Here is a 72,089-nt window from a genome sequence, read left to right on the forward strand (position 1 = left end):
TGCTGTACTGTGTTGTGCTGTACTGTATTGTACTGAGCTTTGTTGCATTGTACTGTGTTGTATTGTACTGTGCTGTGTTGTATTGTACTATGCTGTACTGTGTTGTGCTGTGTTGTATTGTGTTGTATTGTACTATGCTGTACTGTATTGTGCTGTGCTGTACTGTATTGTGCTGTGTTGTATTGTACTGTGTTGTACTATGCTGTGTTGCATTGTACTGTGTTGTACTGTGCTGTACTGTATTGTACTGTGTTGTATTGTACTGTGTTGTACTGTGCTGTGTTGTATTGTACTGTGTTGTACTGTGCTGTGTTGTATTGTACTGTGTTGTACTGTGCTGTACTGTATTGTACTGTGTTGTACTGTGCTGTATTGTATTGTGCTGTGTTGAATTGTACTATGCTGTACTGTGTTGTGCTGTGTTGTATTGTACTGTGTTGTGCTGTGTTGTATCGTACTGTGTTGTACTGTGCTGTACTGTATTGTAGTGTTGTACTGTGCTGTGTTGTATTGTACTGTGTTGTACTGTGCTGTGTTGTACTGTATTGTACTGTGCTTTGTTGCATTGTACTGTGTTGTGCTGTACTGTATTGTCCTGTGCTGTGTTGTGTTGTATTGTGTTGTACTGTATTGTCCTGTGCTGTGTTGTATTGTACTGTGTTGTGCTGTACTGTATTGTCCTGTGTTGTGTTGTATTGTATTGTATTGTGTTGTACTGTATTGTCCTGTGCTGTTTTGTGTTGTATTGTATTGTGTTGTGCTGTATTGTCCTGTGCTGTGTTGTATTGTGTTGTCCTGTGCTGTGTTGTATTGTGTTGTGTTGTCCTGTGCTGTATTGTCCTGTGCCGTACTGTGCTGTGTTGTATTGTACTGTGCTGTGTTGCGCTGTATTGTACTGTGCTGTGCTGTACTGTATTGTCCTGTGCTGTGTTGTATTGTACTGTGTTGTGCTGTATTGTAGTGTTGTACTGTGCTGTGTTGTATTGTACTGTGCTGTACTGTATTGTACTGTGCTTTGTTGCATTGTACTGTGTTGTGCTGTACTGTATTGTCCTGTGTTGTATTGTATTGTGTTGTACTGTATTGTCCTGTGCTGTGTTGTATTGTACTGTGTTGTGCTGTACTGTATTGTCCTGTGTTGTGTTGTATTGTATTGTGTTGTACTGTATTGTCCTGTGCTGTATTGTATTGTGTTGTATTGTTTTCAAATATCTTTATTTAGCTCCAAAAAGCATTCATTGCTGTAAAAATGCATCAAAATAGCGGCAAAACTCGCGTTTTTAAGCAGCGTTTTTCCTGCCAAGAGATGCAGAAACTTTGCAGAAATTTCTGCAATCAAATCCTGAATAGCATAAAACACCCGCACTATACACTGGCACTGTATAACACAGCGGCACAGTATGACACATAGCCACAGTATAACACACCTGCACAGCATGACACACCGGAACAGCATGACACACCGGCACTGTATAACAAACACATCGACACTGTATGACACACCGGCACAGTATGATACACCTGCACTATATAACACACCGGCACTGTATGACACACCGGCATAGTATAATACACCGGCAGTGTATGACACACCGGCACAGTATAACACACCGACACTGTACAATACACCAGCAGAGTATGACACATTGACACAGTATAATACACCAGCACTGTATGACACACTGTATGACACACCGGCACTGTACGATACACCTGAACTATATAACACACCGGCAGAGTAAGACACGCCGGCACTGTATAATACACCGACACAGTATAATACATCGGCATTGTATGACACGCCGGCACTGTATAATGCACCGGCACCGTATGACACACCGGCACTGTATAATACACTGGCACAGTATGACACACTGGCACTGTATTATACACCGGCACTGTATAATACACCGGCACTGTATAATACAACGACACATCACGGATAATGTACATGCACAGAGCATGATGATGGATCACGTGACAGCAGAGGGTGAGGGCACACACGTGATGCGCTCCCGTCTCCCCAGCAGTGTGCTGTGCTGTGCTGTACTGTACAGTGCTGTGATGTACTGTGTTGTGCTGTACTGTGTTGTGCTGTACTGTGATGTACTGTGTTTTGCTGTACTGTGATGTACTGTGTTTTGCTGTACTCTGTTGTGCTGTACTGTGATGTACTGTGTTGTGCTGTACTGTGTTGTGCTATGCTGTACTGTGTTGCGCTGTACTGTGCTGTGTTGTGCTGTATTGTACTGTGTTGTGTTGTACTGTGTTGTGCTGTATTGTGTTGTGTCGTGTTGTACTGTGCTGTATTGTACTGTGTTGTACTATGTTGTGCTGTACTGTACTGTGTTGTGCTGTACTGTGTTGTGCCGTGTTGTACCGTGCTGTACTGTGTTGTGCCGTGTTGTACTGTGCTGTATTGTACTGTGTTGTGCTGTACTGTACTGTATTGTACTGTGCTGTGTTGTATTGTACTGAATTGTACTGTGCTGTGTTGTATTATACTGTGTACTGTACTGTATTGTACTGTGTTGTGCAGTTCTGTACTGTGCTGTACTGAGCTGTGTTGTATTGTACTGTGCTGTACTGTGCTGTACTGTATTGTACTGTGTTGTACTGTGCTGTACTGTACTGTGTTGTACTGTGCTGTACTGTACTGTGCTGTGTTGCATTGTACTGTGTTGTACTGTGCTGTACTGTGCTGTGTTGTACTGTGCTGTGTTGTATTGTACTGTGTTGTACTGTGCTGTGTTGTATTGTACTGTGTTGTACTGTGCTGTGTTGTATTGTACTGTGTTGTACTGTGCTGTGTTGTATTGTACTATGCTGTACTGTGTTGTGCTGTACTGTATTGTACTGTGCTGTGTTGTATTGTACTGTGTTGTACTGTGCTGTACTGTATTGCAGTGTTGTACTGTGCTGTGTTGTATTGTACTATGCTGTACTGTGTTGTGCTGTACTGTATTGTACTGAGCTTTGTTGCATTGTACTGTGTTGTATTGTACTGTGCTGTGTTGTATTGTACTATGCTGTACTGTGTTGTGCTGTGTTGTATTGTGTTGTATTGTACTATGCTGTACTGTATTGTGCTGTGCTGTACTGTATTGTGCTGTGTTGTATTGTACTGTGTTGTACTATGCTGTGTTGCATTGTACTGTGTTGTACTGTGCTGTACTGTATTGTACTGTGTTGTATTGTACTGTGTTGTACTGTGCTGTGTTGTATTGTACTGTGTTGTACTGTGCTGTGTTGTATTGTACTGTGTTGTACTGTGCTGTGTTGTATTGTACTGTGTTGTACTATGCTGTGTTGTACTGTGCTGTACTGTATTGTACTGTGTTGTATTGTACTGTGTTGTACTGTGCTGTGTTGTATTGTACTGTGTTGTACTGTGCTGTGTTGTATTGTACTGTGTTGTACTGTGCTGTGTTGTATTGTACTGTGTTGTACTGTGCTGTATTGTATTGTGCTGTGTTGAATTGTACTATGCTGTACTGTGTTGTATTGTACTGTGTTGTGCTGTGTTGTATCGTACTGTGTTGTACTGTGCTGTACTGTATTGTAGTGTTGTACTGTGCTGTGTTGTATTGTACTGTGTTGTACTGTGCTGTGTTGTACTGTATTGTACTGTGCTTTGTTGCATTGTACTGTGTTGTGCTGTACTGTATTGTCCTGTGCTGTGTTGTGTTGTATTGTGTTGTACTGTATTGTCCTGTGCTGTGTTGTATTGTACTGTGTTGTGCTGTACTGTATTGTCCTGTGTTGTGTTGTATTGTATTGTATTGTGTTGTACTGTATTGTCCTGTGCTGTTTTGTGTTGTATTGTATTGTGTTGTGCTGTATTGTCCTGTGCTGTGTTGTATTGTGTTGTCCTGTGCTGTGTTGTATTGTGTTGTGTTGTCCTGTGCTGTATTGTCCTGTGCCGTACTGTGCTGTGCTGTGTTGCGCTGTATTGTACTGTGCTGTGCTGTACTGTATTGTCCTGTGCTGTGTTGTATTGTACTGTGTTGTGCTGTATTGTAGTGTTGTACTGTGCTGTGTTGTATTGTACTGTGCTGTACTGTATTGTACTGTGCTTTGTTGCATTGTACTGTGTTGTGCTGTACTGTATTGTCCTGTGTTGTATTGTATTGTGTTGTACTGTATTGTCCTGTGCTGTGTTGTATTGTACTGTGTTGTGCTGTACTGTATTGTCCTGTGTTGTGTTGTATTGTATTGTGTTGTACTGTATTGTCCTGTGCTGTATTGTATTGTGTTGTATTGTCCTGTGCTGTGTTGTATTGTGTTGTCCTGTGCTGTGTTGTATTGTGTTGTGTTGTCCTGTGCCGTACTGTGCTGTGTTGTATTGTACTGTGCTGTGTTGCGCTGTATTGTACTGTGTTGTATTGTACTGTGTTGTGCTGTACTGTACTGTATTGTACTGTGTTGTGCTGTACTGTACTGTATTGTCCTGTGTCGTACTGTGCTGTGTTGTACTGTGCTGTGTTGTATTGTGTTGTCCTGTGCTGTGTTGTATTGTGTTGTGTTGTCCTGTGCTGTATTGTCCTGTGCCGTACTGTGCTGTGTTGTATTGTACTGTGCTGTGTTGCGCTGTATTGTACTGTGCTGTGCTGTACTGTATTGTCCTGTGCTGTGTTGTATTGTACTGTGTTGTGCTGTATTGTAGTGTTGTACTGTGCTGTGTTGTATTGTACTGTGCTGTACTGTATTGTACTGTGCTTTGTTGCATTGTACTGTGTTGTGCTGTACTGTATTGTCCTGTGTTGTATTGTATTGTGTTGTACTGTATTGTCCTGTGCTGTGTTGTATTGTACTGTGTTGTGCTGTACTGTATTGTCCTGTGTTGTGTTGTATTGTATTGTGTTGTACTGTATTGTCCTGTGCTGTATTGTATTGTGTTGTGTTGTATTGTCCTGTGCTGTGTTGTATTGTGTTGTCCTGTGCTGTGTTGTATTGTGTTGTGTTGTCCTGTGCCGTACTGTGCTGTGTTGTATTGTACTGTGCTGTGTTGCGCTGTATTGTACTGTGTTGTGCTGTACTGTACTGTACTGTCCTGTGCTGTATTGTACTGTGTTGTGCTGTACTGTACTGTATTGTCCTGTGTCGTACTGTGCTGTGTTGTACTGTACTGTACTGTCCTGTGCTGTATTGTACTGTGTTGTGCTGTACTGTATTGTCCTGTGCCGTACTGTGCTGTGTTGTATTGTATTGTACTGTACTGTACTGTCCTGTGCTGTACTGTATTGTCCTGTGCTGTACTGTATTGTACTGTCCTGTGCTGTACTGTATTGTCCTGTGCCGTACTGTGCTGTGTTGTATTGTACTGTGCTGTGCTGTACTGTATTGTACTGTGTTGTGCTGTACTGTATTGTACTGTGCTGTGTTGTATTGTACTGTGTTGTGCTGTACTGTATTGTACTGTGCTGTGTTGTATTGTACTGTGTTGTGCTGTACTGTATTGTCCTGTGCTGTGTTGTATTGTACTGTGTTGTGCTGTACTGTATTGTACTGTGCTGTGTTGTATTGTCCTGTGCTGTGTTGTATTGTACTGTGTTGTGCTGTACTGTATTGTACTGTGTTGTGCTGTACTGTATTGTCCTGTGCTGTGTTGTATTGTACTGTGTTGTGCTGTACTGTATTGTCCTGTGCTGTGTTGTATTGTACTGTGCTGTGCTGTACTGTATTGTACTGTGTTGTGCTGTACTGTATTGTCCTGTGCTGTGTTGTATTGTACTGTGTTGTGCTGTACTGTATTGTCCTGTGCTGTGTTGTATTGTACTGTGTTGTGCTGTACTGTATTGTCCTGTGCCGTACTGTGCTGTGTTGTGCTGTGCTCTCTCCCGGTGACTGGAGACGCTGTCCTGCACGCTGATGACCTCACATCACGTGGCTCCACCAATCGGCGCTCCATCCGACTCAGTGACGTCATAACCCGAGCAGCGAAGTGCCTGTGAGAGGCTCCGCCCCCGGCCGTCCGCCTGTGTCCCTGCTCTCTCCCTCCCAGTTCTCCAACTCCTTGCCGGGACCAATCAGATCGGCAGCTCGAGAAAGGCGACGGATGAGGCCCGCACGGTCGGGCAGTATGAAAGACCTCGCCGCCAGCCCTTCCGGTAGGTGAGAGGAGCGGGCACTTGCTGTCCCGGCGGGGGGTGCGCGGCCGCCGGTAGTGTGCTGAGGCCGCTCTTCCCGAGATGCCTTGAGAGAGGAAGTGAGGCCATGTTGGTGCCTCTGTGGTGACAATAACAAGCAGTGTGAGCTCCGGGCCGCCGCGCTCCTATGTCTGCTGTGTTCATGTTCCCCACAGGTTTGTCGTCCCCGAACCCTCCCAGTCAGGAGGTGAAGGCAGAGGGAGCCAGCAAGAAGCGGCGGCTGAACACCGGCAGCAGCGCTGACGACTACGACCCCATCTCGCCTCCCAGGAACTCCCACCACATCCAGAAGAAGCTGCGCTTCGAGGACACGCTGGACTTCCTAGGACTGGATGTAAAGATGGCTGAGGAGTCCCCGTCCTCGTCCTCGGCCACCCCCCAGCCCACCAGGAATAAAAGCCTGCTCATCTCTCCGGTGGCCGCAGGGCATCACGCCAACGGGCTGACCAAAGCCTCGCCGGTCTCCAGCTTCGCCATCAGCAAGCCCGGCTCCGCCAAGAAGCTAGTCATCAAGAACTTCAAAGGTAAAGTGGCCCTGGGGGGCCGCCTCTGATGGAGCCCACCTCTGGTGGGGCCTGCTTCTGCACTGCTCGCCTACCTCAGGGCATGTCACATCATACTGGGAAGAGTCGTCCAGCCTCTAAACAGAGCAGGTCTGAACTGCTTGGTATAGCTTAAAGGGGTTGTCTGCTACTGGTTCACTGTGCAGGGCCATGTCAGTGCTGTGACCGCTGCAGACAATTGCTGTCAGCTGTTAATCCGCAGCCTTCACTGTACTGTCAGGGCCGACTTCTGCACTGTCAGAATGATGACGGCTGCGGCTGTCACGTGACCTAACAATACCATATGGCCATAGGGGCTCAGGGGGCTGGTATTGGTAGGACAGCGCTGCTCCAGGAGGGACGTACACCCGCTGGATCCATCGCTGGCTGCTCTGGTGGTGTGTGCACGGACAAGAAAGCATCTCATCCCATTCCCTGGCTGCTTGACTGAGGAGTCCTGCTATTGATTGCAGCAGTCAGGTGACTAGAACAGGACGTGATCGGATAGGTCTGATTACTTCCCAGTCACCTAACCACTGCAGTCAGTCACAGATCTCAGCTTTCATGCTAGATCCATGGGGTTTAGAGCACTATTTTAGGCTTGATGACCCCCATTTAGCTTTCATTTTTTTTTTCTCAATATATTTTAAGGAATCCACACAGTTAATGTGTCCATTAGTCAGAAGGAGGCCAGAACAGCGTCCTTTCAGCCTGACTGGTATACTGCAAATAATGGAATAGTGTAATAACTCTGACATTCTGACTGTCCAGTAAAATAGTGTGAACTGCAGGAAACATTTTAACATGAGATGATGGATGACCAAAACCATTATGTGGCATCAGTCAGTCATCTATGGTAGAAATTGTCCATTGCTATAAACGTTATCCTTAATGGGCCCAGGGGTCTATGCTGGCCTATCGCGCCCCTGCATTCATTCTTCTGTCCCCCACTGATCTCCTGGGGTCATCATCATTTGGCGGGGGAACGATGGCGTCACGTGACTTCTGTAGTTAATCAGCGGATGCTTGATCGGCTGCAGCCTTCATATTCTTTTCAAATAGTGTTTCTTCCTGTTTGGGCAGAATGTGTAGGCTGCAGCTAATCAGCGAAGGAGCGTCATCGGTCTGGTAAATGAGTGTATGTTTTATTTCTTACACCTTTCTGAGCTTATTACGGTTAACATTTAAAGTAGTGGACAACCCCTTTAATCTTGCCGCCCATGAGCCATTTAATCGCTTTTTATACAGATAACTTTTTAACAGATGCCGTCAGTCTGTGGAGGGCAGATGCCGCTGCTAGATATTTATCACAGTCTCCATTTAACAGATATTTTGGAAATGTTTTCACCACGTAAATATTAAGGCCAAAAACGCTTTGTGACCAGAACTTTGTAAATAAACGGCACTTCTTCTCTTTGTCTGATGCTGAATTGAATAGTTTTTTTTCCTTCAGAGCTGCATTCATTGTACATGTTTGATCAGCTTTATTAGATTTTGTGTTTGTCATTTTTTACACTGACACACATTGTATGTAGTTTTTCACATCTCCTACTTTGTGCCTTTTTGTGAACAGAACTCAACCATTCAAGTAAATATAGGTCAGTGAAAATAAAAAAAGCAGTACACATTAATGGCATCCGTGTGCCGTCTGTGTTTTACTGGTTGGTAGTATCAGTTTGGGAAACTTCCATCGGAGTTTATTTGCACAAAAGAGAAACGGATGGTAAAAACAGATGAGAACAGATGCGTGAGACACTAATGATAAATGCCCATTTTTGCAAATGTGGGAAAAAAAATCAATGATGACTCTTCTCATTAAGCCTTACTCACACACCTAACAGCTTAGCTGTATTGGAACAGTGATTTTTTTTTTATTTTTCTTGCTTCATATCACTGTTTAATAAAGACTATTCCAAGAATGCAAATCATCATTACAAGCTTTGTGCTGACCTTGAAATGAAATTCTAACCAGATGTCGGTAACAACCCATCCAGTCCACACAGGCAAAGAAATCAAACCATAGATGTCCATAAATTGTGTAATAATGAGAAATGACACCGGGAAAAAGTATTGAACACGCTGACTGAAATTTATTTAATGCTTTATACAAAAGCCTTTGTAGGTGATGACATCTTCAAGTGCCTTTTTTTATGGAGAAACTAGTTGCAGGCATTTCTTGAGTGATTTTTGGCCCATTCTTACACACACTCTTCAAATCCAGAAGGTCCAGTGGACTCCTTCTATGAACTCTGAGCTTTAGTTCCTTCCATAGATTTTCTATTGGATTCAGGTCAGGTGATTGGCTGGGCCATACAAGCAGCTTTATTTTCTTTCTCTGAAACCAATTGAGAGTTTCCTTGTCTGTGTGTTTGAGATCATTGTATTGCTGAAATGTCCACCCTCGTTTCAGCTTCATCATCCTGGTAGATGGAAGCAGATTTTTCTAAATAATGTCTCAGTACATTTGTCTATTTATCCTTCCTTAAATTATATGACGTTTTCCTGTCCTGTGTGCTGAAAACCAGCCCCACACCTTGATGTTCCCATCTCCAAACTTCATTGTTGGTATGGTGTTTTTGTGGGTGATATGCAGTGCCTTTTGGCCTCCATACATGGTGTGCATTATGGCATCCAAAGAGTTCAATTTTGGTCTCATCTGACCAGACTATATTCTTCCAGTATTTCACAGGCTTGTCTAAATGTTGAACAAACTTTAAATGCGCTTGAACGTGCTTTTTGTTCAGCAATTGAGTCTTGCGTGGTGAGAGTGCATACAGGTCATGGAGGTTGAGTGCATTATTTATTGTTTTCCTTTAAACAATTGTACCTGCTAATTCCAGGTCTTTCTGTAGCTCTCCGCAGGTGGTCCTTGGCTCTTGGACAACTCTAATGATAATTCTTTTCACTCCCTGTCTGAAATCTTGTAGGGAGCACCTGGTCATAGCCGGTTTATGTTGAAATTATGTTCTTTCCACTTCCGGATTATGACCCCAACTGCGCTCACTGGAACCTTTAGTAGTTTAGAAATTCTTTTGTAACCAATGCCATCAGCATGTTTTGCAACAATAAGGTTGTGAAGGTCTTGAGACAGCTCACTGGTTTTACTGATCATGCAATGTTTCCTGTGTGGCTCCTTGGTAAAGAGACACCATTTTTTAGACCAGCAGATATTTGTGCCAGGATTGCTTTCTAATTAAGGATAGATATCAGCTGGTGTCATGGCTTTTTGCACCTTTTTCTTCATGCGTTTAAATCTTTTTCCATGTAATTTTTCATTATTACACATATTACACATAATTTATGGACATCTATATGGTCTGATTTATCTGCCTGTGTGGATTGGATGGGTTGTTACTGACACCTAATATATTGGTCATTTAAAGAAGTTGTGCTCTACTTTAGATTACCCCCCAATGTATCCCCCCGGGGTCCCTAAGACTTTTTGTAAATACCTTCGGTTGCAGATAGCGCCGCTCACAGGCATCGCGTGACTCAGCGCCGGGGTCCCCGCGGTGGCTGCTGGGTTATGGGCGGGATTACTACCCCCCCCCCCCCTCCTGCGTCCCACCCAGCATCCACCCCGCGATGCTGGGTGAGAGGCAGAGCACACGGTGGATGCCGAGTGTGACGCGGGGGGTAACCCCGTCCGCTACCTGGCAAACACCGTGGAACCAGGAAGAAAAAGACCCTTAGCTGCTGGCAGCACTTATCTTGACATCAGCGGATGTCAGCGCCAGCTTCAGCCGGGGGTCACGTGATGCCTGTGAGCGGCCAGTGATAGCGCCGCTCACAGGCATTATCTGCAACACAAGGTATTTACAAAAAGTCTTAGGGGCCCCCGGGGAGTACATTGGGGGGGGTAATATAAAGTAGTGGACAACCCCTTTAATAGCCTGTTTAGACAGACCGACCGCACTTCCAGGTGATTGTTAAAGGGAATCAGTCAGTAGGATCAACCCTCCTGAGCCATCTATATGGGCATGTAGGTCATAGGAACCTGATTCAGCGATTCGATGTCTTATTCCAGAGAAATCCATATTTTCTTATATGTAAATGAGCTGTTCATGACTGTGAAATGAAAGGGGACGTTTCCAAAACATATACTCTCCTCCAGGACTGGCACCGTTCCAGTGATATGGCGCAGGGTCTGTGGAAGCTTGCATGACACTTACACCTTATTAGTCTTGCAGCCCGTCCGCAGCACTCACACTTCCCTCATCCAAAACTGTTTTGTCAGATTAATTCTAGATCTGCAGGTAAATAACATTTTCTGAGGTGGCAGGTTCCCTATAACGGTGCAGCTTGGTGGAAAAGGAGCATAGCTTAAAGTGTAACAACACGCACAAGTTGGACAAAAGTTTCTAAACATGGATCATATTTATCATTAAAGGGAATCTGTCAGCAGGATTTCGCACACCCCCTTTTCCAAATTACTCACGTATATGAGCATGTAGCTTTTTCAGAGACAAGTCCAGCATTACCTTTTATATGGCCAATCCTTTCTTCTGTTACTGAGAAATAAGCGTTTGAATTGATATGGAAATGAAGCTGAAGAGCTAGTGTAGATCTGAAGCTTCTGTCACTCCAGCTCTATTCACTCTTGCTGGCTGGTGATTGGCAGCATTCTTACATGGGCCAATGATTGGGAACAAGCACTCTTATGAACTCTCCTCCAGTTTTCTGTCCCTATAAAAGGGCCTTCATATAGCCCAAATTTAAAGCAAGTGGAAGATGCTGAAAGAACACAGTGATGCAAGATCTAATTTACTGTTAGCCGTGACAAATTCATTCCTCGTGGTCTCATAAACGCATCCTTGAACTTTGCTATAATCCAAACTTAAACCATTACACATATAATTTTGGGTTATTTATACAACCAGACAAGAGTTAATCTGAATTTATAATTTACCATGACTCATTTAACTCTTTACATGTCCAGTCAATAGTGACCACTGCATGTAAGGAGTGTGACAGAAGGAGACATCTGCCTATGGTACTCCTCTGACTCCCCGCAGTGGAATTGCAGAGGGCAATGGATGCTATGGAACCACAGGGCTAACAATGACCCTCTATACGCAAACATGTTTCACTTTGCTGGGTTCCCAATTGAGGGAGGAGAATAAACCCCTGCCCCTTTGTGATTGATCGAAATCCTACCCCAGCTTTATCACATTAACTCAGACTGCTGTTCTGTCGGCCAGACATTTGGTTCAGTGATCTGACCTATGGCATGTGATAGATGGAGTCAGTATGGAAAATCCACTAGATACCTTATAGGAGTCACCCAAGTTAAGCAGTTTTCCTTGTTTGTTTTCTGTTTGTGTTTTATTTATTATTAATAATAGTGCAAATATTCTAAAACCACAAAAAAAAGCATTACTGGTCTCTTCTTGCCCCTGGTAACTCCTTAATCCAGTGCTGGTGTTGCCACAGTCTGTAGAAGACTCCGTGGCCTTTACTACTAGCAACATTGGCATCTCGGCAATGAAAGCTATAATGGCGCGTTTATTATAAAAAGCCAGTGATAGATATTTGCAACATGACTTCTAATTGCTACCTCTCTATCCCTTCATGCACATATACATCTTTTCTTCCTTCTTGCACTTGTTTTTTGCCTAAGGCAAGAAGTGACAGGGGTCACACCATGAACATGATAGACTTTCAGGCCTATCATTTCCTTTGTTAATCCATCAGGGGTCACACCATGTCATGTCAGGGGTCACACCATGTCATGTCAGGGGTCACACCATGAACATGATAGACTTTCAGGCCTATCATTTCCTTTGTTAATCCATCAGGCACGTAACGTGGCAGAAGTCTTCAGGTATCTGCTTGTGATGTCCCTTGGTGACTGGTGATTATGTCTGCTTCATGTTTTGGTCACCGTCACGTTTTACACAATCTGAAACAAACACCAGGTTTCCCCATTAATCTGTGAACTTTGCAAGCTCCCATTGTCTACTAATTATTCCTGCCATCTTATTGTGGAAAAGTCTTTGTGAACGTTTTTATTTCTAATTTCCTTACATCTCTTTGCAGAAAAACCAAAATTGCCTGAAAACTACACAGATGAAACCTGGCAGAAGCTGAAAGAAGCAGTTGATGCCATTGAAAATAGCACTTCAATAAAGTACAACTTAGAAGAATTATACCAGGCGAGTGGATCGTACTGTACAATCAGAGGGATCTCTTGTGTCCTAATTAGTGATGATCGAGCATGCTCGTTGCTCGAGATTTGAGTATGCTCAGGCGAACACCTATTATCTTCAGCGTGCTCAGGGGTTAAGTTTTCGTCGCACCGTGAACATGATTGGTGAGTGTTTGACAGCTTTAATACATGTGAGGAATGTCTATTTCTTATGCATTCCTCACATGTATTAAAGCTGTCAAACAGTCACAAATCATGTTAACGGCGCGACGAAAATTTAACCCCCGAGCACGCTGAAGATAATAGGTGCTCGCCTGAGCATGCTCGTATATCTCGAGCAACGAGCATGCTCGATCATCACTAATCCTAATGTCTTGTGTAGCTCTTATTGCCAAACAGCATCTTCTTTTTACATATTTAGAGGTACTTGACCTGGGGGTACAGTGTGACCTTTCCAAGTACTGGACTTAACTTGTTTTCATCAGACAGCTCCTATATCCCCTATCCACAGGATAGGGGAAAATTTGTTGATGGGCGGCGGTCCGACCACTGGGGGCCTGCACCGATCGACAGAATGGGGCACCTTCATCCTCAGTAGAATGAAACGACAGTGCTCATGCTCGACCTGCGCTCTTTTCATTCCCTATGGGGCGTCAAGGACTGCACTCTGCTTTTTCCACCAGCCTCATTGGGAATGAACGCAGCGGCGTTTGGGCATCTGCCTTGCCGTTCCAATTTGTAACATGGATGAAAGTTTCCATAGCAGATAAATATTCTTCAATTTACTGATCGGTGCGGATCCCAACAGTGGCATCACTATCCCTCTGATAAGTGATAACTTGCTGTAACTGGAAAACCCGTTAAATGATTGCATTGTGTATTGGTATGTGGCCAGTGCTGTGTGTGAAGGCAGCGGGCTTTGGGGGAGTTTCTTATTTTAGTAGCTGAGCCAGATGTGGTCTTTATCAGTGGCTGATACATAGGCAGATGTGAAGCTGGCTTAATTACCTTAATGATAAATTTGTTGCATATTACTCCTACACAACCTTTTAGTCATATTTATTGCGCTTCCCAATGTTGGGTAAGGGAGAGAGACTATTGCGTGAAACGTTGTGAGTTAATGTTGAAAAAAATGAAAAGGTTTGTGCCAAATAAGGAAATCATTTCCAATCTATTGGATAGAGGGTAACATCCTGACTGCTGGTGGTCTGACCCCCACTGGTCCCAAGAAAAGGGCTCTGAAGTGCCGCGTCTGAATGGAGCAGATGTCGAGTATGTGCACCTCCGCTGAACTCATTCTCTCTGTGATTGCCACAGATAAAGTAGCACTTGGCTTTTTCAAGCCGTACCATAGAGATTGAATGGAGCAATGGTGCAGTTCAGAGCCCCATTCTCGATCAGTGGGGGTCCCAACGATTTGAAAACTATCCCCTATTCTTTGGCCTTACTAATTTGATACATTTATGTTTCAACTTTAACCGGTTCCCGACCGCCCACTGTAGATAAACATCGGCGCTAGCTGGGCTCTGTGCAGCGCCGACGTTTAAAAACGGTGGGTGGTCTCGCAGCGCTCAGGACCCTCAGGGTCCTGCAAGTGCTGCGATTCCGGTGCAGAGCGTTAGCTCTGACAGGGGACATCATCGGGACCTGATTGGATCAGGTCCCAGTGATGTTAACCCTTTGCTATGTTCTATATGCCGCGATCTATAGTGATCGCGGCATATAGAAGATAGGAGGAGAGGGGGTCGTCTTACTTACCTCTCCGACGACCCCTGATAGCTTCCAGGACCTGGGGTTGCTATGGCAGCTGGAGGTCACATGACCGCCTCCAGATCTGCCATATATGGTGTCCTGCCTGGCTCAGCCTGCAGCTGAAGCCAGGCAGGAGACTGACTGTGAAACAGTCAGCGAAGATCTCATGTAATGTAATACATGTCTATTACATTACATGAGATCAGTGATCAGAAAAATAAAAATTAATGTCCCATACAGGGACTAAGTAAAAATGTAAAAAAAAGTTTTTAAACTGTTAAAAAAAAAAAAACACAAAATAAATAAAAATAAATAAATAAAATATTAAACCAATAAATCTGTATATTTTTTCAAAACCAAAAAAAGTACACATATTTGGTATTGCCGCGTCCGAAACAACCCGAGCTATAAAACTGTCACACTAATTAACTCCTTCTGTGCACACCGTAATAAAAAAATAAATAAAAAACGGAGCAAAAAAATATGCTTTTTCATCATATCGCCAAACAAAAAGTGGAAAAAAATGCGATCAAAATAGAAATAAAAATGGTACCGCTGAAAACGTCATCTTGTTCCGCAAAAAAAAGCCGCCATACAGCTCCATCAGCCGAAAAATAAAAAAGTTATAGCGCTCAGAATAAAGCAATGCAAAAAAAATATTTTTTTCTATAAAATTGTTTTATTGTGTAAAAGCCCTAAAACATAAAAAAATACAGTAAGTGTAGTATCGCTGTAAACGTACTGACCCGAAGAATAACGCTGCCTGATCACTTTTACCACACGCAGAACGGCATAAAAAACCCTCAAAAAACAATTCCTGAATTGTTGGTTTTTGTTAATTTTACCTCCCAAAAAACGGAATAGAAAGCGATCAAAAAATGGCACGTACCCAAAAATGGTACCAATAAAAATGTCAATTCGTCCCGCAAAAAACAAGCCGTCACATGACTGTCAGCCGAAATATGGAAAAATTATAGCTCTCAAAATATGGTGATGCAAAAACTAGATTTTGCAAAAAAAAGCGTCTTTTAGTGTGTGACAGCTGTCAGTCATAAAAACCCGATATAAATCTGGTATATCTGTAATCGCACCGACCCGAAGAATAAAGTAATCTAATCAGTTATATCACACGAGGAACGGCTTAAAAAATAAATAAAACCAATTCTTCACCTGCTACTGATTTGTTTATTATGTCTCCCAAAGATCCCAGTAAGGCTCTGCTCACATTTATCCTGCGCTCTGCGCTGAACACTTGCACCAGAGTTTCCGTGTAAATCTCTGAAATATGTGATTCAGCCGGAACCCATGACGGAAGATTCCCTGTAATGAGGCAGATATAGGCCACTGTGGATGCCGTCTGGCCTGTGATCCCACGGTGTCATTTGTTTTAGGCGTGCATAAAAGTGCGGTTGGCCACAGTTTTGTGCACTTCTGAAAAAAAGGACACCGCTAAACAGAGGCCAGACGGAGTCCAGAGTAACTCTGCTGCCTCATTACAGTGAATGGATCCCGCAGGGGTTTCATCTGAATTACATCACTTGGAAATTTAGATGGAAACCCCGATGTAAGTGCTCAGCCTAGAGCGCCGGATAAATGTTACGTAAAATGTTCCCAATAAAGGCTTCAACTCAGTCCTCAAAAAAAGCTAGTCCCCACACAGGTCCATCATCTGTTAAAAATATAAGGGACTTCCAAGTTACTGGTAGCAGAAAGGCTCTGGAAAAGCGAAATGGCCCTTGCCCCCCAAAAGAAATTCAGAAAATTTTGTGCTCCCAAATCCAAATGCCTATTCTACAATAATTTGTTCTCCAATTGTCAAATAGCGCTCCTTCCCCCTCAAATCTCACCGTATGGCTAAGTGGTACGATACAGCCACATATGGGGTATTGCCACTTTTAGAAGAAATTGTGTGACACATTTCGGCACCATTTTTACCCATTGCCCTGTGTGAAAATGTAAAATCTGAGGGTAAAACATTTTTTTGTGGTAAAAATATAATTATGCTTTTTTCACTGCCCAATGGTATAAATTTAAAAATTAAAAAATACTCACTACTTCCCTAGATGAATTCCTTGAGAGGTGTAGTTTACAAAATGGGGTCACTTGTGAAGATTTCTGCTGTTTTGGCATGTCAGCGACTCTTCAAATGTGACATGGTGTCTGCCACCTATCCCAGCCAACATAGCGCTTCTTTCTCTTCCGAACCCTGCCGTACACCAAAGCAGTGGTTTTCCCCCACATATGGGGTATCGGCGTACTCAGGAGAAATTGTACAACAAATTTCATGGTGCAATTTATCCTGTTACCCTTATGATAATGCAAAATTAGGGAATGAAAAAATTTTTTTGTGGGAAAAATGTGAAAATTTTATTTTTACAGCTCAATATTATAAACTTCTATGAAGCACCTTGGGGTTCAAGGTGCTCACCACACATATAGATAAGTTCCCTGAGGGGTCTAGTTTCCAAAATGGTGTCAAATGGGGGGGGGGGGGGTTTCCACTGTTTAGGCACATCAGGAGCTCTCCAAATGCAACATGGCATCCACTAATTATTCAGACAAATTTTACATTCAAAAAGTCTAATGGCGCTCCTTCCCTTCCGAGCCCTGCCGTGCGCCCAAACAGTGGTTTTCCCTCACATATGGGGTATCAGCACGCTCAAGAGAAATTGCACAAAAAAATTTGGGGTCCATTTTTTTCCTGTTACCCCTGTGAAAATAAAAAAAAATTGGGTCTAAAGTAACATTCTTGTGAAAAAAGTTAAATGTTAATTTTTTTTCTTCCACATTCCAAAAATTCCTGTGAAGCACCTGAAGGGTTAATAAAGTTCTTGAATGTGGTTTTGAGCACCTTGAGGGGTGCAGTTTTTAGAATGGTGTCACTTATGGGTATTTTCTGTCATAAAGACCCCTCAAAGTGACTTCAAATAAGATGTGGTCCCTAAAAAAATGTTTTTGTAAATTTTGTTGGAAAAATGAGAAATCGCTGGTCAACTTTTAACCCTTATAGCTCCCTAACAAAAAAAAATTTTGGTTCCAAAATTGTGCTGATGTAAAGTAGACATGTGGGAAATGTTATTTATTAACTATTTTGTGTGACATCTCTCTCTGATTTAAGGGCATGAAAATTCAAGGTTTGAAAATTGCAAAATTTTCGCCAAATTTCCGATTTTTTTCACAAATAAACGCAAGTGATATCGAAGAAATTTTACCACAATCATGAAGTACAATATGTCACGAAAAAACAGTCTCCGAATCAGGGGAATACGTTGAAGCGTTCCAGAGTAATTACCTCATAAAGTGACAGTGGTCAGAATTGAAAAAATTGGCCCGGTCACGAAGGCAAAAACAGGCTCTGGTGCGAAGTGGTTAAAAGAGTTTGTATTTGCTCCATTCCATTTTTAAGACCGATTGGACCAGTCTGGAATGTCTAATTTTTTTTCCAACTTTTATATAGAAATACATTAATAAATATGCTGTACATTATGGCAAAAGGTTAACCTGCTGTGCACTGTAAGTGTAAGCCATGGAGAGCTGATAGTTCCCATATTACACCATACTAACATGGCATAGTCTAAGGCGCTGTGCCCATGTCACCCACTGCAGATGTCATCTATAATATACAGTAGCTACGGCCCCTAGGGTGGTCTCACAGAGGCATGAGATTCCCCTGTAAGCCCAATAGCACTGTGTCTACACAATTGCCCAGATGGCTGAGACATTCCAAAAGCAGTTAGGTCTGTCATGTACTGGGTCTTAACTGGCATGATAAATATTGTATCATGTTATTTAAAGGGAACCTGTCACTAGAAGAAAACACTATTACAGCCGGCCCCAATGCAGAGCAGTGTCAGTCAGGGCTGGGGGCACGGTTGCAGCTGTCGGGTCTGTATTCTTAGAGCGGTGACTGAATTGGCGCCGGTGCCTTCCCCCGTGACGGAAGCTGAACGCTGCCGGGGAGAGTAAAGTTCATTTTCTCCCTGTAGCGTTCGGGAAAGTGTCGGCGCCGGGAAGGTTAATAATGCTATTAACCTGCAGATTAACCCCATATCTGCAGGTTAATAGCATTATTTCTGGTTACAGGTTTCCTTTTAAGAGAACAAAGAATCATATTTAAATTAATGCTAATGCTAAAACATTGATCAATATGTAAAAAATAAAAACTTATTTTGTTAATGCATTTTTTTATCAAACTTAAGTTTTTTTTTTTTTTTTTAAATAACCCCCCCTCCTCCTCCAAGAAATGAAATAAAAGATAATCGCTACATCCTATTCACCTCTATAATGGTACCGATGAAAAAAAAAGTCTTCCAGTATAAAAACAAGCCCTTAAAGGCTCAGTCAGATGGCCCTTTGAAAGCACACTGATCCAATAATAACCAGGGAACTGTGCACACCAATGATCAATGTGACAAAAAGATTGCAGCATGCGCTAGTCTGGGGCTATTTATGGACCAGACTAATGCATGTCAATAATGCCGAGCCTGTCCCGTCTGCAGTTTGTGGATGTGAATGGACTGTGTTTTAGTGCGGATTAAGGCCATATTCACACGTTCAGTATTTGGTCAGTATTTTACATCAGTATTTGTAAGCCAAAACCAGGAGAGGAACAATCAGAGGAAAAGTATAATAGAAACACGTCACCACTTCTGTATTTATCACCCACTCCCGGGAAAAAATACTGACCAAATACTGATAGTGTGAATCTACCCTAAAGCTGTCATAATGATTTGCACAAATAAGGTTTTACTACTTTATTCAAAGAAAAACCTAACAAACTAGATTACCTTTATTCAAGGGAATATGATAACATTGTGCTCTTTGTATTGTACAGCTAGAATTAAAGTGGCTTTCCACTGCTAGGACAACCTCTACTTGATCTAAATGTTTGGCCTCGATAAAATAATAAAGCTTATACTCCCCTCCTGTGTCGGCGGCATTCCAGCGGTGTCGGCACTCGCGGTTCCGGGGCTCTCGTGCGGTTGCTGTGACCCTGGTGCCCAATCAGCGCTGGCGCCCCTGTCTCCGCTTTCTGACAAATTGAACATGAAGAGGCCTGGGCTGCAGCTGATCTGACTTCCTCTTCATGCTCAATTCGACAGGAGGCGGGGCCAGTGACACCAGCTCTGATTGGTCGCCAGGGTCTCGTGGTACAACAACCGCACAAGAGCTCTGGTGAGAGTGAGTGGCGACACCGTGGGAACGGCGCCGGCATGGGAGGGGAGTATAAGCTTTTTTTCTATTTTACTGGTTCCAAGTATGTGGTATGAGAAGAAGTTGTCCAAGTAGTGGTAAACTGATTTAATTAGAAAAAAAAAAAATTGGAATTGCTGCCGTTTTACCCCCCCCCCCCCCCTTCTTTTTCTTCCCTAAATTAAAGAATGGGAAGTAAACCTCCTGGAGCAGTTTGGTGATGAACAATGCTTTCTCCAGACTGGGACCATGTCACAAGGCAAAATGATAACGAAGTGGCTCCTTGACCAGAACATTGAAACTTCAGGTCCATGGCCAGGAAACTCCCCAGATCTCTCTCCCACTAAGGTCAATCCTCAAAAAGCAGGTGGAGAAAGAAAACACATAAATTGTGATAACTTATTCCTGTCTAATCAGTGCTCTGAGTTTATCATCAGTCAGCCCAAGATGAACTGCAGAAGTAAAACAAAAAAAAGTCAACATTAATTATAGTGTTCTTACACTTTTGTTGACATATCCTCTCATTTATGTAAGAACTTACGAAACCCTTATAATTGTACTTCAATGACCATAGAAACATCTGACTAAAGATCTAAAAATACTGAAGCAGCAAACTGTGAAAACTTCACAACTATACAAACTGGGATTTCAATGAATAAAATACAATTCATACTGAACCCATATATCATCCTGCTCAGCTTCTCCTTTATTCAGGGGATGCACGACATGACAGGTTCCCTTTTAACCCTTTTAATGTAATATTAGGTATTGCTGGGTGCCTGTGTTTTGAAAGAAAGTAAAAAAAGAAAAGTGAATATTAATGGAAAATTGCCTGTTGGGAAAGGGTTAAGGGGACTAATAAAGTAAAAAAACGTAAACAAAAACTCCTCCGTTCCTTCTTTAAAACCAGATATTTGGTATCGCCACTTCCATAATAGTCTGGGCTATCAAAACATAGTTAATCAACCCATACAGTAGACATTGTAACGATAAAAAAAATTAAGCTAGTATCGAGGTATTTTGGTCACCACCTCTGCTTTTAAAAAAAAAAAAAAAAAAGCAATAAAAACACACATTCTGGCACATTAAAACCGAAAAAAAATTGAATAGGGTGTACTTAGTTTTTCTCATGACTGTATTTAGAACTTGTTTGTGCTGACTTCTATCATGTTCTTAAAAAATGTATACAGGGTATTGGATAGGGACATTTTCTGTGGAGAGGATAGGACCACACTTTCAGGGAGGGCTTTGTACGAATCCTTTAGTAAATGGCTCGGCTGTGCTGGATGGGTAGAAACTGGTGCAGGGTCTCCATCAAAATAGATGGAAGCGGATTAAGTATCTATAGTCATCTGTGTAGTAATAATGTGCAGATATTGTCTTGTCATTTATCATTGAACAGCTTTTTTCCCTATTTTCTTTGTGGTTTTATTAATCTTTAGCATGTTGTTTTGTTTTTTAGGCTGTTGAAAACCTTTGCTCTTACAAGATTTCTGCAAATCTCTACAAACAATTGAGGCAGATATGTGAAGACCACATCAAAGCACAAATTTACCAATTCAGAGAATATCCTTTTTATTTTCTATATTTTGTTTCTTAAGTCTTTGTGGCATTTATCTGCCCTGCAGGTGAAACAAGCGTCTGGACAGTGTGACAAGGCCATACTCTTTACAACTTTATCTTCTACAATTCTTATTAGCTGTCAGGAATCCATACTTATTGGTGCTCCTTTGCCGGCAGAGACATGTTAGAATACTGCCGGGCATCGCTGGCATTCTGATTTTGGCATGCCATCCTGTAGTGCTTTTATATTGGATAAAAATAAGTTTACAGGTTCTGTATTTGCTGCTGTTTTTTTGGATTGCCCTATCGCCTTGAATTAAGGATCCTTTGTGCTCAGACTAGTTTGTTTTCTTCCTTACTCATAAGGCTTTCCTCACATCACATTTTATCCACTCCTCATTGACTCCGTCAGGGCTTACGCCTGAAACCTTTATAACCAGAATTTGGATGTTTGCACTGATGGGCCATTGACTGTAGGGCTGTTTTCCCACATGTTGTGTTATTTTTGCTTCAGAAATCTGCAACAAAACTGATCTCTGGCAGGAAATCAGCTGCGTCAAATCTGCAGGTTTTGCTGCATTTTTTTTCAGCGTTTTTTTTTTTTTTTTTTTCACTGTCTTTATGTACATGAAGGTCTGTGAAAAAAAAAAAAAAAGAACCCCATTCTATTTTGCCATCAAAAACGCTGAAAAAGTTTACCTGCGTTTTTTGGTGCTTTTTTTTTTTTTTTTCACCACCCATTACTTCCTATAGCTGAAAAAATGCTTAAAGAAGTGACATGCTCTATTTTCCAAAAACTCCGCCAAGGCACAACATACGCAGCAAAAAAAAACTAGATGTGTGAACAGAGAATTCTGGTTTCTCATAGACTTTGCTGGTACTGCAAAATGCAGCTGACAATTTCCATAAAAATCTGTAGCAAAATACACTGAAAAACCCAACATGTGTGAACATAGCCTAGTGATGCAGACTGAGTCGTTCTGTTCTCTGCCGGACGTCATTTTCAGCAATATATGCCTATTTGAGGCAGGCATCAAAGCACAGTTGACATCTCTTTGTTACTCCCCTCAAATGAGCGGATACGGCCAAAAATGATGTTTGACAGGGATTCAGTCTGCATCATTAAAGTCAAAGGCGCCATCATCACAAATGTCCGAATCTAGTTTTTCAGGCCTTCAGATGTAAACCCCAGTGGAGCCACCAATGAGTGGATAAAGCGTGATGTGAACATAGTGTAAGGCCATCAAAAAGAACAGTGGCTGAAAATGAGATCACCAGTGTAAACCATTTTACTACTAATTTTTGATACTTTGAGGCATGCTAGCTAAACACAGTTTTTTGTTTCAGATTTTATTTACCTTAATATAATATTCACAGATTCTTTGGATAGTGTTCTGTTCCTGAAAAAAATAGACAAATGCTGGCAGGATCATTGCAGACAAATGGTAAGCATGTTGTGATTGTTGGTATGTCTGCAGCTCCAGTGCTCAAACATCTGTGACCTTTCATGTTGTGTTGACCTAATAGTATCTGGGATGTAGAGTGATGTGGATCCACATGATGTCTTCACGACAACTCAGTGCTGCGTATGAGAGGGAGGGTGTCAGACTCTAAGGTGGAGAAACTTCTGCCTTCAACATATCTAAATAGCTTCTGGGTTCCATCCTCTTCAATCCTTAGTAAGCACTGCTCCCCAGCCTTCCTGCTTTCCAATGGTTGGTGCACTTCTGATTGACACTTTGGACCAGTAGCAGTGTGTCCTCGCTGGCCCAAGCTGCCTTCTCAGATACTGCAAGCAGAAGAAGCTTTGCCTCTGCAGCATCGGAGGAGTGCAGGGGCGCTGAAGCTGGCCAGATCCATCCAAGTTCAGAGCAGCGCTTACAAGCTTCATTAGAGTATTTAAGCACTGCACTCTTTGCCTAGGTTGTTGACTACCTCTTATACAGTCCAAAGGTGGCCAGTAAACTAGACAATGAGCAGTATACTGTGAAATTAATAATCCCTCTAGTCCTGAGATAAGAGTAGCCTTTTAATAGATACTGATATTTTTTTCAAATATTTTTCAATTTGAACTGCTCATGAAGAGAAGAATAACCCTTTAATGCTGACTATATTAAATTGGTCTTTTTGCACTTGATTGTAACATAAGGCTGGGTTTAGGTAGCCATATTGAAAAACTGGCCAGTCGCATCGGCAGTTTCTCTGGGAGATCTATTTCCGGCCCATAGATCTTAACAGCTGATTTACATTTAAGAAAAACAGATATCACTGTATCATTTTATTCCACTTTCTATGACTTGCGTGTCCATATAGACGGCTTAGGATATTCCATTTTTAATGATATGACACATTTGTGGCCTATTGCTTCCAGCTGTGGTGATATTTCCTTACTGACACCAGGGTCATGGGATGGTGGTTTATGAATAGTCAGAAGTTGATCACTTATAATTGTTGAAATAAAACTTTTTTTTTTTTTTCAAGATCATGATTAGAAGTATTTTCCTATTTCTGGATCGTACCTATGTTCTTCAGAACTCCATGCTGCCATCTATATGGTAAGTTTTATTCTTTTCACGGGTTCATATAAGCAGCTGGAAATGAAACCTAACCAGTTATTATATAGCTCAGATCAAGTATGGGGGTCTTCGCTAGGGATGACCGGACCTGTGGATGGTCGGGTTTGACCGAACTTTAGTCCAGAGTTTTGTTCGGGTACCAGAACTGCACCAAAACTTGAACCTGAACCCCATAAACGTCAAAGGGGACCTGAACTTGGGTCGTAGTAGGGGCTAGGGCTTTCTCACTCTAAGCTCTTAAACGGGCTCCCAGGACAAGTCAGCACCAGGTACTAACCCCGAACTTTACAGATCGGGTTCAATCAGCACTAGTTAGCACAGGTAGATGTTACTCTGAGATAATTTTTACTACTGTCTGACTACTAGGGTTGTTTAGGGTCTTATCAACATAGTTCACCTATAAATACTGCAGCATGGTGGCTCAGCGGTCCTGGGTTCAAATCCCACCAAAGACAACATCTACAAGGATTTTTTATGTTCTATCCGGGTTCATGTGGGTGCCCTCTTGGTACTCTATTTTCTTTCCACACTTCAAACAAATACTGACATGGAATCTGTATTGTGAGCCCTGATGGGGACAGTGAGGATGATGTATGTAAAGTGCTGTGGAATAGGATAGCGCTATGTAAATGAGCATAATAATAAACTGTATAATATAAAGACTACGGTATACAGATCTGTTAATATGGAGTATCAGATTATAAAGTTCTTTCAAATGCTGTAGCATTATAGCCACCCTATTTGGTGGGGGTCCTATATTTTTCATAGAACTTGTGGCCCCTTGTAACTTGTTAATAGGTTAAGGTCTAGCCTTTGGGACTCCAGCTATCTTGTTTGTGTACTTTATCCATAGGGACATGGGTCTAGAACTATTTAGAACTCACATAATCAGCGATCAGAAAGTTCAGAACAAGACCATTGATGGCATTCTTCTGCTAATTGAGCGAGAGCGAAATGGAGAAGCCATTGACAGAAGTCTGTTACGAAGTCTTCTGAGTATGCTTTCTGACCTACAGGTAAGTCCTACATGTTTGTGAGACTTTAATTTCAGGCTGATTGGCGCTAATGTCTGGGAAGGGCAGTGTTATATGTAGCAGATCAGAGTGTGGTAAGGGAGGGAAGTTTACAGTTAACGGCAGGTCACACAGGCTATGATAGGTAGGATAGCACACACATGATAGCCTATGAGATTTTACCTGTCCTTCAGGCTATGTATGAGCATACAGAAGGGTGAGAACTCATGGTAGACTGGAGGAGGATTACACACTCCTCCACATCAGTGTTTGCCAGCATAATGGAGAAGAGATCCCTCATTGGCTGTAAAAGGAGAAATCCTTACAGGAATGAAGCTTGCTGATGCATGAGTGCTAGTGAAGGCACTAATATCCAGCATTTATTACTGGGAGAGAGGCCCCATTTGAGAAAAGTCTGAAACTAGAAACAGGCTTCTAAACAGCATATTAGCGTCATGAAAATGAATGAAGGAATTGAAATTGGCGATTAAAACAAAAGGTTGTTCTAATGTTCTGTCTTTAGGAGTTCATCAGTCTTGGCCCCTAGCTTCCTGCTTTTCTGAAGGCAGTGAGTGCGCTCTTGAAGATTTTATTGCTCATGGTTGCGCTGCAGGTCCGGCTTGTGCACTCTCCCAGGCTGCATTCGGACACTGCTTTGCCTCTGCAGCATGGGAGAAGCGCAGAAGGCTGAGGCTAGTCAGATCCAGCAATCTTCAGAGAGGTGCGAGAAGGCTGTATAGCACATAGCCTGCAGGCTGCAGCAACTAGCTGTACTCTATATACACTATAAAGGTAAAGATCCCTCCTTTCTTGAAAACGGAGAGGGTTTTTAATGGGAAGTAAATTGCAAAATTGCTTTTTTTTTTTTTTTTTTTTTTTGTGTTAAGCACTTTGCTATTTGACCTATTTAAGAACTTGAGACAACTCCTTTAGTGAACCTTTTTAATTCAATGGTATCGCTAACATATGTCAAAATTATTATTTTTCCATGTCAAAAGTTCGCATATCCTTTTAACCCCTTAAGCCCCGCGGGTGGTTTGCACGTTAATGACCGGGCCAATTTTTACAATTCTGACCACTGTCACTTTATGAGGTAATTACTCTCGAACGCTTCAACGGATCCCCCTGATTCTGAGATTGTTTTTTCGTGACATATTGTACTTCATGATTGTCGAAAAATTTCTTCGATATCACTTGCCTTTATTTGTGAAAAAAACGGAAATTTGGCGAAAATTTTGCAATTTTCAAAATTTGAATTTTTAAGCCCTGAAATCAGAGCGATATGTCACACAAAAGAGTTAATAAATAACATTTCCCACATGTCTACTTTACATCAGCACAATTTTGGAACCAAAATTTTTTTTTGTTAGGGAGCTATAAGGGTTAAAAGTTGACCAGCGATTTCTCATTTTTCCAACAAAATTTACAAAACCATTTTTTTAGGGACCACATCACATTTGAAGTCACTTTGAGAGGTCTTTATGACAAAAAATACCCAAAAGTGACACCATTCTAAAAACTGCACCCCTCAAGGTGCTCAAAACCACATTCAAGAACTTTATTAACCCTTCAGGTGCTTCACAGGAATTTTTTGAATGTGGAAGAAAAAAATGAACATTTAACTTTTTTCACAAAAATGTTAATTTAGACCCAATTTTTTTTATTTTCACAGGGGTAACAAGAAAAAATGGACCCCAAAATTTGTTGTGCAATTTCCCCTGGGCACGTAGATACCCAATATTTGGGGAAAAAATACTGTTTGGGCGCACGGCAGGGCTCGGAAGGGAAGGAGCGCTATTTGACTTTTTGATTGTAAAATTTGCTTGAATAATTAGCGGACGCCATGTTGTGTTTGGAGAGCCCATGTGTGCCCAAACTTTGGAGCTCCCCCACAAGTGACCCTATTTTGGAAACTAGACCCCCCAAGGCACCTTTCTAGATGCATAGTGAGCACTTGGAACCCCCAGGTGCTTCACAAATTGATTCGTAACAATGAAAAAGTGAAAAAAAAAAAAACACTTTTTCATTTTTATGAATCAATTTGTGAAGCACCTGAGGGTTCCAAGTGCTCACAATGCATCTAGATAGGTGCCTTGGGGGGTCTAGTTTCCAAAATGGGGTCACTTGTGGGGGAGCTCCAATGTTTGGGCACACAGCGGCTCTCCAAACGCAACATGGTGTCGCTAACAATTTGAGCCGATTTTCCGTTAAATTTGTTAGAGGACACCATGTTGCATTTAGAGAGTCCCTGTGTGCCCAAACATTGGAGCTCCCCCACAAGTGACCCCATTTTGGAAACTAGACCCCCCAAGGCACCTATCTAGATGCATAGTGAGCACTTGGAACCCCCAGGTGCTTCACAAATTGATTCGTAACAATGAAAAAGTGAAAAAAAAAACACTTTTTCATTTGTATGAATCAATTTGTGAAGCACCTGAGGGTTCCAAGTGCTCACTATGCATCTAGATAGGTGCCTTGGGTGGTCTAGTTTCCAAAATGGGGTCACTTGTGGGGGAGCTCCAATATTTGGGCACACAGCGGCTCTCTAAATGCAACATGGTGTCCGCTAACAAATTTAACGCAAAATTGGCTCAAATTGTTAGCGACACCATGTTGCGTTTGGAGAGCTGCTGTGTGCCCAAACATTGGAGCTCCCCCACAAGTGACCCCATTTTGGAAACTAGACCCCCCAAGGCACCTATCTAGATGCATAGTGAGCACTTGGAACCCCCAGGTGCTTCACAAATTGATTCGTAACAATGAAAAAGTGAAAAAAAAAACACTTTTTCATTTTTATGAATCAATTTGTGAAGCACCTGAGGGTTCCAAGTGCTCACAATGCATCTAGATAGGTGCCTTGGGGGGTCTAGTTTCCAAAATGGGGTCACTTGTGGGGGAGCTCCAATATTTGGGCACACAGCGGCTCTCTAAATGCAACATGGTGTCCGCTAACAAATTTAACGCAAAATTGGCTCAAATTGTTAGCGACACCATGTTGCGTTTGGAGAGCTGCTGTGTGCCCAAACATTGGAGCTCCCCCACAAGTGACCCCATTTTGGAAACTAGACCCCCCAAGGCACCTATCTAGATGCATAGTGAGCACTTGGAACCCCCAGGTGCTTCACAAATTGATTCGTAACAATGAAAAAGTGAAAAAAAAAACACTTTTTCATTTTTATGAATCAATTTGTGAAGCACCTGGGGGTTCCAAGTGCTCACTATGCATCTAGATAGGTGCCTTGGGGGGTCTAGTTTCCAAAATGGGGTCACTTGTGGGAGAGCTCCAATGTTTGGGCACACAGGGACTCTCTAAATGCAACATGGTATCCGCTAACAAATTGAATGGAAAATCGGCTCAAATTGTTAGCGGACGCCACATTGCGTTTGGAGAGCCCCTCTGTGCCCAAACTTTGGAGCTCCCCCACAAGTGACCCCATTTTGGAAACTAGACCCCCCAAGGCACCTTTCTAGATGCATAGTGAGCACTTGGAACCCCCAGGTGCTTCACAAATTGATTCGTAATAATGAAAAAGTGAAAAAAAAAACACTTTTTCATTTTTACGAATTAATTTGTGAAGCACCTAGGGGTTCCAAGTGCTCACTATGCATCTAGATAGGTGCCTTGGGGGGTCTAGTTTCCAAAATGGGGTCACTTGTGGAGGAGCTCCAATGTTTGGGCACACAGGGACTCTCCAAACGCAACATGGCGTCCGCTAACAATTTGAGCCGATTTTCCATTCAATTTGTTAGCGGACACCATGTCGCGTTTGGAGAGCCCGTGATGTGCCTAAACAGTGGAGCTCCACCACAAGTGTCCCCATTTTGGAAACTATACCCCTCAAAGATTTTATTAAGGTGTATAGTGAACATTTTGAACCCAGAGGTACGGCACATTATTTGTTTACGTTAGGTCATCATATTGAATAAGTTTTCATTATTCTTGAGCGCAAGTGCTCGCTACTTGAGTTTGCATCGGGTACTCAGGTATGCACCATGTACAGCGTGTGCTCGAGTGACATGCTCGAGTCCCTGCTCCGCATGTTTCACGGTTATTAGACACCCAAAAAAAAACATGCGGGGATCGCTCGTGCATGGCAGGCAATCCCCGTAAAGTTTTTTGGCCGCGAAGCATATGGGGCAGAGACTCGAGCATGTCACTCAAATACCCACGATACTAAATGCATACCAGAGCACCCGATGCAAACTCAAGTAGCGAGCACTTGCTCTCAACACTAGTCGCCATATCGTCATCTTTTTTTCTTACTTTTGAAAAAAATCCCAACCCCAGCCCTAACCCTAGCACAACCCTAGCCCCAGCACAACCCTAGCCCCAGCACAACCCTAGCCCCAGCACAACCCTAGCCCCAGCACAACCCTAGCCCCAGCACAACCCTAGCCCCAGCACAACCCTAGCCCCAGCACAACCCTAGCCCCAGACCCAGCCCTAACCCTAGCCCAATCCTAACTCAAGAGTTTATTTTTGACGCCGTTCCTTGTGCGGTATAAGTGATTAGACGACTTTATTCTTCGGGTCGGTGTGATTACAGCAATGCCAGAATCATATGGGGTTTTTATCACTGACAGCTGTCACACACTAAAAGACGCATTTTTTGTAAAATCTAGTTTTTGCATCGCCATATTTTGAGAGCTATAATTTTTCCAGATTTTGGCAGACAGTCATGTGACGGCTCGTTTTTTGCGGGATGACTTGACGTTGTTATTGGTGCCATTTTCAGGCACGTGACATTTTTTGATCGCTTTCTATTCCGATTTTTGGGAGGCAGAATAAACAAAAACCAACAATTCAGGAATTGTTTTTTTTTTTTTTTTTTATTCTGTTCCGCGTGTGGTAAAATTGATGAGGCAGCTTTACTCTTCGGGTCAGTACGTTTACAGCGGTACCACATTTGTATCATTTTTCTATGTTTTGGCGCTTATACACAATAAAAGCTATTTTATAGAAAAAAATATTTTTTAGTATCGCTTTATTCTGAGAGCTATAACTTTTTTATTTTTCGGCTGATGGAGCTATATGGTGGCTTGTTTTTTGCGGGACGAGATGACGTTTTCAGCGGTATCATATTTATTTATATGCGTCTTTTTGATCGCGTGTTATTCCACTTTTTGTTTGGCGGTATGGTGATAAAGCATTGTTTTTTGCTTGGTTTTTTTTTTTTTTTTTTTACCGTGTTCACTGAAGGGGTTAACTAGTGGGACAGTTTTATAGGTCAGGTTGTTCCGGACGCGGCGATACCAAATATGTGTACTTTTATTGTTTTTTTTTTATTTTTTTTATAATAATATTTATTGATGGGTACATTATATTTTTATTTTTGGTGTATTATTTTTTTTATTTTTTATAATATTTTTGCACATTTTTTTTTTTTTTTTTTTTCCACTTTCACACAGTTTATACACTTTATTACTTTGTCCCACTCTGGGACTTTCACTTTTTTTTTTCTGATCGCCTGCATGGCACAGGAATGGAGCACCATCCCTATGCCATGAAGGCTGTCAGAAGTGCACAGTGTGAAGATTGCTTGGAGATGCACTGCGCATGTCCAAGCAATCTTCCTGCTCTCTGGTGACCCGGATGTTGTCATGACGACATCGGGTCGTCATGGCAACACCCGGGAAGCCTTTGCAGACTGCGCTGGAAGCCGGAAGAGGAGGTGAGTATCGCCGATCACCTCCCCTTGCCCCCGCAATGCCGCGATCGACTTCGATCGCAGCATCGCGGGGGTTAATGTGCTGGGAGCGGTGCGTGACCGCTCCCTGCACATTGTCACAGCTGACACCCGGTACTATCAGCTGACACCCGGCGGCGATCGCGCCCGCACAGCCTGTGTGCGCGCGCGATCGCGATGACGTACTAATACGGGTCTGGCTCTTAAGTCCCAGGGCACAGACGCGTATTAGTACGTCAGATGTTATTAAGGGGTTAAAGGGAATATGCAGTTTGCTGTATGCATATTTCTGAGTTTCTGTGTCGGGGGCAGCAGTGCGGAGGAGACAAATCTTGACCTTTTATATTGGCCTCCCACTGTCTGCACACTAACTACTCTGCGGCCTTCTGTGTATATACATCTAATTTTCTTTGTGATTGGAGCTTACACATGTACTTCTACTTCATTAGGTACTGTACATTTATATGTGACTTTGACTTTCTTATGTAGATTTATCAAGATTCATTTGAGCACAGATTCTTAGAAGAAACAAATCGGCTATATGCTGCTGAAGGCCAGAGGCTCATGCAGGAACGAGAGGTGAGTTTTATTGGTCCCCTTCCAAATATTAACCTTTCCCATTAGGGAAGAGCAGCCTTTAGATCATTACTATGTGATTTAGAAGTCAACGTACTCCTTCCTGCCTTTGGGGGGAAACATCTAAAATAAAGTTTTAGGCTAAAGATAGACTATCTATTTATCAAAAAAGTGGAACAGCACCATATATTCTAAATCCGGGTGCAAGGCCCCCACACAAATATTTGCTTGTTAGGTAATATATGCAAAGAAAGGCAGGCAGCACTCCTAAAAGGCTTTGGTGAAAAAAATGTGGACTTTATTCGCCCATATGGTGTGGCAACGTCTCGGTTGTGACCAACCTTTGTCAAGCCAAAAAATTGTGAAAATTATTATTAGTGCAAGATCTATTAATTAAAACAAACTTAGTTCATGAGAAAACCCTGTTTTGTTTTTCTTCCATTGACTCCTCTGTATGAGGGCTTTTTTTTTTTTTGTGGTGTGAATTGTTTGTCCATCACACCATTTTGGGGTACGTAAAACTTATTGCCAAACTTTTCTCCAGCGAGAACCTGTCATTCAGTTTGGGCAGCATGAATTCGAGCCTGGCCTGCAGCCAGGTATGTCTTTCTCTCAAGCACTGGCGTTAAAGAAAACATACTTTGAAAAACAGGTCAGGAACTATAGGGTGAGACAAGACCAGTCTGATGTGTTCCCCAGCTGGTTCCTCCTCACCACCTCTCCTGATGATTGACAGGTCTCTCCCTATTTTACACACATGGGAAAGACCTCTCAATCAGCTGGGTTCATACCTTATTCTGTAACTCAGTGGTGACGTCTGTACCAAACTTGTGTGAATACATGTTTGGTATCTGCTTAATTGTACTAAAATGGATAATCACATTGCCAGGTCATTTATACTATATAGTGAACATGGTAAATTTAAAAAGCAAGAAAACAGTTGTGGAATTGCACTTTTTTTGCAATTTCAACGCACTTGAAATCTTTTCCTGTTTTCCAATACACTGTGGTAGAATGAATTGTGTTACTCAAAAGTACAACTCGTTCCACAAACGATAAGCCCTCATATGGCCATATTGACGGAAAAATAAAAAAGGTATGGCTCTTGGAAGCAGGGGAGGAAAAGATGAAAAGAAAAAAAAACTAAAATGGCCTGGTCATGAATGAGTTAAAAGAAAGGAAGGGGAAAATGAAAGTGCAAAAATAAATGAATAAATAGTCTGGTCCCAAGGGCTTTAAAGGGGTTGTCCAATACTTTTTAAATTGATCACATATCTTTAGGCTAGGTCATAAACATAAGATCAGTGGGATGTGAAATGTGGTCCCCCCCATCAATCAGCTGCTCCAGATGTTATCGGCTGTAATTGGTTGCGAGGTGAAACTAGCCGGTTACTGCACATCCACCCTTATATGATTGAACTAGATGGTGGCCCGATTCTAACGCATCGGGTATTCTAGAATAGGTATGCGGCCGACCGGGCGCAATCAGCAGAGCGGTATTTAAATTTGGCGCCAAAATCGCTGATTGGTCTAGGCCAGCAACCGCGACCAATTAGGAAAGCGGTGTTAAAATTTGGCACCTATATCGCAGATTTGTCACGGCCGGCGGTTGCGACTAATCAGCAGAGCGGTGTTTAAATTTGGTGGCAATAATGCTGATTGGTCGCGACCGGTAACCGCGACCAATGAGCAGAGCGGTGTTTAAATTTGGCGCCAATAATGCTGGTTATTCGTGACCGGTAACCGCGACCAATGAGCAGAGCGGTGTTTAAATTTGGCGCCAATACTGCTCATTGGTCGCGGCCGGCGACCGCGACCAATCAGCAGAGCGGTGTTTCAAATTGACACCAAAATCGCTGATTGGTCGCGGCCGGCCACTGCGACCAATCAGCGTCATATTAGTGTGGGCCCGGGAGCGGCGCTGCTTGTGCGGCTCCGTATTAGCAAGGACCGGGGAGCGGCGCTACCTGTGCGGCTCCTTCTGCTGCGAGAAGCCGGGAGATGAGCGACTTCTCGCAGCAGAAGCATCCCGACCGGCAGCGCCACTCCCCGGTCCTCCGTTCACACTTGCTGTCGGGAGATCAGCGGGCCAAGCCGCTGATCTTCCGACGTTAGCCGCATGGAGGTCAGCGGCGCCGGTCGGGGTAGTTGTGCTGCTAGCGCCACTCATCTCCCCGCTGCATCGCCGCTGACCTCCGTCTGCCAGATGAGCCGCTAACGGCCGCCATCTTTTTTCAGAAATCCTGCGGCGCTGATTGGCCGCTGCCGGACCAATGAGCGACGCGGGATTTCCAAGACGGACGGACGGGATAAGACAATTATATAGTAGATAGGGGTGGTCTTGCAGTACCCCACTGCGGCCACTATGCAGGTGACTGAGCTCTGCTGTTCAGCTTAACATCTGATCGTATCCATCCACCGGCACCTGGAGTAGTTGATCAACGGGGAAACCGGATGTTGTGTCCCCACAGATCTGATGGTGATGACCTATCTTCCGGATATGCAATCAGTATGACAGTACATGGACAACCTCTTTTAAACATTGATTCTGTCTATAAAAAACATTAGGCATATGATGGAATTCATAGTTATAACCATTCAAGATCTGCTTTTCTTGGTGAATTGTTTTCTTTTAGCAATATTCTTTGTATGGTACAGGTCCCAGAATATCTCCATCATGTCAACAAGCGCTTAGAAGAAGAAGCTGATCGAGTTATTACATATTTGGATCAAAGCACACAGTAAGTGTCAGCCTGCATCCTTTTAGCAGTAAGTATCACTTATGTAACTTGGAAGAATGAGTAAGGTTCATGGGTGCTGTACCAAAAGGTTCAATTCTATTATCCCACAATGGACATTTTTTTTTTTCCCTGCCATTACTTTATCAAACAGCTTCCATGATTATGGCTGGTTTATACAGGCTAACTGCAATCTCACCTGGATGTTCGGCTTGGGTCTTGATAATTTTTAGGGTATGTTCACATGTGCAAACTTTTTGCTTGCAACTAAATCTAATTTTCAGTGGGTAAAATAATTTGTGGAAACCTGCAGTATAAATTGACATGCTACTGATGTATAACATACACCGCAAGTCCGTTTCCAATGCTGATTAATTTTTTTTTTCCCTGCATGGTGTAGATGAGACTTGGTAAAATGTCATCTGCTTTGCTGCTATTGTAATATGCTGCAGATTTTCTGCCCTCAAATCCAGAAAGAAAAATCTGTGAACATACCCAAAAACTAGCAACATAAATAGACATACAGATTATTAAAGAAAAAACCACCACAAATCTCTCAGGTGGAGTGTTTATGCATGTAATGGTGTTAACACTGCATTTTTTGGTGAACCCAGTGTGGTCTCTTTTGCACAGGAAACCTTTAATTGCCACAGTTGAAAAGCAACTTCTTGGTGAACACTTAACGACGACTCTCCAGAAAGGTACCCTTTTTTGTTTACCACGTTCTTGAATTGTTTCATGTGTTCTTTATGACCTTTCCACAAATGTATGAACTAATGTCATAGTTTGCTATGCATTCCTACTTTAAAGGGGTTATCCACTACTCTGACAACCTCTTCTCAATGACCTTATTCCCCCATGGAAAATAAAAACACATGGATTCGGCACTGGTCCAGTGACGCTGGTCTCCCAGATGACCTGGTGTCATGTGAGCTCTGCAGCCAATCAGCTAATGGGCCTCTTCACTCTTATCCTGCGGATGTGACTGAGATTTGATGGGAGCTGGAGAGCAGCAACAGCTCTTGCTTTTTCCGTATGTCAATTTTGCCCATATGATGAGCAAATGAAGAGGCTCATTAGTGGTCACTATTTGGCTGCAAGGCTCACGGGAGACCAGGCTCCAACCTCGCTGCAACAGCATCGGAGGTAAGTACAAGGCTTGTTCAGGTAGTGCATAACCCCATTTGAATTTTTTTTTTTTATCCAATGCAATATTGACACTACTTTTATTCTTGTGTTCCAAAAAATAAAAAGGTTTGAATCACCTCCTGGATGAGAACAGAATCCAGGACCTCTCCTTGCTTTATCAGTTATTCAGCAGAGTCCGAGGGGGCGTGCAGGTTCTTCTGCAGCACTGGATTGAGTACATCAAGGTAGTTGATTTGTCTAAAATGTCTATAGGTGTCATGTAGAAATGAATAGGAGCTGATGGTTTATTCCTGATTTGATTTTAGGCGTTTGGTAGCACCATTGTCATTAATCCAGAAAAAGATAAAACCATGGTACAGGAACTGCTGGACTTCAAAGACAAAGTTGACCACGTGATTGACGTGTGCTTTATGAAGAATGAGAAGTTTGTCAATGCCATGAAAGAAGCATTTGAAACTTTTATCAACAAAAGACCAAACAAGCCCGCTGAACTTATTGGTATGTAAGAATTTTCTTGCCTAAAAGATTATTCCCTACTTTCCTCTCCCTTCCCACCCCTTCCTTATTGGTTGTAAAACGTTTCAACATGTGGTTGCTAGTTACTGTGTGACTATTTAGTTACTGAATCTTCTGTGCTTTGATTGTTATTATCTCTGCAGCAGAGAGGAAAAAACATTTTTCTTTGTGTTTGCAGCCACTATTACATAGTGTGTCCAGCTCAACATGAAAAACTTGAAGGGTCCTCTTTAATGATGGTGCCTTTAACCCCTTTACAACCCTTGCCGTATTAGTACGCACATTTGCGTACTGCCCGTTCAGTGAGCGCTGCTGCGCTGAGCCCTCACTGAACCGAGCACATGTCAGCTGATTCTTACAGCTGACATGTGCCCGCAACAGCCGCGGGTGGAATCACGATCCACCCGCGGCTGTTAACCTGTTAAATGCCGCTGTCAATCTCCGACAGCGGCATTTAACGCGCGCTTCCTGGAAGCGCGTCCTAAGCCCCGCCCACCGGCGACCCCGTCACGTGATCGCTGGTCGCCGATGGGCGTGCATGACAACCCAGGGTCTGCAGCAGACGCCTGTGGTTGTCATGATCTGGTCGCTATGAGCGCCACCTAGTGGTCGGCGCTCATAGCACAGGACCATTTCTGCTGCATACAGGGGACCTGCTGGTCCCCTGTATGTAGCAGAGCCGATCAGACAACTGCTGCTTCTAGTCTCCTATGGAGACTATTGAAGCATGCAGTAAGTGGAAAAAAATTTTTTTAAAAAAAAATAAAACTTTAAATCACCCCCCTTTTGCCCCATTCAAAATAAAATAATAAAAAATAAACCCCACATACACATATTTGGTATCGCCGCGTTCAGAATCGCCCCATCTATCAATATAAAAAAAGAATTAATCCGATCGGTAAACGGCGTAACGAGAAAAAAATTCTAAACGCCAGAATTACGTTTTTTGGTCGCCGCAAAATTGCAATAAAATGCAATAACGGGCGATCAAAACATCGGATCTACCCCAAAATGTTATCAGTTAAAACGTCAGCCCGGCGCGCAAAAAATAAGCCCTCACCCGGCCCCAGAACCCAAAAAATGGAGACGCTACAGGTCTCGGAAAATGGCGCTATTTTTTTTTTTTTTTTTTTTACCAAATTTTGGAATTTTTTTTCACCACTTAAATATAAAAGAACCTATACATGTTTGGTGTCTATGAACTTGTAATGACCTGTAGAATGAGAAGGGCAGGTCAGTTTTAGCATCCAGTGAACGTGGTAAAAAAGTAAAAATAAAAAACAACTGTGGTATTGCACTTTTTTTTGCAATTTTACCGCACTTGGAATTTTTTTCCCGTTTTCCCGTACATGATATGGTAAAACTAGTAATGGCGTTGAAAAGTACAACTCGTCCCGCAAAAAATAAGCCCTCACATGGCCTTATTGACCAAACAATAAAAATACTATGGCTCTGGGAACAAGGGGAGCAAAAAAACGAAAAAGCAAAAACGACAAAACCCAAGGTTGCGAAAGGGTTAAAGACCCAGTATACCTTTTCCACCTAAGTTTATGTTGTTCTATGCCTTTTTGCTTCGCTCCCTGTCCCTCAGCACCAGCTCTCCTATCATAGCGATCTCTTTTCTTCAGATTCCTCTGCTTCCTCCTTACTACATTTCCCATCATTCCTTGTGCTATGCTGCAAGCCAGCAGTGAGCACATACCTGTAACTCTGCCTACATCCCTCCCACTCCTCCCCCAAAGTCACACACAGTCCCAGCATTATCTCCTGTACAGGACACTGCAGGGAATAGAAGTAATGCACAAAGCACCAGAACACCAGCCCTGATAATTAAGATTATATCCCTACTCTGGCTGGGATAGATGGATAAAGAGAGTGAAAAAAATGGACAAATTGATGGATGGGTTGGATTGATTGGATACAGAGAGATATGAATATTCATATGGGAATACAGCCGGGTGTATATACATTGCCTAGGGTATACATACAGATATTAGGGGGTGTCTGGGTCTGCAACAGCAAGCTCAGAACAGCCCTGATCTCTACTGAATGTAGTCCTGCCCACCTGTCAGTTTCCAGAGCCCGGAAGTGATGGAGAATCTGACAGGACATCACAGGACGCAGGAGATGCTCAGCCAAACTGTAATAAAGCTGTAAATGTATTTTCTGATTTATTGCTTAGAAAATGCCACACTGACTGGATGTTTGATTACAGCAAATCAAAATATATATTTTATCTTTTACCATTTCAGCAAAATATGTGGATTCAAAACTACGAACTGGAAACAAAGAAGCGACTGATGAGGAGCTGGAGAAAATGCTGGATAAGATTATGATCATATTTAGGTTTATATATGGTACGTGGTGTTCTTTAATGCAAAATATTATTAACCCTGTAAGGCCCCAGGATTTGTTTGGTTTTTTTAAGCACTTTTTTTTTTTTTTTCCTCCATTTTTTTTTTTTTTATAGTTTTATTCTGCTTTGGACCTAGCCATACTGGGGCTTGTTTTTTGTAGGATGATAGGATGAGTTGTAGTTTTGAATGACACCACACATTTCACCATACAGTGTACTGGAAAAAGGGGAGAAAAAAACTCGTAGTGCTGTGAAAGTGAAAAAGGAAAAAAAAGTTTCCATTATGAGACCCGTAACCTTTTTTTTTTTTTCTGTGTTCTTTGAACTGACGTTTTTACCAATACCATTTTGAGGTGCATATTACATTTTGAACAACTGTAATAATTTTTTGGGGGTGAGATGGCCACCAAAATAGAAAAAATTAAGTTTCCATTCCCCGCCTTTCCCCTTTGGCATTTAACCTTTTACTGACATATGTACTAGTACTTCATATGCTGGCTCCCTGACTTTGATGCGGGGTCGTAAGCCGAGCCCACATCTTTCCTGACAGATAATGGGCTGTGTTCTTCAGCCATCATCTGCCTCTGAACAGCCGTGGGTGGAGTGGAGCTCTGCCCCCGGCTGTTCACCTGTTTAAATGCCACTGTCAATTTCTGACAGCGCTATTTAACGCATGCCAGCAGGCAGTGCGTCATTACATGCATCCATCTGTACGGCAGTGATCTGATCGTGGGGGCACCGATGGGTTTCCATGACAGCCAGGGGTGTGCTGAAGACCCCTTTGCCTGTCATGTCGGTACCCCTGTGAAAACCAGCCTGTGGCTGTCGTTCATAGACACTTATTTTTGCTATATACAGCGATGCTGTGTGCTCTTAATCCTGGCGCACTGCTCATCAAGCCTGACCGGCAAATCACCAGTCTTGATCCACCAGGGCCTGTGGCCTAAGTGATCATTTACCAGTGGTGAAAAAGTGTGATGAAATACCATTAGATTTAATGGGTTATTCTTACCAGCGTTTTGACTAGGTATGCTAGGTCCTGCTTTGTTTGCAACCTTAGGGTCATAGTCACATTGCGGCCAAGATGCACATTTTCACTGCTGTTATTCACAGAGAAAGATTATAGAGGAGTGGGGGAGTTAGAGAGCCTAGGTACTTCATAAAAAAATGCTTTCTAAAAGGTGGTTCTGCTGTCTGCGTCTCTACATACACTGAATGCAGTCCTTTACCATTAAGCACCTGTGCAGAATGGGCCAAGAAAGCGATCATGTGGATGCTTGGTCCTCGCCATCTTGTGCCCTATGGATGCACCGTTGAGCAACCTAAAGCTTTGACTGTGGGTTAGCTCTTGATCAGCCATTGGTATGAACAGCCTGTGGTTAGAAGATGAACGTTTGTAGAATGTGTGATTCATCTGATTTTCTACAAATGTGTTGCTGTTTTACACTTTAGTTATTTTGTCTTAAATGCATCATGACCATGTACAAAGATGAGATATGAGAAGTGAAAGATATATGTTCTGGCATTTCATTCAGGGAAGGATGTCTTTGAGGCCTTCTACAAAAAAGACCTAGCCAAGAGGCTTTTGGTGGGGAAAAGTGCTTCTGTGGATGCTGAGAAGTCTATGCTTTCCAAACTAAAGCATGGTAAGAATACAATTATTTCCAGTGATAAAGTATATGAGCTGTGGCATCATTAACAAGGCTGCTGAATGTTGTCACTTTTGGACGCTTCCAACACTTCGCTCTCCTAGTAGTGGCCAGCTGTCATCAGATTTCACACTACAGACTGTATAAAGACCTGATGAGGCTGGTGTAATTGAACTAAAATTGTCCATGTCAGAATGACTGACTGTATAATCCTGATAGTAAGAAGAACATTTTGAGACCAACTATAGAATGAGAGCAACAATGAGCGCAATTGTATTTGGTCTCCACCAACCAGCGCGACAGACAGATGCAGCTTTTACTGAGTGGTGTGAGATCTCAGCAGGGAGGAGGGGCACTGAGGATTTGTCAATCAAGCTAGGTGGATGGAAATTAAACTATCCTTTCAAAAAGGATTATACAGCCACTCTGACGTGGATTATCAAAGTAAGTATGTCTGCCTCATCAGATCTAAGATTTGTGTAATAATGTCTGCAGTTTGTGATGATAAATCTGGCAGATCCGTGCTGCCACATCCAAGCAAAAAACAAGGATTCAGTTAGAATCAGCTCCTCTAATGTCTCCCGAGTACTTTTTCAGGGTTAATAAACAAAATGTGGATCCCGTGGTCTTCTGTGATTGGCATCCCATACTGTCATATGAAACCTAACCACCTGGGTCCATTATTTCCTAGTCACTGGACAACTACACAGGAGGTGAAAAAAATGTTCCCGGGCTCCTATGACACTTGGGGCACATATCTGGGAGCTGGGGGTGAACCCTACGCATTCTGTCTGTGGTCTAATATGTAGGATGTAGAGGTGTGTGGCTCTCTCAGAAAAGCTAGAGGAGACCAACTTAAGCCCCATAGCTGATCAACAATGAGTTCTTGCTTTAGGGACACCAGTGTTGGATTCCAAATCTAGTCTCGCCCACTCATGGGGTGGCACAATACTTTCAGCCAATTGCATAGTATGCACATATGATATGCATCTGACTGCTGGGGGGGCAATAGCACTTGGGTCAGGGGAAAATCCTGTAGGGCAGGAGGAACATTTGTGAATTGGGCTTGCATGGTGGTTCTGAGTTATAGGAAACTGAAAAGTAAACTATTTGGAAGAGTAAACTCATCCTTCAGAGCCTAGGATGATTTAATGACCACAGCCACCTACATCTGACCCAGCTTGACAAAACCCTCCTTTTCCCATTAAGTCCCCCTCTCCAGATTAAGCAGTTCAAAAAGGGTCGTCTTGTGCCAGCGAGAGGTGTGATAGTCATAGGGAGGGAGGGAGGCGCCTGAAAAAGTTTGCAGACTACAGCCCAAACCGATACATCCTGCCTGAAGATCAGAAATGGACTATGTACTCGAGGAACACCAAAAAAGTGCAAGCAGTAGGCGTGTACACTGTATCGGATGCGTGTATAGTAGAGATCTTGCTCTTTGCGCTAACCCAGTGGGATCCCACTACCTGAAAATTGGTGTCACTGAGACACCTCTGCTGCTGTAACATCTGCCCTCACCTGATCCCTCTGTTAGCTGATTTGACATTATGTATTGTGCTGTGCTCGCTCTGTAAGACCACCATATATGATAACCAGGCTGTGATTTTTATTGCAACTGTGTCTTTGTTTTCCCAGAATGTGGAGCGGCCTTTACTAGCAAACTTGAGGGAATGTTTAAAGACATGGAGTTGTCTAAAGACATAATGGTTCACTTTAAACAGGTAGGGAATATCCCCTTCTTTAAAGGACTATAGGTATACGAAAGTTATTCTACTGAAATTGTTAGAGATGTGTGTATGTGTTTGTGTCATTGTTCTGCTTCTCATAAAATTACTTTAATTGACCTTGCACACTTGCACCATCTTGTTTATTTCAGTATATGCAGAATCAGAATGTGCCAGGAAACATTGAGTTAACTGTGAATATCCTAACGATGGGTTACTGGCCAACCTACGTGCCTATGGAAGTTCACCTACCTCCAGAGGTAAATGATTAGCGGTTCTTGCTCATTGCAAAACTGTTACTTAAAGGGGCCACCATAAAGCGTACATTTAACTAAGCAGAAAAGGTGGCAATAAATGGTTCTGTAATTTACAGTGCTGAAGTGTGCTCCTAGCGCCCCTTGGCGTTATTCCATTCCGTCCTGCCAGTGGCCAATCAGCTGGCCGAGCATGCGCAGTTCCTGTGATCGTAAGAGGTCCCCCCCCCCCAACTACCCATCCCCAATGTGCATAACGTATTCTCCCTGTGCTCACCTCACTCAGGTCTGACAGCTCAGGCAGCATATTGCTGAGAAGCACAGAAAGCATGTAAGTGATTCTTCCCCCTGTGCTCACACACAGATCTGACAGCTCAGGGAGCATATTGCTGAGAAGCACAAAAAGCGTGTCAGTGATTCTTCCCCCTGTGCTCTCACAGGTCTGACAGCTCAGGGAGCATATTGCTGAGAAGCACAGAAAGCGTGTCAGTGATTCTTCCCCCTGTGCTCTCACAGGTCTGACATCTCAGGGAGCATATTGCTGAGAAGCACAGAAAGCGTGTCAGTGATTCTTCTGCCTGTGGTCACACAGGTCTGACAGCTCAGGGAGCATATTGCTGAGAAGCACAGAAAGCGTGTCAGTGATTCTTCCCCCTGTGCTCTCACAGGTCTGACAGCTCAGGGAGCATATTGCTGAGAAGCACAGAAAGCGTGTCAGTGATTCCTTCCCCCTGTGGTCACACAGGTCTGACAGTGAGCGCAGGGAGCATATTGCTGAGAAGCACAGAAAGCGTGTCAGTGATTCCTTCCCCCTGTGTTCACACAGGTCTGACAGCTCAGGGAGCATATTGCTGAGAAGCACAGAAAGCGTGTAAGTGATTCTTCCCCCTGTGCTCACACAGGTCTGATAGCGAGCGCAGCGAGCATATTGCTGAGAAGCACAGAAAGCGTGTCAGTGATTCTTCCCCCTGTGGTCACACAGGTCTGACAGCTCAGGGAGCATATTGCTGAGAAGCACAGAAAGCGTGTCAGTGATTCTTCCCCCTGTGTTCACACAGGTCTGACAGCTCAGGGAGCATATTGCTGAGAAGCACAAAAAGCGTGTCAGTGATTCTTCCCCCTGTGTTCACACAGGTCTGACAGCTCAGGGAGCATATTGCTGAGAAGCACAGAAAGCGTGTCAGTGATTCTTCCCCCTGTGGTCACACAGGTCTGATAGCGAGCGCAGCGAGCATATTGCTGAGAAGCACAGAAAGCGTGTCAGTGATTATTCTGCCTGTGGTCACGCAGGTCTGATCTCTGGGTGAGATTGTTCTGCTTCACAGACCTGTGTGAGCGCGATTGCAGACAGACTCTTCCCACGCTCAAAACGGTTTTGAAAAAGAATTTAAACCACTGTGTGTGAACAAGCCCTGGCAGATTTTTTTGTTTTATGAGGCAACAGTTTTGCAAGCTGCAAGGGAGGGAGTGTCTTTTCGATCACTTGAGGGTTTGGCATCCTTTTATGATTGTAGAATAAGGTAAGGTTTTTCTGACTGGTAAAGAGAGAACTCTCCCCACCCTGGGCTTGGCCCCCTCCATCTGAAGAGTTGCTGATACTTGTATCCCGTTACTTCTTGCGATCTGGAGACTCGTATGAAATGTACATTGATTATTTTTTTTACTTTTAGATGGTGAAATTACAGGAAATATTCAAGACGTTTTACCTTGGGAAGCACAGCGGTAGGAAGTTACAGTGGCAGTCCACATTAGGCCAGTGCGTCTTAAAGGCAGAGTTCAGTGAGGTAAGCGTCCACTCTGTCTGCTCTGTGATGCTGAGGGCTTTTTATATTGTGCAGTTCTGTTACTGCAGCTAATAAATCCTTTATTCTTTGTAGGCTAATATTTTGGGAGGGAAAGCGTGCGGAGGTTGTGGGTTCCCAAGGAGGAAAATGTATAATGGTGGAACAAAGGAGGGTGTTGGATAGCTATCTTGACAAATATGCTACCATTAAAATTATATTACTGCAGCCTGTTCCCCAGTCATCTTGGGTTGGATGATGCATCAATGTGTGTGTTGTATAATAGTTTGAGATCCACTGCCTTCAAGTGTAGCAATCGCTGTCGGTCACTGTTTTTATATTTAACCCCTTCCTGACTTAGGACATAATAGTACGTCCTATGTTGGGCTCCCATGTATGAAGTGGGCTCCAGATCTGAGCCCACACCCGGCTTCTGCTTGTAACAGCAGTGTCCAAAGGTTGTGCCGATTGCTATGGTTTAACCATTTAAATGCTGCTGTGAAATGCACACCGGGATCCAACACCTTGCATCTCTAGCGATGTATGGGGAGGGACACCTCAACCCCAAACATTGCTGAGCTGCTGCTATAGAGTTCTGTTGTGTTTGTTTGTTTTTGTTGTTGTTCTTTTTTTTCTTTGTTTAAATACAATTGAGTTAATAATATAATCATGCCTACATAATTGCAGCGATGGATTCCCTTGTTGTGTCACCCAGGGTACTTAAAAAAAACAAATTAGTCTTTCTCTCTCAATTTCATTTAGGGCAAAAAAGAGTTACAAGTTTCGCTCTTCCAGACACTTGTTCTGCTCATGTTTAACGAGGGTGAAGAATTTAGCTTTGAAGACATAAGGCAAGCTACTGGCATAGGTGAGCTGTCAATGGATGCCTTTTTTTTTATTTTTATAATAAAGGTGATAAAATAACATTGTGATTTTTACAAAACATAGGTGTATAAAGAGTAATTGTCTTATTTTTTTTTCCATCAATTGTACATATTAAAATAAGAAACTTTGTAATCTGTTTTATGAGGGAAATCTGCCTATTTCTTCTCATGGACTGATCTTTCACGCTCAGTTTACGGGTAAAATCCATCTTTAACTCTCCTATTTCAGAGATGAGATGACAGTTCGTGCTCATGAAGTTCTGTGGAGAAGTGTTACTGTTGTTTCAGAGCTTGTAGCAGAATGTCTGTCTGTCTCTATCTTCTTTTCCTCCTCTCCCATCCCTCTCCATAGGCACTTAAAAGCACCAACTGGCATCTCCTCATCATGTAATGGGAAAGTCTGTGATCACTGAAGACAGATTTTACCCATGAATACAGACTGAAAGATCAGTCCTGAAGGAGAAAGAAGCAGATTTATCTGATAAGAGATATTACCAAGCTTCTCATTTTCATTTGTGCTATTTAGGTATAAAATGAAAGCTGTCACTCTTAAACATTATAGAATATTTTTTTTCCAACCATTTCTTTCGTCTGTCCAGAGGATAGTGAATTGAGGAGAACACTGCAGTCGTTGGCCTGTGGCCGAGCCAGAGTTCTCACCAAGAACCCTAAGAGTAAAGACGTAGATGATGGAGACAAGTTCACCTTCAATGATGACTTCAAGCATCAGCTGTTCAGGATAAGAATTAACCAGATTCAGATGAAAGAAACGGTACTTTACTGTATAACATTTTTCCTGGACGTCTCCATGCACACTGGTGTTCTCTGTTATCACCTCTATCGCAGACCTTTCCCAACTCTTATTCATTGCTGTTTTTATAAGGGTTACTGTACTTTTCCCTGTTATGGCATCTACAAGCCTATAGGGAAAGAAAAAGCGGGGCAATGCTCTCCTTAGAGATACAAAAGGTTCACAAGCTATTTTTTTTCTATAGGGTTTTAAACAAATGGCACAAAATATTTAATAAATTGTACTTGATGTTTAATGGACAGAACTATTAAAAAGACCTTACTGGGAATCTCTAGAACACCTAGGTATCAGTTATATTGCATCACTAGAAATATTTCTGGATACTAATATGGATGAAAATTCTGCTAAGGAGCTTGCAGATTAATATTGGCTCTGTCCCCTGTGTATGGCAGACAGGCCAATCTGAGAAGCTCCTTGTTTGCATCTTTTAAAAAGTAAGACTATGATATTTTGTGTTTTGAATTATGCTTCCCTGTATCTTGTGTCTGTGGCGAAGATTAACTATTTGATCTTTTAAAGGTGGAAGAACAAGCCAGCACTACAGAGAGGGTCTTTCAAGACCGGCAGTACCAAATTGACGCAGCCATTGTCCGAATCATGAAGATGAGGAAAACGCTTAGCCACAATCTTTTGGTGTCAGAGGTGTACAACCAGCTTAAATTCCCAGTAAAGGTAAATTTCCATGTCTCAATTTTGTGTTTTGTTTTGTTTGTTTTTTTTTAGGAAAGATTACAAATTCAGAGGTATTGTGCTTTATTGGTGATGGTCATGGTGGTCTTATGTGCAGCAGGTATTGACCTAGCTTACAAGTGACTGTGTATATATATATATATAGATAGATAGATAGATAGATATAGGTGTGTATATATATATATATATATATATATATATATATATATATATATATATATATATATATATATATATATATATATATATATATATATATATATATATATATATATATATATATATATATATAAAAAAAAATATATATATATATATAAAAATATGCAGTCATTATAGAAGTTGATGGCACACTGCTGGGATTTTACATCATTTGTTAGTTTGTGGCAGTCTGATAGCCAGAACCTTCATGATCCTCAATAACTACAGGTGCATGACTTTTGTGTTCTCATTGACTGTAAGCCATAATCATCAACATTAACAGAAATAAACACTGGAAATAGATCACTGTTTGTAATGACTCTATAGAATGAGTTTCATTTTTTTGTATTGAAGAACTGAAATAAATTAACTTTTTGATGATATTCTAATTTTGTGAGAAGCACCTGTAACTGCAGTACTAGTTAAATTTTGCGGTAGCCTGCAACCGTAGCTCCATTTACTTTAATGCAGTGGTGTTACAATTCCCTGCATGTAAATAAGCTTGTTACTGTGTGGGTAAAATGCTGAAAAGACTTCCATCTTGGTTCTTGTGATTGTCCCAGATGTGGTCACTTGACTGTCATCATGCTCCAGTCACCTTTTGTAGAAAAAAAATGCTGCATTTTTTTTTCTGCAGTCAAAACTTTCTCTCTTGGCACTAAATAAAAAAGCAGCGTTCACAACGACCATTTTTCAGCGTTTAAGCTGCGTTTTTGAAAAATTTTTTACAGTGTTTATTGCTGGTTGTGGATTACATGTGGGCTTTGTCTACGGTACATGTTTGATAAACTTTGTTTTATTCACCAAAAATAAGCGTGTTCGTGAAATTTCTGAGATCTTTTTTTACTGGAACTGTTAAAAAAAAAAAAAAACACTTTAATTTGCATAAGAAAGCAGCAAAAAAATTCTGCATGTGAACATACAAAACCTAAGATAAAAACAAAATAAGCAAATACCCTGCAGTAAATAAATGAATGACAATAGTGCATGAAAATAATATCGGGTACTTGGTTAACATGATTTTGATTAAAAAAATGTAAAAGCCATCCCACCACGTCACGGTGACCCTATTCGGGACGGTCCTGACCTGTGTAGTATTAAAACCTCTTACCATGTGTCAAGTGACGTAATGTGAATAAGGGCTGAGAAGGACTGAGGCCACAACTAATGGACACCCAGCCATGGAGTCCTTATTCACATTGTCATTAGACATATGGTACGGTTTTAATTTTAGAGGTGAAGACTGTCCCAAATAGGGTCACATTGACAAGGTGGGATGGCTTTTACTTTTTTTTAATCAAAATTATCTTAACTAAGTACCCTATGTTTATTTGCTGCAGGGTATTTGCTTATTTTGTTTTTATCTTAGGTTTTGTCTGTTTAGTGGCCAGTGTGAACATGCGCCTGCATGCACACCAACTTATATTCCAGTTAATCTCTTTAGGTTTTTGCATGTAAACATTAGTCTTAATTAGCGTTGCAGCCTTTTCTTTTCCAGAATTGATGGGGGTCCCAGAGGTCCATACCCTACTGATCATAGTGATTGCATATCTCCATAAATAATTGTCTATATAAATGGGGGGAAAAAAAATAATTGCTTCTCCATGCAAACCTTCTGGGAGCTAGCAAACGTAACACAACTTTTCTTTTTTTTTTTCTTCTCTTTTTAGCCTGCAGATCTGAAGAAAAGAATAGAATCCTTAATAGACAGGGACTACATGGAAAGAGACAAAGAGAATCCAAACCAGTACAATTATGTTGCATAATAAAATATGACAGCCTTTTGTCTTGATGGGCACCTAGCGGAAAATGAAATAGCTTGATCCCATTAAATTAACTTGTTACACCATTGATAACTGAATCCTGCGTAAAGAAGAAAACGTGAGCAGAAACTTGTTTTCGGCAACTGGAGAACCCTACTTTCAAAGGTTACATTTATAAGAATGCTGTTGAACTCTTGTGCATGTTTAGAATGATGTGTCCTGGGTTTTCCCTGGGATGTAATCTGCTGGACACTCTGAAGATTACGTGGCCATACAACATCATTTTTCAGCTCTTTATAAAGCTAAATAAGAAACCAATGCGGTATCATCTGATGGATGGTTGAATCTGCATGCGGACCCACACGTGTGTGCAGAAAGGCTTGCAGGAGCCCCGGTGACTGAGGTCATTTATTAAAGCCTTACCTGGATATCTGAAGCTTTTACTACTTCCAAAACAAGAGTCTAAACCTGTTCCTATAATGTCATCACGTGAGCTCGTATTGTAAACTCCACCGTGTGTGTACCAAGCTGAACTGTATAGGAAGAATCGTCCTCTGTTCTGTTTCCATTCAGCTGAACACTTTGTGATATGGTTGATTGTACGCTGTAAGCTTTTTCTTATTTTTTTTCTGGGTGATGAGTACAGTTTTGGCCCACCAAATTGGCTGGAACGTCCCAAATCACACGCTGATGGTCCTTACCCGTGCAGGATTTCATTGAGACATACAGTGTGGCTAGTAATCCGTCACAGCTTTTATATAGTGGCTTCCTATGATATAGGCCTCTTGCCATTGATTTGACTTTTTACTGGTTCGGTATTGCGCGAGAGGATTGTATGCAATGTAAATTCACTGAAGGGTTTTGTGAATTTTGTGCCTTTTTATCAGAGACTCCAATTGAATTTACTGCTACAAGTGTGTGTCTGTAGGAAAATGTAATAGGAATATATAATTTTTTTTTAAATTTTTTTGTGAGTACAGAATAGATTTTGCAAAGCGGTATTAGAGAATAAATTTTCCTTCTAGTTATTGTGCTTTTGAAGCACCTTTATATTTTAACTCCTTTTCATCTTAAGATCAGATGCAGCCATTTACAGTTTACATTCTTTTCTTGAATTGCCTCAAACCATCAACTTGTTCTTTGTGGCCAGGTCTGATTATTTCTGGAGATGTCCCCCGAGCAGTGTTCTCGATGACTAGACTTACTTGTCTGTGCACCTTGTATTAGACATGTAGTAGAGCGTCTGCTGTGGCGCTCCTGTCAAGTAGTAGAGCGTCTGCTGTGGCGCTCCTGTCAAGCAGTAGAGCGTCTGCTGTGGCGCTCCTGTCAAGTAGCAGAGCGTCTGCTGTGGCGCTCCTGTCAAGTAGTAGAGCGTCTGCTGTGGCGCTCCTGTCAAGTAGTAGAGCGTCTGCTGTGGCGCTCCTGTCAAGTAGTAGAGCGTCTGCTGTGGCGCTCCTGTCAAGTAGTAGAGCGTCTGCTGTGGCGCTCCTGTCTGACTGTTCTCCTTCAGTTACAGTGATACTAAGTACTAAGTCCAAATCTTTTACAGAGCATTACGTGGTATCTATTGGCTGTGCTGTTGAATGTAACACTTCGTTCCCCATCGACAGTGTCCTTCGGAAGAAAGACTGACAAATGGTGCTCGCTGCGAAATGCCTATAATTTTATAATAACTACTTTAGCAGGGAATCTTTTTTTTTATTTTTAAATACACTTGCCTTTTTAAAGGGTTTGTTCACCTTCACAACAATTTTTTAATTTGTTCTCAAATGCAACTTTGCAAATATACTTCATTAATGATTTATCATTTTGTATCCCCAACTCCTGTGTAGTTCTGTGTCCTACGGTACGAACCCTGCACAGTTCGATCCTGGAGTCGCGGCCAATCCTTACCTTCTATGGTTTCCTCAGTTATCGAAAATGCATATAGAAAGCATTAGGTGAAAGATGGAAGGGAATGTGACTGCGATTGCATTGGGTTTGCTTTCAGACTTCTACAATAGAGACACATAGGACTGTATAGAAGCTGTAGACACAAAGTGATGATAGAAAATTTGTCATTATTTGTAACGTTGCTTCACTTTATTTTTCGATGCATTGGACAATAAAAATTTGGTGATGAAGACTGCATCCTTTTAAGTCCCACAAATTTGGAAAACCCAAATATGTATCTGTCTAAGGGTATGTGCGCACAATGTCTTTTTTTAGACCGATTCCGGGCACAAAAACGCTCCATAAAATGAACAAAGTACACAACCATGTCAAAATGGCATTGCTGTGCATGTTCTGTCCAATAATATCACTTCTTTTAAACCTTTCAGCATTTGGAAACCCTGAAGAGGCTAAAAGAAGTGACCTGCTCATTCTTCGGGCGTCTTCTGCTGGGAAGCCGTCCGCTCTATGCTTAACAGTATAGGGTAAAGCCGCCAGCGGCGGAGCCACCCCAACAACGTGGGCAAAGCCGCCAGTGTCTATTTGATGCTGTGTGCACATACCCTAAGAGGGTAACCTCATCGACTTTCCCAGTGTGTGGTCACCTCCACTTCACTACTGTTTGTATGAGGTTTGGGATGTTTCTGGTTCACTGATGCCCAATGTCTGTCTTCACTTTTTTATGCTTTTAATTAAAAATGCTCCTTTATAATGTATATTGGTTTATAATGGTATGTAGTGCATATTAAAAGGGGATTACCGTGACAGACTTTATGGCTTATCCACAGGATATGCTAAAAATGTCTGATAGATTTGATCTCACCTCTGAGACCCCCATCTGACTCCAGAAGGGGCTGCGGCTCATGTGAATATTGATGAAGAGTAATCCATGCGAGTAAAAAAAGCCAAGCAAGCGTGGAGCTGGGGTCTCCTGTTCTCAAGATTGATGTGGGACATGCATCTATCTTATGGCATATTGTGTGAAAATTTCATGAAGTCCTAGCTGTGAATTCAGCAATTTCTGGTGATAATTGCCAGGCTTGCATTAATAGCTCTGCTTTCCGCTTGCACATTCTGGTAATTTTTTTACTTTCCATGGAGTTTGCTTCTTTTTAACAAATTACTGATAACTGTCTGCATTTCTTTTCTTCTTAAAGGGTTATTCCCACAATGGCATTTTTTTTACATAGCACAGTATCTGCATGACTATTGATACATAGTACAAGCCCAACATAAAGTTTTATTCATGTACCTTTTGTTTGTTTTTCATGTCCTTCTGCTCCTCTGCACCCAGTTTCACAGGGCTGAATGTGCAGACCTATTGTATGCTAAGACTACATTTCTCAGCAGCACCCTGCTTCTTGGTACTGCAGGCCCCTCCATCTGCTCTCCATTTTCTTCCTGACGGATAGATCTCAATATGGGCTATTTTTATTTCTATCTGTGAGGTGACCATTTATAGTTTTGAAGGTAGTGACTGTGACCTACCACTTGACCAATATTCATCGCCATTTACAAACGTTTTAATCGTGGATTATGGGGATCGTCACAGCATGGAATTGCTGAGCTGTGCTACAACACAGCTGTCAGGGCAATGAGGATGCCGTGAACTAGTATGAGCGATGTTTTATTAGACGGTCCTGAGTGCTAATTCTGCTTGTATCAGTGGGAACTTTAGCATAGCTGAGCTGTGCTACAAGCAGGCTGTCTGATGTTTTATTAGACAGGGTCATTAGGTGCATCTCGGCAGCATTAGAATTACTGGAGGACGGATCCAGTGGCAACAGGAGTGTGAAGGAAGCCCTGGGGTCATCAATTTAGGGGTAATAGCAAATCAGTGCTAATTTAAAAAAAAAAAAAATTCCATTGACACAGATTTATTCCTTATGTACAAAAATAACACCCCATTATGATTTTGGGAATAACCCTTCAAAGAACCACGTGATGTTAAACCTTAAGATGTCGGAAGTAAACAATATTGTATGTAGTTTGCGCAAAGGTGCCAAAAATGTGCAGTTATCAAAGTCACAACTGAACATGTTTTAGTTTTACAATGCAGATGGTTTTACAGTGATCTTGTACCGTCTCCCCCTAAGACATTGTGAATATTTAGATTTTTAAGTGTAACCTTTATATTAACCACACGACTTTGTCATTAAAGCGTTAGAGGCAATCACAGCTTAAGGCATAACGTAGCTGCGAAAAGGACAGATATGCAGGACGTGGGCGACAAGCGCGGCCCGGTGTCCGTAAAGCAGTCACATTATGGACTCCTCTCCTTAGGAGTTGTAGAGAAGGCCTCACCTGCTGAAGAGTACAGCAGCATTCAGAAATGTAATATACCTTTCATTTCACAGTTTTCTGTATGAGGAGTGAACATGCCTCTTTTTTTATTATTATTTAGGGAGCATATTCACTCATTTGTAGATTTCGGAAATTGTGTCCATTCACTGTATTAAACACAATGTGATTTAAAGGCATGTGACCTCATCGCATCCTTTTAAGAGCGCAGTCGAAACCTTTTTACTGTTTCATAATACAAGTATGACAAGGGTACAAGGTCTTTCTAAGTTGATAAATAATGTACATATGTGTCCCTTCAAAGAAGAGTGAGTCTGTATCTAGGTATTTTGTGTCATTTAATAAATATTAAGCAGTTTTGTGTTGCTAAAATGTTGTTTTCCCTCAGTGTGTGTTCATCATAAACGTTTGTTCATCTTGCACACGCAAACACACACACACTTCATTCCTTAAAGGGATTCTCCACGAATGTAATGAAATGGCCCCCGTCATATATTTCAAACTGCAGCCCGTCTTAGTCACTTGTCAGAATAGGTTACAGTCTGATGAAACCCAGCCCGAATCATGTGTCTCAATGGACAAAACAAGTGTTGTAAACACATACAGTATACACTTGGGTCAAGTAATATTTGGACAGTGACCAAATCTTTGTTATTTCAGCTCTGCAGACCAATATTTTTTTTTCATCTAAAATAAAATAACTGAAATGCAATAGAAGTGTAGACTTTTAACTTTAATTAAAGGGGTTGAACAAAAATATCCTGTGAAATATTTAGGAATTGCAACCATTTTTCTACAAAGCCTCGTCGTGTCAGGGGCTCAACAGTAATTGGACAAATTAACTTTGTCATAAATAAAATGTTTTTTGTTAATACTTTTGTAGAGAGTCCTTTGCAGACAATGACTGCCTGAAGTCTGGAATCCATGGACGTCACCAAACGCTGAGTTTCCTCCTTTGTGAAGCTTTGCTGCGTTGACTTCAGTTGTTGTTTATTTGTGGGTCTTTCTGTCTTAAGTTTTGTCTTAAGCATGTGAAATGCTGCTCGATGGGGCTAAGATCTGGTGATGACACGGCAATGGTAGTATATTCCACTTCTTTGCTTTCGCAGTATATTTTGGTCATTGTCCATCTGTAGTGTGAAGCGCCGTCCAATCAACCTTGCTGCATTTGGTTGAATCTGAGCAGAGTATCCCCCTGTACACTTCAGAATTTTTTATTTTTTTAGGGACCGCATCACATTTTGAAGTGACTTTGAGGGGTGTATATGACAGAAAATACCCAAAAGTGACACCCTTCTAGAAACTGCACCCCCTCAAAGTGATCAAAACCACATTTAAGAAGTTTACTAACCCTTCAGGTGCTTCACAGGAACCAAAGCAACGTGGCAGGAAAAAAAATTAACATTTAATTTTTATCACAAAAATGTTACTTCTGACCCCAATTTTTTTATTTTCATAAGGGTAACAAAAGAAAATGGACCACAAAATTCGTTGTGCAATTTGTCCTGAGTATGAAGATACCCCATATGTGGGGGAAAACCACTGCTTGGGCGCACGGTAGGGTTCGGAAGGGAAGGCGCACCGTTTGACTTTTTGAGCGCAAAATTGGCTAGAATAATTAGCGAATGTCATGTCTCGTTGGGAGAGCCCCTGATGTGCCTAAACAGTGGAAACCCCCTACAAGTGACACCATTTTGGAAACTAGACCCCCTCAAGGAACTTATCTAGATGTGTGGTGAGATGTTCTGGTTCACAGACAGCTGGGAAAATAAAAAAACAAACTTTTTTTCACAAAAATGATATTTTAGCCCCAATTTTTTTATTTTCACAAGGGTAAGAGAAGAAAATGGACTGCATAAATTGTTGTGCAATTTCTCCTGAGTACGCGGATACCTCCATATGTGGGGAAAAGCCACTGTTAGGGCGCACGGCTGGGTTCAGAAGGGAAAAGGAGCACCATGTGACTTTTTGAACGCAAAATTGGCTGGAATCGAGAGCGGACGCCATGTCGCGTTTGGGGAGCCCCTGATGTGCCTAAACAGTGGAAGCTCCCCACAAGTAACACCATTTTGGAAACTACACCACTCAAGGATTTTATCAAGGGGGTATAGTGAACATTTTGAACCCAGAGGTACAACACAAAATTTTATAACATTTGGTTATTGAATACGTTGTCATTAGTGTTGCGCGCAAGTGCTTCCTACTTGAGTTTGCATTGGGTGCTTGGGTATCTAACAAAGGGGGATTTGATTTACTATTTTTTTCTTTGCTTTTGATCACTGTGATAGACCCTATTACAGTGATCAAAAGGAACCAATAGGGAAAATTCCTTATTATAGTTGGGTACCGGCTGGCAGATCTCGGCGGGCGCGCTGCGCTGTATATCATATTAGAGGAGAGAAAAATGATTGTAACCGAACCGCAGGCACACTTTTTTTTTTTTTTTTTCCGTGACCGTGGACCGGGAAAACTGGCCCTGATCATATTCTCCAGGGCCTCAGCTACCCCTGATAGCTGAGACCCCGGAGATTTTCCGACGGTGGGGGGGGGGCGCTACACTGTTATTCCTCAGCTCTGTTAAACAGTGGCGCTGAGAAATGCGTACCCTTAACGACCGCTGTGAAGAAGCATATAAGCACTCGTTAAAGGGTTAATTTTGAATGACATTGTTCATTTTATCATAGAGTAAGCGAAAATGGCAAAAGAAAAATTCCAAGTTCAGTGAAATGGTGAAAAAATTGCAATTCTATTATTTTTGGGGGGTTTTAACAGCTCTAATTACGCAGTAAAAATTATATGGCAACCTGATTTTCTGGGTCTGTACAATTTACTGTGATAACAAACTTGTATAGTTTTTTTTTTACCATTTTTAGTAGCTTTAAAAAAATAGATTTAGATAATTTTTCTGAGATTTTCTATTGCTGGATCTGCGGGAGGGCTTTTTTTTTATTTTTTGCGTTGCAAGCTGATATTTTTATTTATACCATTTTGAGGGTACATACTATAATATTTAAAATGTTATGTGCAAATATACACTTTTTTTTTTTTTAACTCTCAAACCAGTAACCTATAGATGAGGAGTCTTCACTTGTACAGGAGCCGATACTTGTTTGTGCTATAGAAAATAAGATGAACACAACACGACGATCCATGATAGTGCAGATCCGCTGCACCAGAATACAAGCATGAGATTTATTTCTACTTACAAAATGACATAGATATAACAGCATATCATAAAACCTCAGCAGCCCTTCGAGGGCTCAGACTCCAGTTTCACCTTTCGGCTTCTTCCCTTTCATCTTATTTTCCATAGCACAAACAAGTATCGGTTCCTGTACAAGTGAAGACTCCTGATCTATATGTGACTGGTTTGAGGTTAAAGGGAATCTGTCACCCCCTGGGACTTAGCTGACCTACTAATATGGGCATGCTGGTGATCGAACATAGGAATTATTCCTACCGTTAACTACATTTCCAGGAATCCATCAGGAGGTAGTTCCACTGATCCTATTGGGACATGAAACACATGAGAGGTTAAAAGCCTCCCCTACCCCCTTTCACCTCACCTTCAGTGTTTGTATCGATCACCACACCAGGATGGATGCAACTTTATTTTATTAAACTTATACCAGTGTCACACTCACATAAGTATTAAGAGCAGGGGAGGGAATATAACGGTGCTGTCATGATGGACTGGAAATGTAATTAACAGTAGGAATAATTCCTATTTTACCAGATCGTCCATCACGACAGCACAACAGGAGAAATACCAAGTCAATGGTTCTTTAGGGCGGGACTACTGCTTGAAGGACTTTGCGTCCATAAGCCATCTGTTGGCTGGACAGTACATCTAAGTTATAGTGTTTACTAAATATAGATATATTGGACCAAGTTGCTGCTTGACAGATCTGGTCCACCGATGATCCTGCTTTCTCCGCCCAGAATGTGGAAATTGCCCTAGTGCAATCGGCTCTAATGCTAATTGGTTGTTCTTTTCCCTCTGACTCGTATGCGAGGGCGATATTTCTATTTATCCATCTCGCCAAAGTTGGTTTGGAGGCTTTTTTGCCTTTGTTTCTTCCTGAGTACTGTAGGAACAAATTCAAGTCCTGCCTCAAGGGAGCTGTTACTTCCACATAGCGGACCACCGACCTTTTTACGTCCAGGGTATGGCATAACGCTTTGTTGTTTTTAGGAAACTGGCAAAAAGATGGTAAAATTATTTCCTGATTCAGGTTCGTATTGGATACCACTTTGGGAAGAAAGGAGGGATCTAATCTGAAAATTAATCTGTCCTCTAAAACTTTCAGGTAAGGGTCTACTACGGAGAGCGCCTGGATCTCGCCCACTCGCTTGCCGTTGTGAGTGCCACCAAGAAAGCTGACTTCATGGAGAGTAGATTGCTACCCGCCTGTTCTAGGGGCTCAAAGGGAGGTTTACATAGGGTTCTTAGCACTAAATTCAGGATCCCATTGAGGGAAATGGTTTCTAATTGTAGGTTTTAGGCAAGTAATTGCTCTAGTGAACCTTGATATCCACGGGTGGTCTACTAGGGAGTAGTCCGGGAAGGCATAGATCTGTACCTTTAATGTGCTTGACCGCAGTGCTTTGTCAAATCCCTGCTGACGGAATTCCAGGATTTTAGGGATATCCAGACGAGAATATTACCTGATTTGAGAGACCTTTGGAACTTAGGATCCGCCTTTCATAATCCATGCAATCAGTTGAAGAAAGTGGACGTCCTGATGCAATAAGGGTCCTTGAGACAGTAGATCCTCTCTGCCCGGAAGGCTGAACGGATGATCCACAGACATAAGATGTAACAGCTGGAACCACTTCTTTTTGGGCCAGTAGGGAGTTATAAGAATTAGTCGCCCATTCTTCTTGGACTTTTCTCAATACTCTCGAGAGTAAGTGGAGTTGGTGGGAAAGTGTACAGAAGGCCTATTCCCCAGAATTGAGATAAAGCGTTCACTCCCTCCGGATTGTCCTTTGGGCTCCTACAGAAGAATCGCTTAAGTTTCCTGTTCTTCCTGGTTGCAAATAAGTCTATGCAGGGTGTGCCCCATCTCTGGACTATTCGCTGGAAGATCCCTGGTTTCAGTTCCCACTCTGAGGGCCAGACTTTCTCTCTGCTGAGGAAATCTGCAACCCTGTTTTCGGATCCTTTGAGATGGACCGCTGATACTGAAAGAACATTTTCCTCTGCCCACCAGAAGATCTGTTCAACTAATAGTTGTAACAACTTTCCTTTTGGGCCTCCCTGTCGGCGTAGGAAGGAGACTGTTGTACTGTTGTCTAAGAAGATCTTTATGTGACATCCCTTGACCAAATCCTGGCATTGCTGGATTGTTTCCCAGACTGCCTGTAACTCTCTGAAATTGGAAAATCATCTTTGCACTTTGGGAGACCATGTGCCCTGAAGATAACTGCCCTCTACATCCACGCCCCTGCCCTTCTGACTGGCATCTGTAGTGATCTGAATGGAGGGTAAAATGATCCAATCTACTCCCTTTTTTAGGTTCGACGGGGATGTCCACCAAGAAAGGGAAGATTTTAGCTCTGTCGACAATCTCATCCTTTTGTCCAGGCCAGACGTCTGTCTGTTCCAGATCGACAGGATGGTCTTGTGTAAGGTCCTTGAGTGGGCCTGGGCCCCTCTTACACTTGAGATACAGGACGTCATTAGGCCTAGGATTTGCATGGCGTACCCTACTGATGTGGAATTCCTCTTCTGGAAATTCCGGATTTTTAGACTCATTTCTTCCTGTTTTGCTAGAGGCAGGGAGGAATTTTGAAGATGAGAATTTAAGAGCACTTCTAGGAACACTTTTTTGGTGCTTGGCTGGAGGTCCCATTTTTCCCAGTTGATACCCCATCCTTTGTAAGGTTGTAACACTGGTACTTTAGATGCAGTGACACAGAAACACAGAGCAGCCAATACAGGGTTAATAAACAGGGGAGGTTTATGATAACAGGGTCAATATCCACGCAGGGAGTAACGGGAAAATATGGGGAAAAACAAGGGAAGTAGCAGGTAAAAGTCTATAACTGACAGTTCACAGTTTAACTAGATGTAGGAGAGTCGAACCGGTTGTAACCGACAGTTTTTACACTTAGCTGACTCTTATCCTCCACAAGGCAGTTGCCAGCTGATGCCGGTGTTGATTTCTTCAGGCTTCCCCGCCCAAACAATGCTCCATCTTCTGGCGGCAGCGGGCGGTCTCCGATTTTACCCGCTGAGCCCCTAGTCCATAACACGGCACCTCACGTGCTCGGCTCCACAGACCCTGTGTCTCTTCTCCCTTTAGTCGGCTTGACTCCTCCGGTCCACTGCACTCTGATCTTGCTCCAACTACTGGAGCCAGGAGCCTGGACCCTCTCACACTGCTCTGCTGAGCGGACTCTCCTGCCGCTTTCCCGCACAAAAGTCCTCGTCTCCCCCTCTCTCTAGCCACGCCACCAGTTTTCCGGTCACTTGACCTCCCAGCTCTCATTCTGGATGCGCCCCCAGCTTCCCAGTCACCTGACTCCTGTGCTCGCAGTCTGTCTTCCCCCTGCCACCAGAGGTATGGCCCCGGCAGTTCCGGATCCCTTGTTCTGAAAGTACTTACACCCCAGTCTTCCCCCTTACACTCCCACTCTCCTTTAACTCGCCATTCCATGGGCGAGAGTTCCTTCACCAAACGTTCACATTCTTGGACTTCCTGGACAATACGGTGCCATATGAATTGATCTTGTTTGTAATGGTGAGGAGGCACTCCTGCTGTTGTCTGTTCTGACCGGCGTAACTCAGTTTGACCGGTGGGGGGGCAGGGTCACTCGGATTCCCAATCTCCGCCTGCCCGGTGGCTTCAACCGATGTTGTTCCCTCGCCGCCTGCACTGGGGACTGTCCCGAACCTACACCTGCTCCCCGGGCCTCAGAGCTGTTCATCGAAGAGGCAATGTCTCATGATGCTTGAGCTCCTGCAACTTTTGTTGTACCAACCGTCGGAGGGTCTGCAGTCGATGCCGATGTTCCCGGACCGAGGAAGATATCCCTGTCCATGGGTAGTCATCCTCGGGGTCCAGCTCTAACTCGGTAATCTCTCGCCCCTTTCGCCCGAACAGCAAGGTATAAGGAGTGAACCTCGTCGTACTATTCACTCAGTTGTTGTAGACCCACACCAGTTCGGCCACAAACTCAGGCCATCGTACCTTCCGATATTCCTCCAACGTACAGAGCATTTGGATCAGTGTCCGATTAAAGCGTTCACAGGCCCCATTTCCTTGAAGGTGGTAAGGAGTAGTCCGTGACTTCTCAATCTTGTACAACTGGTGCAGCTCTTCCATCACCCGGCCTTGGAAGCAGGCACCTTGATCGGAATGGATCCTCTTTGGGCAGCCGTACACCCGAATGAAGTCTCAGCAGATGGCCTGCACAGCTGACTCGGCGGTCTGGTCTCTGGTCGGGGTCACTACCACAAACTTTGTGAAGTGGTCTGTCATTACCAGGCAATGTTCATACCCGAGATGTGCCGGTCCAACAGTAAAATAGTCGATCATCAGCACCTCCAAGGGGGCAGAAGTCACAATGGTTTGTATTGGGACCTGTTGCTCCGAGGGCTTAACCAGCTCACAGCTCCGACATCTTCGACAAGTGTCTTCTATTGTTGCTCGCAGTCGGGGATGATACACCAGCCTCTGCAATCACTGAAACGTCTTCTCTGGTCCGAAGTGAGCCCCTCGTTCATGAGCCTCCTTAGCCACTAGTCCGACCAACTTCTCTGAGATCACCACTTGCCAGGTGGTCCCGAACTCTCGCAGTAGCTGCACCCGTTGGTACAGCAGCCTGTCTCGCAAACACAGTTTCTCCCATTGTCCCAGCATTTTCAGTGCTCCCGGGGACAGGGTACTCTTCTCTTCTCGACTGGGGACTTGCCGCAAAGCCACCCATTGACGTAATTGAGCAACTTCTCTGTCAGTCTGTTGAAGTCAGATCCAGTCATCTCTTGGCCGCCCTAGCACTTGTTCTTCCGACGTCTCTCCAATCTGTCCCTGCGCCGCGGCCAGTGGTCCCACGAAACTTCGGAAGCTAGGGGTCTCATCCGCCTCCAAATCTTCATCGCGGTCATGATCAGGCCATTCATATGTCACTCTGGAGAGGGCGTTGGCATGAGTATTCTCTGCCTTAGGCCGGTAGGCGATCTTATACCGGTACCTGGCCATGCGGGCCACCCACCGCTGCTCCAGGGCCCCCAATTTTGCATTCTCCAGGTGGGTCAGCGGGTTGTTATCTGTTCTCACCAGTACTTCGGACCCGGACAAATACTCTGCAAACTTCTCGGTCATTGCCCAAACCAGAGCCAGCAACTCTAATTTGAAAGAGCTATAATTATCTGGGTTCCTCTCAGAGTCGTGAAGGGAGCGGCTGGCGTACGCAATCATGCGCTCTTTCCCCTCCTGTACTTGGGATAACACGGCTCCCAGACCATGTAGGCTCCCATCAGTGTGGAGTATGAATGGTTGGGAGAAATCCGCATAGGCAAGTATTGGGGCCTCGGTCAGGGCCATTTTTAGGGCACGGAAGGCCTCTTCCTGGCTGCTTCCCCACCGAATCGCCTGATTCTTGGAGCCCGCTGGCACTCCCTTAAGTAGCTCCAGCAATGGGTTGGCTATGCGATTGAATTTCTTCACAAATCTTCGGTAGTACCCAGCAAGTCCCAGGAAGGCCCGAACGTCCTTCACTGTCTTCGGGGTAGGCCAGGCCTGTACGGCGGCCACCTTTTCCTGGGTGGACCTGACTCCTTCACCGGACACAGTATGACCGAGATATTTGCGGAACAGGTGGCACTTCTTGGGCTTCACCTTTAGGCCATGACTCGTCAAGGTAAATCAGTGTCGCCTCGAAGTTCAAATCGCCCAAGCCCCTCTCCATCAGACGCTGGAACGTCCCAGGGGCGTTAGTCAGGCCGAAGGGCATCCGATTGAATTCGAACAGTCCCATGGGTAATATGAACGCCGTCTTCACACGGTCATGTTCGGCCATGAAGTATCTTGCCTTCCCTAAGGCCAACAGGGACTCTTCAATTCGGGGTACTGGGTAAGAGTCCCGTATTGTACAGGCATTCAGTCGTCTATAGTCCACACAAAACCGCAGGGTCCCATCTTTCTTCCGGACCAGGACAATCGGGGCTGCCCACGGACTCTGACTCTCCTGTATCACACCATTCTGTAACATATGGGCTAGCATCTCCTTAACATCTTTGGGGAGGTATCTGCCGGTATCTCTCCCGCACTGGGGCAGCGCTCCCCGTGGGAATCTCGTGGGTAATGGCTGAGGTGCAACCAAAATCATCCTCATGGCGAGCAAAGACTTCCTGGTACCGCTCCAGTACCTCCTCAACCTGCTGCACCTGTCGAGGTGTAAGTCCCGTCAATTCAGCCCGCATGCCTTCTAGTATTCTTCGTCCCCCCTTCGCACTAACCCGGTGGGATTCCGGCGGCACGGTGACCGCCAGAATCCAGGGATCTCCTCGTACAGCGGACTACAGTACCACATCAGGTCGCACTTCTCTGGCATTCCCAGAATCTGGGCTATTTTCGCCCTGGGAGGGAGTGTGAGATCATCTTAGTCCAGATTAACACACCGTACTATAACATTGCCACCCTGAACGGTGGCCAGTGTCCGAGCCACCAAGAGTCCGGGGTACTTTGTCCATCGATGTTGGTTCTATTTGAACTTCGACCCCCTCAGGAGGTGTGCAGGCCCGTGCGGATAACGTGAGTACAGTTTGCCCGGGCAGTAAGGTGAGCGCCGTAGCTGCTGGCACTATTATTTTCCTCAGGATCTTCCCTTCACTCGACGTTTCCTGAGCCTGGGTAGCTCAGATTAGTTGTTGAAAGACCCTCCTTTGGGGGGTTCGCGGGTCCCACTGGTCTAGAGGAATCTCCTTCGGCTCACTAATCAGGATTTGCCCGATCTCTTTCAGCACATTCATTCCGAGGGTCACCGGGGGTCCACTTCCGGTTCCCCCTGCGACCAGGATGACTCCTTTTTTTCCCACATCTTTTCCACACACTCGGATCTTCATCCACACCACCCCTGCGACTGGGATGGGTAATTGATTAGCTGCCGTGAGTCTAATTACTGGTCCCCATTCAGACCGCGCTATCTCTGGAAATCGCTGTTGAAAGTAGGCTTCTGTCATCGTAGTCACCTGGGATCCCGTGTCAATCAGGCAGTGAACAGCCCGACCGCTTATTTCGGCCCAGACAGTCAGGCTGGTGGAAACCAGGTCCTTGGGACTTCCTCTTTTTCTTTCCCCTTCCTCAGGCTCCGGGCTGTGTCTCCCAAACACGGAGCCCGCTAGTTTAACGGCTGCTGCGACAGGGGCCGCCCTCGGCTACCACAGCCCCTGGCGTAATGTCCTGTGCCTCCACACTTCCAGCAGGTCGTGTTTGTCTGTGTAGGGCTGCCTCCCTCCTCTACGGAACTCTTCTGTGGGGCGGGGCCTGAAATCAATTCTTTCCCTAACTGGGGCAATCGATCTGGGTATCTCTGGTGTCGGGGCAGGGGTCTTCTTGAGACTGGACCATTCATCCCGCATCTCCTGTATCTCCGTTCGCATCTCACGAGCCCATTCCGGTTCACCTGCAGGCGGGGTGGGTAGCTCGTTACTCTGGACCATCCCTGCCAGGGCCGTCACCCCCATCTCCTGCTCTCTCACACGTGCCTCCGCCCCCACTTCTAGAAAAGTCATACGTGGGTTGGCGCGCAGGCGCTCCCGCAAGTCCTGCTTCAGCTGCACATCCCTGAGGCCTGCCACAAACTGGTCCCTTAAGATTACGTCAGGGGGGCCCATTCCCAAATTCCCCATGTCGTCTTTTCTAGTGATATATGCATGCACCCTCTGTAAGGCATTAACATACTGTGTCACAGTCTCCCTCTCCTGCTGCACTTGGTGAAACAGCCGTATCCTCAGCTCTCCTACATTGGTGGGATCCCCATGCATCTCCTCCAGTATCCGCACCACTTTTTCAACAGCATCCCGGTCATGGGGAGGGTGGTACATCACAGATTGTCGGGCCTCGCCGTCCAGGGCCAGTAAGGCTATTTCGGCTTGCATAGCTGGGGTCATCGGATGCATACTGTTATGATCTGCAACATAAACTAAGGAAAGAATGGGAAAAGCTGTCCCTACAGTAAGACTAAGCTGAATCCCTACGATGTAGCGGGCAGCCTGTTCCTTGTGAACAGACCCGCCTTCGTGCTCGGCTAGTCTGAACGGAGACCTATAGAATAAAGGGAGGGGTCCCTAAAAGAACTAAGGACTGGGGCAAAAATGGGACACCTCCTAACAGAAGTTGTTGCAGAGCAAAAAGACAAACTGACAAAAAGTACTAGAGGTCCAGAGGACCAAGCAAACTAGACAGAGATAAGCACCGAAGCACCTGGCTAGAGAGACAGGCAAAAAACACTGAAGTCCAGCAAAGCCAGAAGGGCGGAGCTGGAATATATAGGCAGCTGGTCACGTGACCGCAAAACACAAGATAGCAAAACTAACAGGAGGGTTCTAACAGTACCCCCTCTTCTATGAGGATCCTCCGGATCCTCCAGGCACAGGCCTATCAGGAAACCTCCTGTGGAAAGCTTTAACAAGCCTAGGAGCAGAGACATCATCCGTCCTTACCCAGGAGTTGTCTTCGGGACCGAAACCCTTCCAGGAGACAAGATACTGTAATTTCCCTCTATGCCATCTAGAATTCAAGATACGAGAAATTTCACATTCACCGTCTTCCACCACAGGAGGAACTGTGACAGTGGCGTCCCTATTAGAAACGTCAGCCTTTTTCAACAAGGAAACATGAAACACAGGATTAATCTTCCAGGAAGTCGGGACATCCAACCTGACAGCAGATAGGTTAACAACCTGAAGCACCTTAAATGGACCCACAAACTTAGGACCCAGCTTTTTAGAGGGAATCCTCAACCGCAAGTTCTTCAATGACAATCAAACCATGTCACCCACAGTAAACAAAACCTCTTTACGTTTTCTGTCAAAATACTTCTTGGACTTCTTGTTAGCCTCTTGCAGGTTACAACGTACATTAGTCCAAACTCTCTCCAAATCACCGGAAAAATTCTCCTCCTCCGGCACCGCCGACCCCAATTTGGAGAACGAACCAAAAGGCGGATGTCTCCCAGTACAACAAAAAAAAGGAGAACACCCAGCAGAGGAGGATGTATGATTGTTAAGAGCAAATTCTGCGAGAGGCAGAAACTCAGACCACACCGCTTGATTGTCTGCCACAAAACAACGCAAAACCTGTTCAACATCCTGGTTCTTTCTTTCAGTCTGTCCATTAGACTCAGGATGATAACCAGACGAAAATGACAAATGAACTCCCAACCTGTCACAAAAAGCATGCCAAAAGCGAGCCACAAACTGAGGTCCTCTATCAGAAACAATATCCGTGGGAACGCCATGGAGCTTGACAATCTCCTTAACAAACGCCTTAGAAAGTGTCTTGGCGCAGGGCAACTTAATGAATGGAACCAAATGACACATCTTACTAAAACGGTCTATGACCACCCAGATGACAGTAAAACCCTCAGACATAGGAAGATCAGTAATAAAATCCATAGTGAGATGCGTCCAAGGCGCACTAGGAACCTCCAGAGGGCAAAGCAACCCCGCAGCAGGAGTATGTGAAGCCTTTGACCTAGCACACACAGTACACTGACGCACCTACTTGATGACTTCTTTCTGCCATCCAGGCCACCAAAAACTGCGACTGATAAGTCTCCTAGTCTCCGAAACTCCTGGATGACCTGCCAACCGAGACTCATGACACTCCACAAACAAATCTCTCCTAAAGGCTCTAGGCACGAACAACCTCCCATGGGGAGTGTTAGATGGAGCATCATCTTGAGCATTCAGAATCCCATTCTCCAAATCGGAGTCCAATGCCGCCACCACAACTCCTTTCTGTAAAATGCTCTCCTCCTCCTCGGCACCGACCGTAGGAGAGAAGCTGCGAGATAAAGCATCGGCTTTAACGTTCTTAGTACCAGGGATATAGGTAACAGAAAAATGAAACTGAGAAAAAAAAAGTGCCCACCTAGCTTGACGGGCATTCAAGCGCTTGGCAGCATCCAGATAGATCAAATTCTTATGATCTGTGAAAACCTGAATAGGAAATCTAGCGCCTTCCAAAAAATGGCGCCAATGTTCAAACGCAAGTTTAATAGCCAGCAACTCCCGATTTCCAACATCATAATTCAGTTCGGTTTCCGAATTTTTTTTCGAAAAGAAGGCACAAGGTTGTACTCCACCCTTGTTCTCCTGAGACAAAACTGCTCCGACCCCCACCGATGAAGCATCGACCTCGACCAAAAAAGGTTTGGTCTCATCAGGCTGTATAAGGATAGGGGCAGAACTGAACCTCCTTTTGAGATACTCAAACGCTTCAATGGCTTCAGTAGTCCACTGGGCCGTATTCACACCTTTCCTGGTGAGATCGGTTAGAGGTTTAACAATTACAGAAAAATTCTTAATGAATTTCCTGCAATAATTGGCAAAACCCAAAAAACCTCTGTATAGATTTCAAACCAATAGGCCTAGGCCATTCCTGCACAGCCTGAACCTTCACAGGGTCCATCTCAAAGCCCTCGCTGGAGACAATGTAGCCCAAAAAACTAATTTTCTGCACAGCGAACTCACATTTCTCCAGCTTAGCAAAGAGTGAATTATCACTCAATAACTGCAAAACTTCACGTACACTCTGCCAATGGGACACTAAATCTGGTGAATAAATCAAAATGTCATCCAAATACACAGCCACATTCTTACCAATCAAAGGTCTCAGGATGTCATTAATAAGGTTCTGAAAAAATGCAGGTGCATTGGTAAGACCGAAGGGCATCACCAGATTCTCAAAATGACCTACCGGAGTGTTAAAAGCAGTTTTCCATTCATCACCCTCCTTCACACGTAACAAATTGTATGCCCCTCGGAGATCAATTTTTGAGAACCACTCGTCTCCCCCTCTCTCTAGCCACGCCACCAGTTTTCCGGTCGCCTGACCTCCCAGCTCTCACTATGGACACGCCCCCAGCTTTCCAGTCACCTGACTCCTGTGCTCGCAGTCTGTCTTTCCCCTACAACCAGAAGTACGGCCCCGGCAGTTACGGATCTATTGTTCTGAAAGTACTTACACCCCGGTCTTCCCCCTTACAAGGTCTCGATTGCATGTTTTTGTTGTTGGACTAGAAGAGACCTCGACTCGGCCACTAAAAGTATATTGTCCAGGTAAGGAATTATGATCGTGCCTTGTTTCCTTAGAAAAGCTGCCACCTCTGTCATTACTTTCGTAAAAATTCGAGGAGCGGATGATAGGCCAAATGGCAGACAGATGAGCTGGAAATGGTACACTTTGTTTCCTTGTTCCATAGCGAACCTCAGAAATCGTTGATGGCTCGGATGGATAGGAACATGATAATATGCATCCTTTAGGTCCAGGGTGCACATTACCGAGTTCTTCTCTATTAACCCCTTTACCCCCCAGGGTGGTTTGCACGTTAATGACCAGGCCAATTTTTACAATTCTGACCACTGTCACTTTATGAGGTAATTACTCTGAAAGGCTTCAACGGATCCCACTGATTCTGACATTGTTTTTTCGTGACATATTGTACTTCACGATAGTGGTAAAATTTCTTTGATATCACTTGCGTTTATCTGTGAAAAAAATGGAAATTTGGCAAAAATGTTGAATATTTCACAATTTTCAAAATTTGAATTTTTATTCCGTTAAATCAGAGAGATATGTCACACAAAATAGTTAATAAATAACATTTCACACATGTCTACTTTACATCAGCACAATTTTGGAACCAAAACTTTTTTTATTAGTACGCTATAAGGGTTAAAAGTTGATCAGCAATTTCTAATTTTTCCAGCAAAATTTACAAAACCATTTTTTAAGGGACCACATCACATTTGAAGTGACTTTGAGGGACCTTTATGATAGAAAATACCCAAAAGTGACACCATTCTAAAAATTGCACCCCTCAAGGTGCTCAAAACCACATTCAAGAAGTTTATTAACCCTTCACGAGCTTCACAGAAATTTTTGGAATGGGGAAGAAAAAAATGAACATTTAACTTTTTTCACAAAAATATTACTTTAGACCCCAATTTTTTTATTTTTGCATGGGTAACAGGAAAAAATGGACCCCAAAATTTGTTTTGCAATTTCTCCTGAGCACGCAGATACCCCATACGTGGGAAAAAACACTGTTTGGGCGCACAGCAGGGCTCAGAAGGGAAGGAGCGGCATTTGACTTTTTGAATGTAAAATTTGCTTGAATAATTAGCGTACACCATGTTGCGTTTAGTGATCCCCTGATGTGCCTAACCAGTGGAAACCCCCCATAAGTGATACCATTTTGGAAACTAGACCCCTCAGGGAACTTATCTAGATGTATGGTGAGCAGCTTTAACCCCCAGGTGCTTCACAGAAGTTTATAACATGGAGCAGTGAAAATAAAATTTTCACATTTTTCCCACAAAAATGTTTTTCAGCCCCCAGTTTTGCATTTTCATAAGGGTAACAGGAGAAATTACATGATGCAACTTGTTGTGCAATCTCTCCTGAGTAAGCCGATACCCCATATGTGGGGGAAAAACACTGCTTGGGCGTACGGCAGGGTTTGGAAGGGAAGGAGCGCAATTTGACTTTTTGAATGTAAAATATGCTTGAATAATTAGCGGATGTGCCCCTGATGTGCCTAAACAGTGGAAAAACCCCACAAGTGACACCATTTTGCAAACTAGACCCCTGAGGGAACTTATCTAGATGTGTGGTGAGCACCCTTAACCCCCAGGTGCTTCACAGAAGTTTAGAACATGAAGCCATGAAAATAAAAAAATCTAACCTTTTCCACAAAAATGATCTTTTAGCCCCAAATTTTTTAGTTTCACAAGGGTAAGAGGAGAAAATGGAACTAAAAAAAGTTGTGCAATTTCTCCTGAGCACACCAGTACCCCATATGTGGGGAAAATACACTGTTTGGGCACATGTCAGGGTTCAGAAGGGATGGAGCACTGTGTGACTTTTTGAATGCAAAATTGGCTGGAATCAAGAGCGGACGCCACGTCGCATTTCGGGAGCCCCTGATGTGCCTAAACAGTGGAAGCTCCCCACAAGTGACACCATTTTGGAAACTAGACCCCGCAAGGATTTTATCAAGGGGTATAGTGTACATTTTGAACCCAAAGGTACGACAGAATTTGATAACATTAGGTGATCATAATGAATAAGTTGTCATTAGTCATTAGATTTGTCTTGAGCGCTACTTGAGTTTGCATCGGTTACTCAGGTATACACCATGTATCACGGGTGCTCGAGTGACATGCTTGAGTCCCTGCCCCGCATGTTTCACGGTTGTTAGACACCCAAATAAACATGCGGGGATCGCTCGTGCATGGCAGATGATCCCAGTAACGTTTTTTATGGCCGCAAAACATATGGGGCGGAGACTCGAGCATGTCACTCGAACACCCGCGACACTCAGTGCATACCCGAGCACCTGATGCAAACTCAAGTAGCGAGCACTTGCGCACAACACTGGTCATATTGTCATCATTTTTTTTTTTTACTTTTGAAAAAATCCCAACCCTAGTACAACCCTATCCCTAGAGTTTATTTTTTTACGCCGTTCCTCGTGTGGTATAAGTGATTAGATGACTTTATTCTTCGGATCGCTGCGATTACAGAGATACCAGATTCATATCGGGTTTTTATGATTGTCATACACTAAAAGACGCTTTTTTTGCAAAGACTAGTTTTTGCATCGCCATATTTTGAGAGCTATAATTTTTCCATATTTTGTCCAAAAGAGTCATGTGACTGCTTGTTTTTTTGCGGGATAAGTTGACATTTTTATTGGTGCCATTTCGGGCATGTGACATTTTTTGATCGCTTTCTATTCCGATTTTTGGGAGGCAGAATAAACAAAAACCAGCAATTCAGGAATTGTTTTTTTGGGGGGGGTTTTATACCGTTGCGCGTGTGGTAAAATTGATAATGCAGAGTTATTCTTCGGGTCAGTACATTTACAGCGGTACCGCATTTATATAGTTTTTTATGTTTTGGCGCTTTTACAAAATACAGTAAAAACTATTTTGTAGAAAAAAAAAATTGTATCGTTTTATTCTTGAGAGCTATAACTTTTTTATTTTTCGGCTCATGGAGCTGTATGGCAGCTTGTTTTTTGCGGGACAAGATGACGTCTTCAGCGGTACCATTTTTATTTACTTTCGTCTTTTTGATTGCATTTTATTCCATTTTTTGTTTGGCGGTATGATGATAAAGCACCATTTTTTGCTTCTTTTTTTTTTTACCGTGTTCACTAAGGGGGTTAATTAGTGGGACAGTTTTATAGGTTAGGTCGTTCCGTTCCCAGCGATACCAAATATGTGTACTTTTATTGTTTTTTTTTTCATAATATTTATTTATGAGTACAGTGTATTTTTTTTTTTTTTTTTTTTGGATTCTTTTTTTCAATTTTTTTTAAAAATATTTATATATATATTTTTTCACTCTCTGACACTTTCACTTTTACACTTTTTCCCCACTATGTGACTTTCATTTTTTGCAGGCTGATCGCTTTTATAGCATAGGGATGCAGCAGCATCCTTATGCTATGCAGGCTGTCAGCTCTGCACTGGTACAAGTTAGATAGATTGTGCACTGCGCACGATTTATCTAACTTCCTGACGCCTGGTGACCCGGATGTCGTCATGATGACATTGGGTCACCATGACAACGATCGGGACCCCGTTAACATAGCGCATGGTCTCCGATCCAAGGTAAGAGGGCCGCTCTTACCTCTGCCTGATCCCGCAATGCTGCGATCGACTTCGATCGCAGCATTTTGGGGGTTAATGTGCCGGGAGCAGTGCGGGACCACTCCTGGCACATATTACCAGGTGTCAGCTGTTAAAATCAGCTGACACCCGGTGGCGATCGTGCCCGCATAGCCTCTGTGCGGGCGCGATCATCCGTATCTGGTCATTAAGGTTCAGGGCGCAGGTACGTATTATTACACTCTGCGTCTGAAAGGGGTTAATATTATGTCCTCACTATACACGGTGTACAGAATTGTTAGGCAAATTAGTATTTTGATCACATGATACTTTTTATACATGTTGTCCTACTGCCAGTTTCTGGAAGACAACTTCTTCTAGCAGTGGTACAGGAAGAAGTCGGTATCGTTCAAGAAAAACATGATTTTCATGCAGGACAATGCTCCATCACATGCATCCAACTACTCCACAGCGTAGCTGGCCAGTAAAGGTCTAAAAGAAGAAGAAATAATGACATGGCCCCCTTGTTCACCTGATCTGAACCCCATAGAGAACCTGTGATCCATCATAAAATGTGAGATCTACAGGGAGGGAAAACAGTACACCTCTGGGAACAGTGTCTGGGAGGCTGTGGTGGCTGCTGCACGCAATGTTGATCGGAAACAGATCAAGCAACTGACAGAATCTATGGGTGGAAGGCTGTTGAGTGTCTTCATAAAGAAAGGTGGCTATATTGATCACTAATTTTTGGGGCTTTTGTTTTTGCATGTCAGAAATGTTTATTTCTAAATTTTGTGCCCTGATATTGGTTTACCTGGTGAAAATAAACAAGTGAGATGGGATTATATTTGGTTTTTATCAAGTTGCTTAATAATTCTGCAGAGTAATTGTAGCATCGGCGTCTCTGCCCTCTGCCAGGCAGAGACGCCGTCCTTCTCACCTTCCTGCTCCTGGCGCGGCGTCCTCCAGCGCTCCTCTCCCCGCTGCTGCCGGCGCGCGCTCCTTCCCCGGCACTGTGCTTAGGGCGGGCGCGCGCGCTCCCCCTCTCTTAAAGGGACCGCGCGCACCGTCCTAAGGAGTCCCCGGCCAATTGTCAGAGGACCTCCCATAAATAAGGCACCTCCTCCAAAATGGAGGTGCCCGAGCAAAGTTGTTGCACAGTTACTTATCTCTGCTTCAGCCCTCAGGGTCCGCTGCTAGCATGACTCCTCGTCCTGCCTGCCAGCCTGCTATCTGCCCGTTACCTGCCGAGCCTGCCAGCCCGCTCACCTGTCACCTGCCTTGACAACCCGCTCACCTGGGAGCACCCGCTTGTTACCTGCTGTGCCCGTCAGTCCGCTCACCTGGGAGTGCTCACCTGTTACCTGCCTGGCCTGTCAGCCCGCTCTCCTGGGAGCACCCGCCTGTTACCTGCTGTGTCCGTCAGCCCGCTCACCTGGGAGCACCCGTCTGTTACCAGCTTGCCTACCTGGAGGCTCCGTCGTCACTTGCTGTGACCATCTGCCTGGTAAACCTAGAGACTACTACTCGCTCTGCTGTCACGTACCGTGACCACCTGTCAGCTTACCAGAGACTTCTGCCTGCTTGCTGTGTCCATCCGTCATACCGATCAGTCCCGGCCATCTGACCCGTGGGAGCCACTTGCTCTCTTACAAGGTCGCCCCCAGAGTAGCACCTGGTGCAGATCCCTGAGGCAGATTCTCAGGGAGATCTATGTCCGGCCCATAGAGCTTAACAGCTCATTTACATATTAGAATACCGTGGATTTCTCAGGGATAAGACATCAGATCGCAGATATCAAGGTATCCTGTTATTCAGCTTCCTATGACCTACATGCCCATATAGAATGGAGGGTGGATCCTGATAGATTCCCTTTAAAAATAAAAGCGCTTTAAAGTGAAAGACGCCTCAGGAAAACTCTCCATTTCTCTGGAGTCTTGGAAAACTGGATCATCTTTTGCTTCTTTTTTTTTGTCATTTCACAAGACTTTTTGCTGCTTTTTTTTTTTTTTTACAGTATTTTCCATACATCACTTTTTTTTGTAAGTCCATTAAGCCATGAAGAAAAGATTATTGTTTTCTGCAGTGGAAATGCTAAAAAATAAGTGCAAAAAAACCGCCCAGGAGTCTTTGGAGCCTACCATTGACTTGTATTGTAAAGTATTGAGCAGAAACCACATGAGAACCGGTGGGGTCACATCTTTTATCCGTGTGTTTTTAAAAAAAAAAAAAAAAGCTCAAAAGAGAAAATATATCAATATCAATTCTTTCATTCATTTGAGCATTT

The 72,089-nt window shown here is 43.4% G+C and overlaps 1 protein-coding gene across 1 annotated transcript; it reads left to right on the forward strand.

Moving 5' to 3' along the window:
• The first annotated feature begins 5,928 nt into the window (after positions 1–5,928).
• Positions 5,929–51,512, forward strand: CUL4B (cullin 4B). Its single transcript, XM_073641072.1, has 21 exons — positions 5,929–6,110; positions 6,305–6,673; positions 12,731–12,846; positions 21,247–21,350; positions 22,723–22,792; positions 23,829–23,902; positions 24,777–24,939; positions 31,113–31,202; positions 33,858–33,940; positions 34,571–34,638; positions 35,192–35,310; positions 35,392–35,584; positions 37,855–37,959; positions 39,494–39,604; positions 41,243–41,328; positions 41,484–41,591; positions 43,256–43,369; positions 44,129–44,234; positions 44,850–45,022; positions 45,581–45,733; positions 47,620–51,512. Exons 1-21 carry the CDS (start codon positions 6,059–6,061, stop codon positions 47,713–47,715), a joined length of 2,553 nt encoding a protein of 850 aa, XP_073497173.1. The 5' UTR covers positions 5,929–6,058; the 3' UTR covers positions 47,716–51,512.
• Positions 51,513–72,089: the final 20,577 nt, after the last annotated feature.

This window comes from Phyllobates terribilis, unplaced genomic scaffold (genome assembly GCF_046119375.1).
Source record: "Phyllobates terribilis strain yellow unplaced genomic scaffold, ASM4611937v1 Scaffold_7__3_contigs__length_470593459, whole genome shotgun sequence".
Classification (NCBI taxonomy): domain Eukaryota; kingdom Metazoa; phylum Chordata; class Amphibia; order Anura; family Dendrobatidae; genus Phyllobates; species Phyllobates terribilis.

Coding starts and splice junctions, on each gene's coding strand:
- CUL4B (XM_073641072.1), top strand. CDS start 6,059: ATGAGGCCCGCACGGTCGGGCAGTATGAAAGACCTCGCCGCCAGCCCT. Junction 21,351..22,722: donor CAAATTTACCAATTCAGAGA/ATATCCTTTTTA, acceptor TATAATATTCAC/AGATTCTTTGGATAGTGTTC. Junction 44,235..44,849: donor AAGGCAAGCTACTGGCATAG/GTGAGCTGTCAA, acceptor TCGTCTGTCCAG/AGGATAGTGAATTGAGGAGA.